General features: G+C 43.6%; 2 protein-coding genes across 3 annotated transcripts in view; one reads left to right on the top strand and one right to left on the bottom strand.

The window, feature by feature from the left end:
* greb1l (GREB1 like retinoic acid receptor coactivator) overlaps nt 1-4,733 on the bottom strand; it is a gene marked incomplete at both ends in the record, with an annotated part of 19,545 nt that extends 14,812 nt beyond the window's left edge. Inside the window, 8 exons of the mRNA XM_080010341.1 lie at nt 1-31; nt 118-255; nt 1,263-1,385; nt 2,009-2,131; nt 2,254-2,430; nt 2,809-2,985; nt 3,540-3,719; nt 4,577-4,733. The exon at nt 1-31 is cut by the window's left edge and continues 95 nt beyond it. Coding sequence (XP_079866467.1) covers nt 1-31; nt 118-255; nt 1,263-1,385; nt 2,009-2,131; nt 2,254-2,430; nt 2,809-2,985; nt 3,540-3,719; nt 4,577-4,733 — 1,106 coding nt within the window. The remainder of the gene's footprint in view (nt 32-117; nt 256-1,262; nt 1,386-2,008; nt 2,132-2,253; nt 2,431-2,808; nt 2,986-3,539; nt 3,720-4,576) is intronic.
* A 27,316-nt stretch (nt 4,734-32,049) lies between these two features.
* Nucleotides 32,050-69,467, top strand: rock1 (Rho-associated, coiled-coil containing protein kinase 1). 2 transcript variants are annotated; one of them, XM_080010840.1, is made up of 33 exons: nt 32,050-32,245; nt 42,268-42,349; nt 45,441-45,541; nt 45,694-45,831; nt 45,956-46,131; nt 46,804-46,888; nt 47,103-47,247; nt 47,581-47,719; nt 48,606-48,697; nt 49,566-49,725; nt 50,087-50,156; nt 50,246-50,334; nt 51,096-51,144; nt 51,269-51,404; nt 51,782-51,873; nt 52,348-52,585; nt 54,913-55,019; nt 55,695-55,845; nt 56,909-57,069; nt 58,236-58,420; nt 59,226-59,295; nt 59,382-59,485; nt 59,596-59,761; nt 59,855-59,948; nt 60,173-60,261; nt 60,723-60,914; nt 61,668-61,833; nt 64,231-64,301; nt 66,114-66,202; nt 66,829-66,907; nt 67,018-67,279; nt 67,927-68,131; nt 68,907-69,467. In XM_080010840.1, exons 1-33 carry the CDS (start codon nt 32,153-32,155, stop codon nt 68,908-68,910), a joined length of 4,080 nt encoding a protein of 1,359 aa, XP_079866966.1. In that variant the 5' UTR covers nt 32,050-32,152; the 3' UTR covers nt 68,911-69,467. The 2 variants fall into 2 exon arrangements, with proteins under 2 accessions (XP_079866966.1, XP_079866965.1); XM_080010839.1 differs by lacking the exon at nt 68,907-69,467 and adding an exon at nt 68,370-68,817.
* Nucleotides 69,468-72,089: the final 2,622 nt, after the last annotated feature.

Here is a 72,089-nt window from a genome sequence, read left to right as displayed (position 1 = left end):
TTGGGAGGACCGGAGTTCATGGTAGAAGAACCTAAACGATGAACCATACGAAAACCCACGTAAAGAAAAAAAAAAACAACGAACTGTTTCACACTGGTGAGATGAGTGAGGCCAAACCTGGGCTGTCTCCCGGGTCAGCGCTGCGAAACCCCTGGCTCTGAGGCCCCAGCGTGGACTGCGAGGGGCTCAGCAGAGGAGGACGCACGTCAGCGCCCAGCCCGTTGGCGGGACCGTTCGCCCTTAAAGCTGTGGGCACTGGACAAAACAGACGCACAAACGAAATTAATGAAATGAAATAAATAACGGATACGTTTTTGACCATTCGTATGGATCACTGTATAAATAAGTTACAGTGATTTAGTGATTTGAGAAGATACAAAGTGGTTTGATACTGTGAGAAAATGTGCTTATTATGAGTCGCTTTGGACAAAAGTCTCTGGTAAATGACAAAATGTAATGTCATGTAAGTTTGGACTTAAATAAAAAAAAAAAACTATACAATATAAATGACCACTGGATTCATATAACACATATCCCGAACCTCTCTCTATATATTTGAATAACCACTGACAGTAAACAATAAATAAACATGAGTCAGTACTCAGTACTAACACCAAGTTATAGATTTCCAATATATGATTGCCGATCACCAATGAGCCAATAGGCTTTTTCCAATCTCATATTCACTGTGTATGCATTACACGGAGGAAATTGATTGGTGTGTGTAGCCCTTTGTTGTCAATATCACAACCTTGTGAAGGGGTTAATGGATAGCAATGCCTTAAGAAGTCATTACAGGGTTCCTTCCTTCGGTATTGATCTGTGTGGACATACGTGCACGTAGCATGCATGCATGCAAACACTTTTTCTGCCCTGCGTGCTCGCTCGCAGAGTGCATCTGGGAGGGTGGTAAAAGACGTTAATCTTGGCACTGTAGCCCATACAGCTCCATCTGCCATACACCCAGGTAAACAAACCCGTCGCCTAGCAACACCTTGCGGCGTGCGGACCAGGCCTGAGACAAGCTGAGAGCTTGGATTTATCAGGCAGGGTCCTAATCCTTCCAAATGCCTGCACCAGAGCTTTGAGGTGACCATGAATGTGAAAACGTAGGCTGAGGTTTAAACTTAAAAGTCTACTTGTCCACAGAAGCTTTCTCAGAAGTAATCCATCCCATCCCATTCCAAGTGAAGCACCCTGAAGTGCAGGCTGATTCTAAGGTCTCAGATATGAGGTTTACATGGAAGAGAAGATTCTTTCACCTATTGGTAGCGTCTTGGTCCCGGGGGTGGAGGCCAGGGGCTTGAGGAAGCTGCAGTCTCTGCCCAGGTCCTGCCCGCCGAAAAACATTGAGGAGGTTTGCGTACTTCTGGTGGGTGGAGAATCTGGAAAGCCCAAAACCCCATAAAAATCAATCACCGTTTCAAGAAATGACCAAAAATACAGTATATAAAGTGTTAAATCAGACCACAGAGCTCGACCTGTCTAGCACGTCTGTTTAATGTCCACTGACTAATACAACTCTAACTGTGGGATCAACTTTGGTTTGCAATACCCACACTGAAGCATTGGCAAAACTTCATCAGTTCTGTGATTTAAGGAGAAATAAAAAGCCATCCTTTTAGCAGAAATGTGCAAGGGGAAATAAGCCTCTGCAGCTTGTAGAAGGGGTGGAGGATATCATAGTATCCAGACCTTCTTTCTCCCCAGTGAGTTTGACTGGCCATTTTGGAGACAGGATGCCTCCTCAAGGTTGCAGTCGGGAGATATCAGGCCGGAGTAATGACAACAATTTGAAGAGCAGCTAAGAGCGGCTCTTTTAGGCTTCCATTTGGAGAATAAATCAATACCGTTACCTTTCTTGGCCAAAGACCAGATATTCAGGCCATGTGCTACAGGAGAATCAGTTCTAATTAGGATTTAGTGGACTCATCTTGTAACAATAATCCCATATTCATCAATAAAGCAGCTAGGAAGTGTGCGAGTGGGTTGTGATTGTCAGCCTCACCCGACAGGGAAAACGGCGAGGAGCTGTGTCCGTTGGTGCCCCCGTTCTCCTTGCTGCTGACGGAGGAGGACGAGCTGGGTTTGGAGGTGGACGTGCTGTTGGAGAACTGACGGGTTTTACAGTCTGAGAAATAAAACAGAGGGAAATGTTTTGTTTTTTTCTCCACAAATTGACACGCCTGAAATTTCTAACGCGCTTGCAGACCTGAGGGGAAAAAACCCGGGCCCCGATTTGAGCATTCTGACCTTTCCAGCAGATAAGAGGACCTTTGCACAGAGCACCCTGAGAGTTCTTCACCAGGTAGTATTTTAAGTGCTTCTGCTTCTTGGGCTGCGTGGACAGCTTCAGGTTGATGTGGTTTGAAAACTCAGTGAAATAGCGGAAGCCTTTCTCCCCGCAACCGACACAGTTTCCCGAAAACCCTGCGTTGACAGAGGCAGAATAACAATACGAGTGTAAATTCTCGGTCATTTAAATAACGCTCGTAAAACCCATCTAACTTGTCAATGAACAGGGTAAAAAAATTTTCATTATAAAAGATACACTGTAAGAAAATGTATTTTTTTATTTGGAAGCAATAAACACAACACTTAATTATAACATTATAGCATTTTGAGATGATTTAACATTGTAATGCATTGCAAAAGCCCCAACTCCGAGCAGAATCTTCCCAAATAAGTCCTGAAGAGATGCCTTGCATGCTTGAACAATGGGAGCAAAAACAAAACACGAAAGCTCATATTTGGCCAAATCTGTCACTTTCCCTCAACACTTGCTGTGCGTGTTGTGCAAAGACCGACCTAAAAGTGCATTTTTCCCGTTATCGTCAGGCAGAAAGCGGCGGTCCACAGCGCACACCAGGACGTGCTCAGGGACGCTGGGGGACTTGGCGCCGACCAGCTCGAAGCCAGCTGGGACTACAATAGCCTCCGTTGCTATGGAGACCAAGCGCAGGTCCTTGCCGGCCTGACAGAACCCTGGAGGAGGAGGGTTTAGTCAGAGGAACAGACAGATAACAGTGTTGACAAGATTTATAATACATTAGAATGCACCTACGCAGATGGATGGTGCTAGACTATTTAATAATAATTGTAATAGTAATGATAATAGTCATTTACAAAAACACATTATACATTACATTAAAAGGCAATCAAAAAGTAAAAAGCAAAGCAAGCAAATGCATTGAATAAAATTTGGTACATATTATACACCCTTCAATTTTGAACACCCATTTACACCTTGAAGGATCACGATCAGTCCTCAGTGAACAATCATTATTACTCTAATTTGTTTTGTTTGTTGTAGTATTGGTATTATTGCTGTGGACCTCTTCCAATTCCTCCATGGACCCCTAGGGGGCCAACAGACCCCAGTTTGGGAACCCCTGGTCTACGTAATTCTCAGAAGGAATGGCTTGGATCAGTTCTCTGTACTGGCTGATACTTAGAGCTTAGGACTGTTCTGTAAAACTTCCAGAACTCAAACAGTTTAAGTTAAAAAACAAACAAACAGAGGAACCAGGGGACCGTACCATCCTGGGTGCAGCAGCCGTCCGGGGCGGGGGTCTGCAGGTAGGGCAGCGGGGGGCTGCTGGTGTCGGAGTCGTCCTCCTCCTCCAGCTCCTCCAGGTCGTTGGAAGAGTGGCCGTTGGAGAGCTCGTTGGCCACCGCCCCCCCGCCGTGCAGCGACAGCTCTGACTTTGGTTTTGTGTCTGGAGGAAAAACATTTTTTTAAATACTATTGAAACATGGTGCCATTCTGAAGTGTCACAGGGAATTACTATCAAAAATTAACAAAAAAAAACCCCAAAAAACAATTGTTAAGTGGTTAAATGTTTCAAAAAAGGGCTGTTCTTTACTTTTCAAGGTAGGGTTTCATCATTTATATATTTATATGTTATTTATATAGACTACTTTTTCAAAAATGGAAAAACATATTGAAAATACCAGAAGAGTGTTTATATATAAATCCAAGTGATTAATTTAAAATTCAATAAGAAAACACACATCCGGACATCCTATCATCCTATTCTTTTCTCGCAGAACGTTTGACACATTTGAACATGGGACATTATTAACATTTGTAGCTGTAACTTGAAGTGTACAACGCTGCTTCATTTGAGCAGTAAGTTCGGATAACTGTGGTTTGGATAAACTGGCTACAATTATTTGGTTACAGCGAAGTTATTTCTATGCAAAATACCGGGAATAATCATTTTCCAATACCTGTTTAAAGTATTTATTGACAAGTCATTTTGTAATCCACGAGGAAATGGTGAAACACTGTATTGGATGAGCGGTCAAACTGACATTTGGCACTGACAAATTAACAATCTCAACCTCAAAATGTAAACACAAATGAACCTTCACTCAAACCCAGAGGCGCATAACCCCCATACTAATAAGCGGATTAAAAAGGAATAATAAAAAAAAGAGAAACGACCGCCACCCGTTTGTAAATCCCACAGCGGGGTGCAGGCTGTGTACAGTTTTGTTTTGTCTTGTCCCATCGCCGCCCAAGGCCCTTTGGCGGTTCAATTTGTTTTTTGTTTTGGGCCGTCAGGCGTACCTTTCATGTTGCCAGGATACTGCTCGGGCTCCAGATAGAGCTGCGTGAAGATGGGCTGAGGGTCTCCATTGCTGGAGCGCAGGGACGCCTCGATGGAGTTGTGCAGGGCCTCTTCGAAGCGGGCGGACTTGAGCTGCCCGGCGTATGAATTCCCCATTATCTGTGTGTGTGTGTCTGGGAGGGGAAACAAAGACACGGCTCTTCGCATTGATTAGCGGCAGATGCAAGAACGGCGAGCTCTGTGAGGACTACAAAGAGACAAAGGTTCAGGGGTGGCTCACGTGTACACAAACACAAACAATCAAACACACACACACACACACACACACACACACACACAAACAGGTACAAACACACACACACACACACACACACCGACACTTTAGACACAACACATTAGTGCCCTCAGGCCTTTGATGGAGTTAATGGGGTTCCTGAGACCTGTTTGTGGATATTACGTTGAGGCTTTATAGCCAAATAGCGGCGTATTGTGTGGAAGGTTTTGTACAGTAGTCGAAACGAATGACGACAGGAGGGTCGTTTCTAGGGCTGAGCGACATGGAGCAAAAATCATATCTCCGTATTTTTTTAGGCTGAATGGCGAAAACCGACATATATATATATATCGATATTTTCTACGAAATGACGTAATTCAAAGCCACATGTGAGATGTCACAAGCACTTTTATTCAAACAGACTGTGATCAAAGTATGCAAAGACAAGGTTTCCTTCCCCGTTTTGAAAATATACAGCTGCACAATACATCTACATGTAAATGAAAAGTTATAAAATAAATAGCCTCTATTAAATAAAAATAGGCTTATCTCTGAGAACGGTCCCTTCAGTTGTTTTTCAACAAAAATAACAGACTGATTCAAATATAGTACAATTACAGGTTTTCCCCCTCCTACTTAACAAAATACACAGCTGTGCAAATAGCACTAAAAATGTTAACAGAAGAAAAATAACAACAAACCTCCTTGCTCTAACAAAGTAGTTGAGTTTTCTACCTTGATAACGATGCTTTTAGGAGATATTCACACATAAGAAATACCTGAAAAAACAATGATTAGTAATGTGGGCAGAGGCATTGATTAGAACGGCGATGCAGCCTTAAAAACAACATTTAACTATTGTATATGTCAATATACCGATAGCAAAAGTCTGAGACGATATCTCGTGTCACATCGATACCAACATTATATCCATATATCACCCAGCCCTAGTCATTTCTCTGTACAAGGGCAAAAACTGTTATTAAAAAAAAAAAAATCACTTTCAGTCTGACAGAGCTGCTGGATCAAAACGTTAAAAGAGGAAAAGGCTCTTAACGTTTCAATATTTTGCTGAAAAGTTTAAAATGAAATCTATTAGATGAGAGCAAGTTGCTTTTTTCATTTGTTAATTTATCATATAGCATGGACCAAACATTCACACATTTGTGTTTTCAAGTATACTCTATAACATATACTGTGTTACATCAATGTAAAATGATTCAAATTATTTTAAAAAAATACTTACATATCATAGAGTTCTATATAAGCAATGTTTCCTGTTTATCACTTTATGAGCAAAATTCTTGTTCGAAGATTGTTTTTTGTTTATTTTGTATATCTTATCAGTTTTGTTTGGTTTAAAAACAGTATTTCAATAACACCTTTGCTATGAGAGTTTACAGTATTACAGTTAATGCACATTAACACACACAAACTCGTCTATTTGTCCGTCAGCCTCAGCACAAGGCAGAGTGTCTGATTTTAGTCTTATTTTTGGTACTTTTTCCGTATGGCTGTTCCCTCTGACTACCCTGCCACCTCCCCACGGAGCATTCTGGGACATCTGTTGGGGTCGGCTGTGTGGGCCTACAGTTTAGGAGGCTTTCTGCTGGAAGGTGGCAGCTGGACAGGGGGCCGTGCATTTGGTCAGAGAGAGGGAAAGAGAGAGAGAGAGATAACAAGAGAGGGAAACCCAAGAGAAAGAGTGTGTATGGGTGTGTATGGGGGGGGGGGGTCATAGGGCTGGGCGTTATGGAAGAATGATGATAATCAATGTACTTTTACACTATTTAGCTATGTATCATGATGTTGGCTTATATGTTCAAAATTCCATGTTAAATAATCCGATAGGCACCGTTTCCTATTGATTGAACTGCATGGAAACCACAAGTGGGATATCAGACCAAAACTGTAAAAAACTGTCTGGAATGTCTTAAAATATGTCTTGAATGTCTTTAAATATGTCTTCAAATATGTCTTCAACGTCTTTAAATGTCTTCAATGTCTTTAAATGTCTTCAATGTCTTCAAATGTGTCTTCAATGTCTTCAAATATCTTTAAATATTTCTTCAAATGTCTTCAAACATGGCTTCAATGTCTTCAAATATGTCCTCAAATATGTCTCCAAATGTCTTCAAATATGTCTTCAGACCGTCTTCCCTCAAAAAAAAAAGGAACAACAGAGACAAAAAGAGAAACAAAGACGACGAGAGGAAACTCTATTTGGTAAAACATTTTGGTCACAAATGTAAGCAATATAACCAGGGACGTTCTTCACATTCCCCAAACGTCTTCTGAGTCCCTGATCAACAAGGCTCTCCGCTCTCACCTCCTTCTGAAAACACACTTCTTCCCTCCCTGTTTATCACGACCCGGCCACTCATCAAACACATTTGGAGAGTGTGGGATGGAAAGTTGAAGAGCGGGTCCATCTGGGCGGGTGCTTCTGGCCCCAGATGCCTCCCTGTGTTTGTCCTTGAGCTCCGTCTGACCCAGCGCAGACGTGCGCCACGGACCGTGCACACACTCGGCCCAGGTTGAACGTCTTCAGCTGTTCAGGAACAGCAGACAGACCGACAGACCTCCACCAGCTCCATCACCCACCGCTCAGAATAAGAAGAAATACGGCCGGCGCAGCTGTCAGTGAACTTGTACGACAAGCTGACGCATCCCGTCATGTGTTTTGACTGAGACGAGGTGAATGAGTGACCTAAAAACAGAGCTTCAGTAATGAACAAACCAGCTGCACTTTCCCCACATTTCATTATCCTGTTAATCATTTTCTGCCATAAGAAAAATAATTAAGGACCGACTCAGAATGCCAGTAACAGAGCACTGACCTCCCCACTTTGAGAGGTTCTTCACCTCATTTTACCCCCGAAAAAAACATAAATGAACTCTGTGTCTCTGCTAATGCCCATGTTCCGATTGAAGGTTTTTATGACAATGACTGTGATGTAAAGTCTTTTTGACAAACTTATTGTAAGGTGCTTTAGACAAAAGCATTTACCAAATGACTAGATATATGACACAATGATATTTGTCACAAATATTTAAATACATCCTTTTCCAAGAAGCGACAAGTCCTGCACACAGGACAGCTTAAATCCACATTCACTGAGAAACAGCCAAACCCTCTTATTTTGTAAATAGTGGGAAGGGTGGGGAATCAAGCTTCAGGAGCCTCTCTCTCTCCTTCTCTCTCTCTTTCTCTCTCTCTCTCTCTTTCTTTCTCTCTCTCTCCCCCTCTCTCTCTCTCTCTCTCGCTCTCTCAGGTTCCATCCTGCCCACGCCTGGACAGGTTCCGTACCCTGTATTTACACAGGAACTTTCCTTGCGGGGGCAGGAGGAATCTCCTCGACCCAGACAAAGGACAAGATTAACAGTGCCTGATTGTGCCGTCGCAGAGATAAGAGGCTTAGCAGAGCGCAGCTACAGTGTGTCTTCGTTCTCAACCGACTGGTGGTGGAAGTTGCTGGAAGAGGTGAAAGAAAAGGAGAGAGCGAGGTGGGGGGTTGGGGGGTTGGGGTGGTTTCTGTGCTTGAGGGATATTTTAGAACAGGGGCTGCTTGTTGGATTTTTGAGTCCTAGGAGGCTCCGGAGGCCACTTTGGCCGTCCGGCCCTTGGGGCTGACGCTGGACAGATTTGTAATAAACCTTGTCCAAGACAGAGGTGAACACGGTGCGCAGCCTCACCCAACCGATCCTCACCTGCGCTTCTTTAACACAAAACATGACCGTGACGAAGGTCGGTCGCTGAACGGATGTTTCTGTGATGGTGACTAAGACGGACGCTCCGGACAGTTTGACTGGGGGGTGTGGAGTGGAGGTTATTTCAGGTGAGCCAGGGACTGTGCTGTGCTGGTTGGATGGACGTTCACCACAATGAGTCCACATGGCTCTGGGGGGGTGGGGGGGTGGGGGGGGGTTGAGCCTTCCAACAACAGCCACTAAAAGGGGGGATTGGCTTGGTTAAATTACGACTTTGACGTTGCCTCACAGCTAGCCAGTCAGCCCACAAGTCAATTAGTCAGTCAAGTCCACTCCTCGGCTCCGGGGTGGCATCAACAGATTGCATGGATGTGACCCCAGGTCAGAATACGGTGGCCCAATCATTTAAAAAATAGGTTCCAAAAGAAATTAAAGAAACTCCAGTACCATCTCCAGTGACAAGCGATTTCTTTCCTCCGCTAACCACAGTTCAACCATGCCTAGAACCACATGCCGGTAAGGGGACACATGGTCAGCCCGTGGGGTGTCTTACCTTGTCTGATTGTTCCCAGGCGTGAAGGGACTTGGTTCACCTACATGCTGGGTCACTACTACTCAGTGCAAAGTTTTAGCAAAGACATCTCCCCAAGTGCCACTGCTCCAGATCTGACGAGGAAGAAGAAGAAGAGCACATGAGATCGGTGATGAGCTGCCACAGGCCTCAGTTGTCCATGATGAAATACCTGCGGAACACAAAGTCAACATTTCCATATCTGCACAGGGACTAAATATATTGGAGAACATTAGTCCAGGGATATTGATAGAGATGGTTTACAAGGGAATACCAAATGCACACACACAAGGCCAAAGACCTCACCTAAATTAAGGTATTTGCTTACAAAGCCACTACTATACTTTTAACGTCTGTACTCCACCCTATTTAAGACAGATTGTATCACAACCCATGTACCAATGCACACATTCCCAGGAAAACAATTTGCATTTTGAGTCTAAAGACATTTGGATAGAATAAGTAAAGGTCACCACACTCAAAGTGCTCATTCACAAATTTAGGAGTGTGTTTGTAGCATGGCGGTGGCCACTCCAACATAAAGGAGGGCTGCAGCAGATTGCATAGAGCTGTGACATATGTAGTTGCTATAGAAGGGTTTAAAGGGGGTTATTTGATACCAGGGCCCTGGGGGTATTTTCATAAAACACACTTGGGTGTTTGAGTTGGTTCGTGGCTGACCCACACACACACACACACACACACACACACACACACACACACAATGGCACATTACTCTGAATGGATATGCCAGTTACTTTGACCCTTTGTATTGTTTAAGTATTGTTTAGGCACTCAGACTCTGACACAACAGAAGCAAAGTTCTCTTTAAAACATTGACTGTCACAATCTCCCCTTGTCATCATTCCTGCCCGGCAGTGCTACGCTGTGGAAAAGTGGTTAGTTTGGGGTCTAAGTCCTCCAAAAAAGGCAAATGTACACAAGTCAGTTCACCTTGCATTTGTTGACCATAATTACACTTTTTTTCGAGAATGATTAACCGGCGGGATAGAGCTAATCAAAGCCAGAGTGTTAGGATGTCAATGAGATAGCGGGCTGCTATAGGAAATCCATGCAATCATACCAGCTTGGCAAGTGACCGGGTTGCAGCGGTTGGAGTTTGTTTCTATTTTGTCCAAAAAAAAAGGTCAGATTGGTCAAACGTATTATACTATCTATATGCATTTTCATGAACCAACCAATCCATCAAACGTCCATCTAAATTAACTCCACATAGCAGGTACACAAGTAAAGGGTTCGCCAATATGCCCATAGCTATCTACCGTTCAACCTGAGAACAGATATTTCAAATATTTGGATGCTTATCTGGCGGTAAAAGGTGGACAATACGGCAGGAGACACAGATGGCCCCTGAGATGGGGCTGAAGGAGACGTAAATCTAGACAACAATGCATTCATGGCCCTAGGTGCTTCATGGGGTCCTGCTCATCTTGTAATGACATTTAAGGGGCCGCTGAGGCTGACATAGTGGCTGAGGTCTTACCTAGGGCTAGAGAGGGGGAATTCAAGGCAATGGGTAAAGGCATTCACACATTTTGGAGATATATAGATAGATAGAATATATAGAACGTGCTCACACCAGAAAGCAAGTGCATGTGCACATAAATAAATCCGCAGCTACACATGCAATTTACTATCTACTACAAGGTTCCTATATTGACTGCAGTACACATCAGTAAATGATTAATATGAAAAATATATATATATATACGACACAGACAATAATACAAATTTGTGAAATTTCGAGAATATCGCAAATATTTCTTACTATTTTTGATGCCACACAGGAAAGAAAAGCTTTGTGAACCCTCTTCAAATTTGCCAAATTCACTACAAAATGGAACCACCAACAGTGAACAACCGCCTGTGGTTTTACCTACTGTATTGCATCTATTTTATTTGACTACTGAAAACCGTTGATTTGAAAACCAAGGCGCTGGGGATATTTTGAGGGAAATCTGAGATCACATCCAATTAGAGCTTGATGGCGCTTTATCATGAAGACTGAGAGTTTTCATCGAACGGCGTTCCCGTGGCGGCGCGGCGAATTGCGATGTTTCGTCACGAGCAAATAAACTATTGCGACTCGACTCCACATGGTCAAATCTTTTCCAAATTTCACATGTTTGATAATAGTCCCGGCCTGAAGAGATCTACAGGCCAATATTGAATCCTTGTTAGATTGCCACCTACCGGCAATACAAAATGACATCTTTTATACTTTGATGTACCCCTCCTCATAACATTTTACTCATTTTCGCTCAGTGTCCCATGGTCGCGAAAGTGCACAGCTGCGCCGACCGGCATCCCGCCAGCACCCCCGACATGCACAAAGCGAGGGCCCGCTCACTGAATCTTGCAGCTTCAATTCATTTTTGTAATTGTAATGCTTCATTGATTAACAACGGTGATTGTCATAAGTTAGAAAATACAGAGTGTGTATTTTAAAACACATCTAGATATCACAGCAACCTCTTTCCAAAAAAAAAGGTTAGATATTTAACTTGAGCCTAGGGAGCTGACCCCTTTAACAAACCACGCCTTCTCTCTCTCTCTCTCTCTCTTTTTCATTCTATAGCCCTCCTTTTGTTTCTCCCTTGACCTGCATAATTACATTACAGGGCTGACAATGGAGGGTGTGAAGCAAGATTCAACCAATTCTCCTTCCTAAGCCACTAAGGACACTTTCTGACTAAGTCGGAGGAGCGATTGGCTCAAAATTACATTGTTCATGTTTAAAAAATAAAGGGAGGAATTCCATCTACTGCCTTGATAAAAACATCCAAGTAAAATATGAGTTGGAAGGGAATTGTTGATGTGGATACTGCAGATGTGGCTACATTTTGCACGCATTCCAATTCTAAATTCACCCAATTACCCTGAGCATTTCAAGACCTTGATAAATTGTTAATATGGTTGTAATGTCTCAAAAATGTATTTTTGTTTAATCTGGCTTTTTTCCCCTCTAACGCATGCAAAGGTCCATAACAGGAGTATGAATGTGAGAACAACCGAAACTTATTTTAAATATTAGAAAAGCAGTGTTTGGAGCCACAAACTCCTGCTGACACCAGAGATGGTCGGTAGGGATTGAAATGCAAAAATAAAAGGACTAACATCACCCAACACCCTCTAAATTAGGTGCTAAAAGCCCATCTCTTTAATGATATGTTGAGCCAAATGCCCCACATGTGACACTTTAAAATGCATCTCCTGTACCTTTCATGGCTCCTCAGCAGGCAGACCCGAGCCCTCAGAATCCAAATCAAGAGATGTAAGTTCCACAGCGCAGGAGAGGAAATTTTATTTCAACGGTAGTCCATTTAAGATAGATCCCAAGAAAAAAAAGATGTAAAAAAGAAAAATTGGCAATATCCAGGCAATTTAGGGAGTTCTTCACTTCTTCAAGTTAAACATGTTAGTCTAGAAGGACTTGCATTCCCAGTCTATCCTTCACCATAGTGGATTCTCTCTCCCCTGCTATCTCGCTCTACCCCTCTCTCTCTCCCTCTCTCTCGCTCTCTCACTCACATACAAACAAACACACACACACACACACACACACACACACACACACACACACATACACAGGCGCACACACATTGATCCCTCCCCCTGAAATCCCCTGTCCTTTGCCATTTGCTGAGGAGGGGTAGAATCCACCGGGGGCTCATTCATCTTGGCCCCGCTGACCCCCTGTGGTGACAGATGCTCTTGGAGGGCCACAGAACTGTGGGGGGAGACAAAGAGGGGGCCTGTATCTCCCTGCTGCCATGGCCTGCCACGCGTGACCCCCAGCACGCCGTGGCGGCATACGCCACGAGCACCCAGAAATGCGGAAGTCAAACTACGAGGCAGGTTTATGTTGTTTTTTTTCTTGTCCTGTGACGGGGTGGAAGCCCCGGGTGAGACCTGCACCCTCCCACCTCTCACCTTGCTGCTGCTCAGACCCTTTACGTCACACCCCATTTTTTTTTATTAGGGGCCAATTTACGGACAGGACAAACCAATCTGTGGCAAAATGGGGACAAGAATGTCAGGTCAGGCTGAGCATTTTGTCTCCATGCCCTTGCCTTGGATTGACCCCACACCGAGCCTTTACTCCTGCTATAAATACCAGGGGCTCATCTGGTCAAAATAAATAAACGCACATGAGCCGCAAATCAACAGTCGCAGGCAGATGTTGGGGATTATGTGTCATTATAACCCCGGTGGCGTGTCTTTACATCATAGTGCTGATTGGATCGGGAACACATTCTCTGTTAATAACGGAGTCGTCCGGGTCTCAAGTCGGTGACGACGTTTCCTTCACTGATGAAGACACTGGGTGATGACCACGGCTCTATGTAGTCAAATTCCCGTTATAGCGGGAAGTGTGCAACTAGCCAATTTCCTTGCACCTTTACAGTTCACTTCAATAGCATCTAATATCTAATAACTCTTAGTGCTTTTCAAAATGTCATTTGATATTTGACTTAGTGAGAGAGGTCATTCAGTCATTATCGTTCGTTTTTTTTGTTGGTTTTATTTCCTTAATTCTGAAGGGCTGTGTCACAGCCATGCACACACACACACACACACACACACACACACACACACACACACACAGACACACACACACACACACACACACACACACACACACACACACACACACACACACACACACCTGACTATCTCATGACTTTGAACCCTATGCACGGCCAGCCGATAGTCAACCCAGTCATCTACATTAGCTGGACACAGTGTTTTGGCTCCAAAATGAGTTACTAATGCTAATATCTGATGTCAATTATCTACTGTAGTATTTTCCAAGGAGAGGAAAGAAAATTCTAACTTGTGCTATCTAGAAAATAAATATTTCCACCGAGCGAGTGTGTGCAGTTACTGTTTCCTTTGTTGTTGATTTTACCGTTAAGCAAATTCAGCAAGAATTTGTCAAGTAAATAGTAGGTCTGAGTAAACACACTTCTACTTGATGGTGGAACAGAGATGATCATGGCTAATAGCAAAGTTGGAGTTAGAACACTAATTACCTGAACGGAGTCAATCAAAAACGAGCCAGAATAACCACATTAAAGTGACCTTTTGGTGCAATTTACAAAAATAGAAGAAAAAAAAAGTGAATATACAAAACACAACAGTGGAAGGTTCACGTGTGAAGTAAAGTGTGAAGTTAGTAATAAATAGTCACAAAAGGTCTCTAAATTCATGTAGCCATAAGGTATTTGGTAAAAAGAAAACATCTCGGTCTACTTTATTGACTCCTGCTTCTTGCTTCACCGAGCCATTTGACTGATGTTCCAGTTCATTACCACAGACACGGTCAACAGTTGTTTTAATCAGGTTATATAGAGCTGTTCTCACCTTCTCTCCAATGGTTATAGTGGGGCCCAGGCAGTGTTGGGGACAGCTGTAAAGCAGCACACCAGCCAATCAGAGCCTCAATTAGTTCTTACGGGATTCATTTCTCCTCATCAGTCACCTTTGTCTAAACATTGGGCTTGAGTTTGACTGTGAAATTTGTCCAGTTAAAGTTGCGCTGGACCACACATGGCATAGAGCATGTGTTAGGGTCTGCAGCATAGATTGTAATAAACAATCTATGTTATCTCTTTTAAATTCATGGGACTCAAAAAGCGGTTAACTCTATTGCAGCTGCTTAGGTGATCGGAAATAAAACAAGTGAAATCCCTGCACATCTGTCCATCAGCACCACTACAAGTTCAAATGGGGGAAAAGAGCTGTCAGCGTGATTTATGTCCAAGCCCCTGACTTTGACACAGCTAATTCTGAATAGGCCATTAAAAATGGAGATAATGAGTAAACCCCTGCGATTTCTTTGGCCTCAAAAGAGCCGGCGCAAAAAAACAAAGGAGCCCGGTCTCAATGCTTGCCCGCCCCTGAGCCCATCCTTCACCGCTGCATTGAGCCGCTGCTAAAGGCCCTGACAAAGGGGAAGTATCCCTGCCATCGCCACCTGATGAAAGATGAGTCATGTGACAAAATGAGAGAAAGAGGGGAGGGAGGTGGGGCCCTTGGAGGTCTTAGACAGAGTGCACGGACACTGGTGGAGGGAGGTCTGCGGTCTCGGCCTCAGGATTCTCAGAGGACTCTGCCTCTGCTTTGTTTAAGCTGAGTCAGCAGCTGAGCAGAAGCCCTCATGTGGCCGGTCAAATGGGAGAGCTCAAATTCCACAGCAGGCCAAGATGTCTTTACCGCCATCGCATTACAGACCAACTCATTTGATCTACTAATCCACACATCCTGACAAGTTAGTACGGATTATGCTTGCAGAGAAGAGAAGACTAAGGCTAAGAAAAGGGGGTCTTCCTCTCCAAATGAGTGGCGTGGTGTGGTGAAGTGACGTATCTGAGAGATGAAGGATCACTATCAGGTGGGAAGCGAAAGGCAGAGCCGAGGTGCTAAACAGAGCTGCGTGCCTTCAACTTGCAGTAGGAAAACACGGCCTCTCAATAAACTGTCAAATGCACAACAGAGCCAGGGAGCAACAGCCAACACGCGAAGATTCCCGCAACAAAATCCTCAATTCCACACGCGTCACGGTGACTAGCTGACACTCTGGGTGTCGGGACTCGCGCTATCATTTACTCTCCGGGTGGCAATCCACCGCTCTAATTTCCTTATAAAAGCCTTGCGGCCCACTCCGAATACCCCCATCTTGACTACCTGCTGGGCCCTGAAGTGCAAATCGCTGCTGGTGAGGACAGCAGATGAGCTCAGGACATTCATGCCTTTCCATTGGGCCACAAAAACAAAGAGCAAACATTCCAGCTGAATGCCATTGCTGAAGTCGGCAGCAACAGATAGAAAGAGCAAGAGAAGGAGAGAGAACAGGGCTCAGTGGAGATAATAGCCTGAGGACGTGTGTGTGTGTGTGTGTGTGTGCGCGCGCGTGCGTCCGTGCACGTGCGTATGTTGTAAGGGGATTATCCAGGGAACTATAAAGGGGGGTGAACCAGGGTTTAAGGCCTGGTGTGACCAGTGGGAAGGGGGGCTGAGTGCCGGGGGGCTGAGGCCTGCGGAGGGGCGGACAAAAGGAGCATTTGGGCAGATGAAGAAGTCATCATCATTAAGTCACTAGGAGTTTACTGTCCAGTTATAAAACTCATTTCAAAATGAGGGGCCAGGGGGGGTGCACCTGAAAGGGCAGCGGGGCTGGAAAGGTCTGCGAGGGGCTGGAGGGCGGTGTGCAAGCTGGCTGAGGTACTGTAGAGCTAATTCATTAGGGGACAAGCGGCCTTTGTGTTAGGTGATTGGAGTGGTGACCTTGCTACACACTCTGGCCCAGAAGAAGAGTTTAAGGGCAAGGCATTTAACCTTAAACTAAATCCGAGCCGCAGACGAAGGCTAGCAAATATATTCATAAATGCCGATGTGTCTGGCAATATCTGATGTAACGCATATTGATATTGAGAAGACATTGGTTGTTACTTAGGAATAAGAAACCAGTCTCTATAAATGTACTCCCAGCAAAATAAAAGCTGTTAATGTAACTACAACGAAAAAATATCCCAAAGATTCTTTACTATATTCTAAATATTATATATAATATTAAACGACTTCTTCATATAAAGGAAACTGATACCAGTTTGAGACAAATGCACCCATATAATTATTTAAATAGAATTCATAAATCAACCAAACTCGGTTCTGTCAAATTGAGGCTTGTCCTCTTGAACTGAACTCTTTTCCCAACATTTTGTTATGGCTGGTCAAGTATCAAATGCGGCCCATTGAAAATAAAGTTGCCATACTCCTATTTAACACACACACGCACGCACGTACGCACGCACGCACCCACTTACGCACGCACGCAAACACACACACACACACACACACACACACACACACACACACACACACACACACACACACACACACACACACACACACACACACACACGTTCGATTTGCCCTAATGCTTTTAGGGCTAAAAGAATAAGTCATGGAAAGTGAAGCATGAGTGACAGTTTACAATGCTGTTCATGGCTGTGTAATAAAATGGAAGGCCATGTGAACCCAATCTGCATTTTACAACATCGCTGGGTTGAACGCCAGTTCACCACTGTCTGAACAACAGAGCGGGACCAGAGGACCCTAATGCCTTTATGGACTTATTCAGAGTGGCCATATTGAAATAGACAACAGTGCGATCTATTTCATACTGTAAATCTGTCATCCACAGTAGTCAAACAGCGGTCAATGGTAAAGGGCAAAATGGGGGAAGGAACGAGCTCCTGAATGAAAACATTCCTTGGGCACAAAAGGTATCTGAGAGATTTTCAGCATTTAAAATCCAATGCAAATATTTGTGTTTTCAATTATTCTTTGTCCCACAATATGTACATTACTTGGGTATTGATATAATGTTCAGAAAACTCCTCCAAACCCTGATTAAAACCCTTCCATTAGGTTGTAACTTACAGAGGCAATTAGCTGGCATTACTCCCAATTAAAACCAGTACAGCCTCAGTTCACATCTGGTCGGAGACTGATGGCTCATCCCTGACCTGATCTTTGATGCTGGTTGACCAGGCCTTGTCCCAGCCATAAATTGTTGTTTAGACAGCCCTTTTTGTTATGGGGTGTAAAAGGGGAGCCATGGATCTTGTTGAGAGGGCCAACACTATCAAAACATTCACTCTTATCAGATGACAGGAGCAGCCAAGAGTCAGGTTTCCGTTTCCGGGGACCCGACTTGTACTGAGCTCCACTCTCTCACCACATCCAGTGACCGGTGAATAGACGTGGGAGTCACGTGATACCACCGGGATCGTTTTTTTTTTTTTTTTTTTTTTTAAGGAACACAGCCTTCTCTTTTACCTCCTGATAGTGTAACAAGTCATATCACAGGCTTGAAACTGTGCCATAACCCAAAATATTTATCGCCGCGAAATATTTACAACCCTGGCATGGGTGGAATGGGTTCAAAACACATGCTGTGTGTTGGCTTTAGATGCACTGCTACCATTCACAGTGCGCTGACGCATGAAGACGTGACATCTCAACCGGCTCCCCTTTCTTGAAAAGTCGCATCCTAACTCAATTGAGCCACGCGGGAGCACCGAGCCCATGCGGACAGGGCGATAAAAGGAGTCTCTTGTGTTTATAAGACTACAGAGAGAGAGAGAGAGAGCGAGAGAGAGAGAGAGAGAGAGAGAGAGAGACAGAGAGAGAGGGGGGTCAGCCTTTCACAATGGAACCTCTTCTTTCTTTTCCTCCCCAAAAAAGAAGTGACAGAGCCACCTTGAATCCCCATGAGTGACGCCGTGACAAAAGAGGGTTCTTAATGTCCCGAGGAAGGAGTCCTCCCTCCCGCCCCTTACTCCCCCTCCCTCCCACCCCCCTCCTTCCTTCCCTTTAAACTTCCTTACAGGGCGATCAGCTGTATCCATCATGCCCTTCTTCCTGACCCCAGGCGCCGCTGCATCGGCAGCAACCAACCCCCGGCTCGCCTCCCCCCGCCACTCACCCCCAGTCAGTGTTCATCCACCTCACCTCACCCCGCTCCGGCCTCCCCTCCAGCCTCCCCGCCCCCACCCCCCTATTAATAAGAGCCAGGTTGCCCCCGGTGACAGAGCCCACACTTACACCGGTCCACCCGTCCACCTTATCCCTGTGAGAGCCTCTGCATCAGCAGGACTCTCTCTCTTTTTTGTCTTAAGGGGACAATGGCAGCGGAGCCGTCCTTTGTCAGCCGCCTGACCCCACACACAAACCTCGCCAATGACAAAAAAGGTGACAGTAAGCCTATTGAGGTTCGATGCCACTTCATCCTGCATTGATCTCCGCCGGGAGACGGGATGCCTTTCACCGCAGACAGATGTGCCGCTCGCACAAGGATACTGTCTAACTGTCTTACTAGAGAAGCTGCCAAAGAGCACAGTTCAATAACTTAACTGCTGGTTGACAAAACAGTGAAAGTAAAGTAATTCAAATAATTAAGAAAATTGCACGAGTTATTGAAATAGTACCAACACTGACAAAATCAAACATTGCAATATTTGTGACAAAAATCTCAAAATCGTTATCGGCGATATTTCTGGGAATAACTGTTGGTGCATGTGGCGGACCAAGGGGCGTGGTTAAGCCGCAGCCGCAGACGGCAGCATGGCTTCCTTCACGCTCCCGCCTAGCTGCTCCGAGTCGGCCGAATCGTGATATCTGATATTACGATCAGAAAAATCCCAGACGATATCTAGTCTTGTGTCACAATATCCATATTACTATATCGATATATATCGTTTAACTATTTAACAATGAAACTGAAAAATGACTGATGAGCTTCTCAGTGTTCTGTAAGCCAACAGAAAGCAGCTGGTGTGGGGAAGGACGTTCTGCGATGATTAGTCCAGAGACACGGGACAAAACATGGACTACATCGTGCATCACTTAGAGAAGTCATGGCAGCCGAGAGCATTCCCAACGCGGCTCTGGAGCCTTATCTCCTCACCATGAAGACCAGGAGAGGACCGGCCCCTGCTTCCCTCATGTAAATATTTGCCCTGGCCTTTTTTTCCTCTCGGCTTATCAAAGCTGGTCACTGTGATTCTGTAAGCTGTGGCTACAGCCGAGAAAACCTGCAGACAAAATATATGACACATTGCCCTTTATGACCGTAAGTGAAATGTTCAGTCTTTCTGAGTTTACTGTGCGGTAAATTCATTGGCTAGTTAGGTGACTAGATGTGAATGGTTTTACAATGTTGAATAGATCACAGATGATCAGTGTGCACGTTATTTTCAAGAGTAGAGATTGAAGAAGCACAGAGAGGGGGGGGTGAGAGAGAGAGAGGGTGGGGGTCAGAGAGAGATAGAGAGAGAGAGAGAGAGAGAGAGAGAGAGAGAGAGAAAGAGAGAGGGAGGGAGGGAAACAGAGAGAGAGAGACAGAGAGAGGGAAACAGAGAGAGAGGGTGGGGGACGAAGAGAAAGAGAGAGAGAGAGAGAGAGAGAGAGAGAGAGAATGATCTCCACCAGACAGACAGGAACACAGAGTCCCGGCAGTGAGCACGGGGCTGGGTCCTGGTCACCGTGGCCTTGGACAATCTGTGACAGCCCATACAGAGAAGCCTTTTTTTTGAGACAGACCTAACCCCTGCCGCCCAACCCCACCCCCACCCCCACCCGCCTTCCCCACAACACCACCCACCCCCCTACCTCAACACATGACCTTGTTTTTAGTTCTTTAAAGGTTATTTTTATTTTTTTCAACATGGAGAGGAAGAAAGAGAGCAATGAAGAAAAAAAGGACGTGTTTGGTATTGTGTTTGGCTTTGAGTGCCAAGGAATGTGTGTGTGTGTGTGTGTGTGTGTGTGTGTGTGTGTGTGTGTGTGTGTTGTGTGTTGTGTGTTGTGTGTGTGTGTGTGTGTGTGTGTGTGTGTGTGTGTGTGTGTGTGTGTGTGTGTGTGTAGGTGGAGGGCAGCTTTTCCAGAGCTGTGGATGAAAACATCCCTATTTTTAACCGTTAATATCGTTATCACAAGCTGTAATTCTTCTGCTCCTATGTATTATGGATCAGTGTGAAAATAACTGAAAAAAATGCTTGTCTGAGTTGAAAATGGGTCAAAGTGGTTTAGATGGTTGTTAAATCATGGTAAATAATGGTTATTAAGTAACTCAGTTAAATTCTGATCAGAACTAAATGCCATTAAATTGTCAAAAATCGTCTATGTCCACTGAGAATAGAGACAGAGAGAGTGAAAATTAGAGCGGTATAGAAGGAAGAAACTTCATTCATTTATTTTTTTTACATTGTTCCTCCCTTGTTGCAGCCCCAGTTCTCGCACGCTGTGCTTGTCTGACAGGGTGGAGCAGCTAAGGAGGGCTTTTGAAAAACGGAAAATAGCCTCATTTCAGTCTATAATAAATCATGTAATAACAGAGGAAGAATAGTCGGAAGCCAGGTGTTATGGAACATGATGAGGAGTACGACATAACAAAAACCATATACATGATAAGCAGATTAACGACCATACACCGTCAGGGAACAACTGCTGCTGGTCGGAAGGGGGAAACCAAAACAATGTTAACGATTCTATTAAACGTTAAGTCACGTCTTGACTTTATTATGTTAATATGGGGCCAACTAGCACAACACACACTGTGCTCTTTAAAAAAGGATGAGCTAGTTGGCCGCGTCGTATTAATTTTTGTTTTGTTTACTTTTTCGCCCGGCTGAAGGATGTGCCTGGCATCCCCGCGCTTCGGAAATTAAAGCGGCACACCATGTGAGAACACACTGTTCCACAACACACTGTTCTACAACGACATGAGCGCGAGTGGGGATGCTCAGCTCAGTGCTCGCCAGATTTCAATAGGCTGCGGCGCAAAAGGATCTATTATTACCAAAGCACTTTCCACACACACACACACACACACACACACACACACACACACGTGCGCACACACACACACACACACACACACAGTCTGCCACATTAGGTTGATCCCAGAAACTCCGGGACACTGATCGACGATCTGAGGGAACGGTGTGAGGTCACAGCTCGAAACTGCAGTCCTGTGCAAGCGAGGAAGCCACCGGGTTCATGGCTACCGAACCCCTCCGGGAGAATGAGATTTCAATTTAATTCCTCATCCCTGTCAGGACCCCCCCCCCCCCCACCTCCCACACAAACAGACACACACACACACACACACACACACACACGTGCCTGGGTGGGTGCACGCTCCAACTTAAAGGCTTTTTTCTTATCCAGGACACAGCTTCCTGACGAACGACTTGAGGGCACGTCCAGATAAGTTCCATTCATTTTCTGTCAAAGTGGCATTTCGGCTTTGATCTGATCTCAGGAAGGGAGTGAGAGAGAGTGAGAGAGACAAAGAGAGATAGCGGGGAGAGAGGGGGGGGGGGGGGTAGGACGTTGGTGCATAGCTGCTTACACCGCTCTCTATACTTTTTATTGTTGATTTTTCAGAGGCTGAGGTAATTAACAGAGCAGTGCTATGCCTCACACACACACACACAAACACACACACACACACACACACACACACGCGCACACACACGCGCACACACACACACACACACACACACACACACACTCTCTCTCTCTCTCTCTCTCGCTCTCTCAACAAAAGGAGCAGGATGTTTGGGCCAGATTGCTTCACTCCTCCGTGCCGAATGTGACCTCGCTCTCCTCCGCCCCGCGAGTCCCTTTTATCCATCAACACATGCACCGCTGATTTGCTGTGAGGAAGAAGGATCTTTGAGCTGGGGAAGATTTCGGCTCGCGTCGCCTTTCCCCTTCCCTTCACGCTCCTCGGGGCGCGAAGCGGAGACTTCACGGGCAGAAAATGCAGCAATATGCGCCTCAAAGTCAAACGGCCGAAAGAACAAACGCAGGAAGTGTGCTTCTTTTGTCGAGCCAACGCTACCGAAGGCACTTGCGCGAGTTGAGTTGAGTTGAGTTGGGAAACAGAAAGCCAGCGGTCACACCTCACGGCATGTAGAAAGCATGGCTGTTCGTTTCTTTTTCAGAGGAGAATTCAAGTTGAATTCCGGTTGAAAAGAAAACAACGTGGAGGCTTTGAGGGGCGTGAACAGACCTTGATAGATTTACAACGCCCACAAAGAGTCACTGAAATAAAGCGATAGGATAACCCAATGGTAGACTATATGGCATTCAGTACACACTGGTACCAGAAACGATGCTTCTCATCCCTGAAATATTGTTGCTGAAAATCATGTCAGGGATGAAAAGCAGCCACTTGTTCCTTTTTGGTGCAGGTGAAACTAAGATGTAACAGCTGAGGGTTTTGGGGAGGAAGGCCCTCCTCCAGAAGGATCAATGCACATAAATGGAAGAGGTCGCGGACCTTTGACATCTCCTTTCATCCGGGGGAAGGGCAGGGGCCTTTGTGAGATTGGCTTTAATGATCCAATTATGCAACCGTGTCGCACACCTCCGTACAGTACACGCGCGCACACGTGGCGTCGCCTCGCCTCACCTCGCCTCAACTCGCCAGCCACAATCGAAAAACCTCCCTCACGTTTATTCGACTTCAAAGTCAGATGTTGGGTGGCAAGGGGGGTGAATAAATGTTGACGGCTCTCAATAGTCAAGGACACATCCGGCTACCTTGTGCTTTTCCACAGTGCCTCCACATCTGCTTACATCCTCTTCATTCTTTATTACTTTTCTTTATTGTTTCATTTTGTATATTTAGGGACTTTCTAAAAAAGATAAGTAAAGCAGATCAAGTCAATGTTAATGTGCACTTTTGTAACATTTTCAACACATGTTTCCCTCTTAAATGGAAATGGACAGCAGAGAAGTAACAATATACATATGAATATAATGTATATCCATAACAACGAGTAATACATGCATTAACACTGAGATGAAATAGAATTTAGTGGGGTCAATGAAAAATATATTTTTTAAAGGGGAGTAAAAATATCAATATTTTATATTATAATATAAATATTGAGATACATGTATTTTTTGCTCTTCATCAATTTATTTACCTATGTCGATTAAGACTTCACTAAAAGATTTCAGGCGGTGCAACCGTAAATAAGTTGTGATTTATATACTTTAAAATATATTTACAGCTAGTAAAGACCTTTCACTCTCAATTTAAAATAAATGTAGCGGATTTATTTTTTATCATATTTTCCATTACTTATAGAGAAATTGGCGATAATTAACAATTTAAAACTGCACTTTGAGAGAATATTTTCATTACAAAAAGCTCAAAAGTAATATTGTACATCAGACAATGTGTTAGAATTGTACTTTGAGGGTTATTTTACAAGTATCTTGGGGAAACTCTAACTCTAACGGAACAACCACAAGATAAACTGCTAATAGCGAAGACTTATTGAAGCATTTTATCAAGCTGTGGAACATTTTGGCTGGGTGGACGTCGCTGCAGGGCGCACATTGACCTTGCTCTCCTAATGAACAAAATCTATACTCACGATTTGGAGAAGCCGACAAAATTCCATTGTAGTGTAGTTGATTTATATTTAGCCTATGTATGGGGGGGGGGGGGGTTCACAGGGGTGTTTATGCATGACTGCATAAACACCCCCGTGAAAACATATTGATTGCCATCCGTGCATTCGCACTGGGATGGATCTTTTTTCATTCTGCACGCTGTTGAAACCACGAGTCACGTTTAATTCCTTAAGGACTCTGCAAACTTGTTTTTCCATCATGGATAGTACTTGAGGATCCTTGTATTTATTTGGTGTAGTTATAAATAATTTATTGTCCTTGAGTACAAGGGGAAAAATAAGAATTTGACTCCCGTCTCAGCACAATTGGAAAATATAAACTATATTAAGGACCACCTGTTTGGTTTTCTGGGACTACTGACTCTTGTCAAAACAATCGCACAGATTTCTGGAGGTGGGATTTTGTCCCTCCGATACCATCTGTTCAAGATCACCACTATCACCCACAATGCATCAAGGGAGCCACTTTACCAACTGGCTGCGGTGTTTTTTTCCCCCCAATCCTAAAACACTATCCTTAATCTCATGTGAGGGTGTTGGATCGGGATGAGTCGTCCTGATAGATCGGTGTGGAGAAATGTGACGTTTGTGGTGCAAGAAAAAAAGCCAAGGCAGAAAGTGAAACCTCTGCACCCTTGACTGGATTGGGAATCAATTGTTATGTATGCCCCGTTGTTTTGGCACAGAGTGAACCATCACACCCTCCCTTGTCACAACAGAGGGTAAAAACCTAACAAAAATGTATAAATAAATATGACAACTGATGAAACTGGGATTTTTTTTGGTTTATAGGCTTATTGCCAACATTTTGTTGTTTGTTTGTTTATACTCTTTAATGTCAGCTTTATTGTACATTCATATTTCTGGTTCACTATTTATTTAATAAGTTATTCTATAGAAGTGTATATATATATTTTTTTGTTTTTAAATCTTTTTAAGCTGTTTATTGTATATTTTCAAATGTTATTTCAAATGTTATTGCCATATATTGCAATTTTCTTTCTTATATTTTTATTGTATTACTTTATTATTAAACAAATAAATAAATAAATAAATAAATAGATAAATAAATAAATAAATAAATAAATAAATAAATAAATAAATAAATAAATAGATAAATAGATAAATAGATAAATAAATAAATAAAATACTGTTTTGATGTGAGCTGTTGAGACATTGCAATTTCCCTTCAGAGATGAATAAAGTATCTATCTATCTATCTATCTATCTATCTATCTATCTATCTATCTATCTATCTATCTATCTATGTATAAGGAGGTAAAGTGTCCTCATATGATGGAAATCTACACAATCAGTGTACAGCGAGAGGAAGAAAGTAGCTCATCAAACTGTTACCGTGGCAACAAATGGTCAAAGTATTAACCGCAACAGTGGTCCATTTCCAGCTTGCCAGTGCATTTCATCTCCATTACAAAACAACAAACATACACAAAGAAAAACAAAATTGATAAAATCACAGTGTCATTATACACTGAATAATTCACTTGATTAATTAGAAATATGCTCCATGCGGCAGTTTCTCCAGTTTATACAAACTATGGGAAATGATTTGTACATTGATATCATTCTTCTTTACTTGCAATAGGAAAACATTTTGTACCGGCTGACTTTCTAAAGTTACCCTAAAGAACATCCAATTGAACTAAATAACAGTAACTCATTCAAATCATTCATCACAAGCCAGAAACAAAGTGCTTATAAAGCAAGATTTTTAAATAATGTAATGGAAGCCAAAGATTGTAATGCATTCAGTTTGAGCTTCACCTAACAGAAAAAAAGGAATAATGAAAGGATGAACATTTTGATGCAAAACATTCAGTTCTCACATGAACGTGTGATATCCTTTCAGCATTTCCTAAACCAGTTTAAGAATTCTGCAATCAAGATGCACCGTTCTGGGAAAGCAGCAAGCCCATTACCAAAATGTGAGCAGAACAGGAATTAAGCAGAGTGACGGGAAAGAGAGACGTCTCCTTCAAGGCTAGAGAGAGAGAGAGCGAGAGAGTGAGAGAAAGCGAGAGAGAGAGAGAGAGAGAGAGAGAGCGAGAGAGAGAGAGAGAGAAACCTGTTTGAGTGCAACAGTGGTGTCACAGAAATTGTACTTATCTCCTCCCCAGATTAACTCCCAATTGTTCCCCAGGAACAAAGGCTGCCAGTGAGGAAGCCAGCCCCCCGAGGGCCAGATGGTCAGCGCTCAGACCCCCACGGACAGGGCCACGCTGCGCAGCACGGGCCACCCAGCGGAATTCACGACCCGCTCCACGTCCAGATCGCAGCACGATCACACGACACTGTAATGTCTCTCAGGCCAGACTATCGATTACACTTGATTGAACGTTTCGTGTTCAAACCAGAGCAATTTTCTATTCAAAATGCCACATTAGAGCAGGTTAATTGAAAAAATGGGTTAGTAAAAACGAGCCAAGGGGTGCATATGGATCGTCGCAGGACTGGCTGGTGTCTGCCCGTGAGTCTGTGTAAAAGAAGTGAGCTGCGCGGAGGCTTAACAAGATGAGAAATCCGCCAGAATCAGGGCGGTATGGATGATTGTGCGTGAGGTTAAAAAAAGGGGGCATTAAACCATTTCCAAGCATTATTAAAGATGGGAAGCACAGGAGAGATGGGGTTCTGCGGCCATAAGGAATGCAACCTTTGGGACGTTAAACACGAGGGGAGGCAGATTAGGATCTGGTCAAGACGGACTGGTTTGCCTGCATAATTACAACTACAGAGACCAAATACAAGTCCTGGTCACTCTTATCTGATATCACCTCATCAGGCACCGGTGAAGCCTTATTTCAACACCTCCCCTACAGGCCATACATTAACCCAATTCAACAGGCAGAATCTATAGCTGGGTGGTAAAGTTTCTTCGCAGCTCAAAATGTTGGGGTACAGCAACACGCAGCACATCAAAACCTGTGTCAAGTATGTCTACGATAGATGGGCAAGGCTATGGTCACGTGGTGTATCTATGGTATACATGGCTAGATTGGTTTTATTTTGGGGGAGGGGGATAAAAGAAGCAGAGGACTTTTATTTTGAAAAACCGCTGTAATCACACACGGGAGATTTTTCTTCAGCACCGGAAATTTTTCTTCTTTTACTCCCAAAATGCATTATATTTAGTTATATTTGGAATCGTCACCTGGCGCCTGAATGTCGTGTTTGTCCCTTTTCTATGAATAAGGACCGTTTCCACCATGAGCCGACGCAGAATTCAATGCAGGGAATAAAGTGTTTGACCCCCCGCTTAACATGCCCCCCACCCCCGTGTTCAAACGAAACCCAAGCCACGGATGGTTCAACATGTCCACTATGTCCATTTTTAAGTCGGAAACAACCAGCACGTTTTATTTAATTTGAAAGGGGTTAGTGGCCAAAAAGTGCATTAGCCGCTTGTTTGTTTGTTTGTTTGTTTGTTTGTTTATCTAAATGAAGCTATAGGATCGTCCCGCCCCCCCCCCCGGGGGGTTATTACATTTAATACATGCACATTTTTTAAGTGAAATAAAAACAAACCTAAATGAGTACAATTTAACATTTAAATGTCGGATTCTTCCATTACATCAGGGAACCCGGGCGGCGATGACACGAAGCGTACAACGCGTTAAATCGTGTTTATGTCCATGTTACGCACACGGGTCGACGTCGAAGCTTTCGTCCCGTTGACAGAATTGCACGCGGCTCCAAATAAACTACCGCAAGTGCACGATTTTCCAAAAAGTACTTTTTGTTTTATTCGTACGACCGAAAGAGAGAGAGAGAAAAAAAAAAGACAAAACCTGTTCGAGCATCGCTGTCAGACTCCGTCACCTGCATCTGTAGTCTACGCAGCGCCTGACAGGAAGAAAAAAAACTACCTCCGTGTTTTTATAAATATAGATATAGATATGTGTGTGTATGTATATCGGTATGTATGTGCATATGTATATAGATATTTCAGGTAATGACAAGCCTACCTTTGTGCAATTTGGGAAGCATTGAAGCGTCCCGTCCGCCGACAGCAGGGTGACAGTGCGTGCGGATCGAAGGTTCCTGACCAGCCCGCGGGGGCGACGCTCCGGCCAGACCGCACGCCGAGGGAGCCACCGCGTGACGTCACGGGAGTCGCCGTGCGTACCGTTTTGGCTCCCAGGGAACGAATACAACAGTTCGGGGAGGAATACCAAGTAGAACAATGTGCAGAATGCCTTGAACTATATATTTACGTGTCTGTTTGTTTGTTTGTTTGTTTGTTTGTTGATAAAAAAAAAAACAAAAACACATTTAAAGTGGCACCGATACGGTTGTTTATAACGGCGCGTGTTAAACGGGAAGTCCGTGACGAAATTCAGCTGACGATGGCGCTGCCATAACGATACGATAACGTTACAAGAGGGCGGCGCGTTCAACAGGTTCACATTTCTCGGCTCTTTCACTGGTAAAGAGGATAATGGTCGGTAAAATGTACATTTGAGTGATTCTAGACCTTATACATCTTTACAAATGACTGCAAGACGTAGACATAGGGGTTCATTCCTCAAAGCAAATGAGGCCCCGTCGTAAAAATGCGTACTGCTTTTGCTGAACAATTCCATTGTACTTTTAGAACAAAAATAAACACATAAACGATGGAAAACAACAGATAGGCAGATGATGCAGATTATTTATTGAAGTTTCTCGTTCGTATCGCCGTTGATGCGCAGAGCCGCGTCAGCGTCACTAAAGCTTGACAACACCGCTCCCTGTCGGAGAAGATGCAAAATATATATTTTTTCCCCCACATAAAATGCTTCCATCTCGAAGGATACTGTAACGTACTGTCTTTTAATTAGTCCAGTTATAAAATACCCTCCATGCAAAAACACATGAAGGTGTTACAAAAGTAAATACTCTTAGACTTGCAAAGTGAAGTGACCTTTCTCTTTTTTTTTTTTTTTTTAACTTTTTGGTCTTATAATATTCCAGTGATGCGGCCTGTTATTTAGATTTGTGGATGTATTTTAATGGAGGAGGCCTAATCTGTTGGATATGAAATAAAGTTGTTATATTATATATACCATGCAATCGGTTGTTGAAATACACTGTAAGTAATGTGCAAAACACAGGAACAAATTTCTACAGTATCTGGCAAATGATAATACAGGCGGCGCTATCAGCCAACACTGTCATCTGTGCGGTAACAATTATGCAGATGCTCTCTGGAAGCCATTTGCACAATATTTGGTTTCCCAATTTGGAGCGGAAGGGAAAATTTAATATTTTGGGGCCTATTTATAACCTGTGGTTTCATAATTGACAAATTTGTCTCTCTTTGGCTGTTTTTCCATAGCCATCAGAGGTGACCGTGGAAAAATCTGTCCTCAGTATGCTACTCTTTTTTGGGGATGTGGGATCACAGATGTCTTTAGACCCCTGGGCCTGTGCCTGGAAGGCTGCTCAGTAATAAATCCTTGGTAGCTGACAGGGAAAGTCATAGTAATAACAACTTTGTTACTGGGGTTATAACCCTTTGAGAATCTATATTAGTCAATGCTGATAAGAGGATAAATCCTTCCGCCCATTTTTCATTTTCCCACTTGTACCTGTAAGGCAGGGGAAACACCCTGAATTGGCTACCAGTGTATTTCAGAGTCACACACATGCAGTTGCATACCTTTCACATCTGTGGGCAATTTAGGGTCTACAATTAAACTAACGTGTGTGTCTTTGATGGTCGTACCAAGGGCACCCAGAGGACAGCCATGCATGGAAACTCCACACAGACAGGACCTGAGATGAGATTCTAAGCTGGGTCTCTGGCTCTATGAGACAACAGTGGAGAGATATGAAAACTAGGGTGTTCTTAATATAATTATCATCATAAGTTGCTGTATTCCTTCTGCATTTATAATTAATTTTCATCTAAATAATAAATGTGTGTGTGGAGTTTAAATGTTCTCCCCATACTGACATGCATCTCCTCCAACATGAAAAATGTTTCCTGTCTGTTCCCTGACCGCAGCGTGTGTTAAGTGCAGTTGCACCTGTGAGACGAATAATAAATGATTCTTTTCTTATTAGAATTCCTGTTGTTGTAGTATTGGCACGAGTATTCATATATTCATAGTATATTAAGCAGAAACATTTATTATTATGTACGTCATTTTCACTAACAGGATTTAGTTATTCATTCAATAATGCCAAAAACTAAGAACAATAACAATGATTTATTTGTTTTTAATGTTCTTAGCTGGCTCCATTTTATTTCAAATCTTTCATTTATTTTATTTTTTGTGCTATATGAATTATGTTATTATGATGATGATTATTTTGATGATTATTATTATTATTATTATTATTATTATTATAGTTATTTATAGCTGAATTTCCCTTCAGAGATTATTAAGTGTTAGATTATTATTATTATTATTATAGTTATTTATAGATTAATTTCCCTTCAAGGGTTATAAAGTGTTAGGTTATTATTTTGATTATTATTATTATTATTATTATTATTATTATTATTAATAATAATAATAATAATAATAATATAGTTATTTATAGCTGAATTTCCCTTCAGAGATTATTAAGTGTTAGATTATTATTATTATTATTATTATTATAGTTATTTATAGATTAATTTCCCTTCAAGGGTTATAAAGTGTTAGGTTATTATTTTGATTATTATTATTATTATTATTATTATTAATAATAATAATAATAATAATAATATTATAGTTATTTATAGATTAATTTCCCTTCAGGGATTATAAAGTGCTAGAATATAATTTGGATTATTTTGCTTATTATTATTATTATTATTTTTATAGTTTTTTATAGATTAATTTCCCTTCAGGGATTATAAGTGTTAGATCATTATTACGATTATTATTATTATTATTATTATTATTATTATTATTATTATCATTATTATTATTATTACTATTATTATTATTATATATAAATCTGAATTTCCCTTGGCGGATCACAAAGCGTTCGATTATTATTACGATCATTTATATTATTATTATCATTATTATTATGAGCAGCAACATGTTGCCGTCGGGCTCAGCGCCTTGAACGCGCCTCGCTCCGCGCATGCGCGCTGCGCGCCGTGCGGCGGCCGCTGCTCCGGGTGTTTGAACAGGAAGGCGGACATGTTGGCCAGGCTGCGGGAGAAGATCGGGCATCGTCTGATTTCTCGGAAAGCGGCGCAAAGGCAAAGTCCGATCGGCGTGTGCGGCCCGAAGGCGAAGCCCGCCTCGGTCGACGTTTGAACCGGCGTGCGACGTGTCGCGGAAGGGACCGCCAGGGAGTTTTAACCGGACCGTGTTTTAAACTGAGCGGAATTTGGAAGAAGTTTTTTTTTCCCCCCCCTCTCTCTCTCTCACCACTTCTACGCCGCAGCTGTCAGACTCGTTCGGCTTTTTTTTTTTTTCTTCCTTCCCTCGGTTGTCGCCAAGGGCCCTGGCACCGACATGGACCCGGGCCTGGACTGAACCCCGACCCCCACCGCACACTCCTCCACCCCCCCACCACCCCCCCCCCCCCCCCCCGAACACCGCCGCAGCAGCATCACAAGCAGTGAACTTTTTAAGTCCTTTTGTGACATTTTAAAAAACCCCCGAGCCTCTGCGGCGTCCCGGCTTGTCTGTCGCCGCCTTTGCCTCCTACCGCCGGGACTCGCCGTTTTTTAACACCCCAAGATGAGGCTTTCGTGCTCCCGCCCCGACTCCCAAAGTTTTACCGTCGGCGTGACACCCAGAAAAGACGTTTCTCTCCTCTGAAGCGGTGTTTGGGGGGGGGGCGGCGGCGGCGGGGGTGGGGGGGGGGACGGGGTGGCGGGGAAGGTGGGGGGGGGGTCACCCGAAGAAAGGAGACATTCTGGCGAGCTAAGCTAAGCTAAGCTAAGCTAGCTAGCCAGCCCAGTGGCTCGTCCCCACTGCCGCTTTTTGTTCATTTAAAAAAACAGCAACAACAACAACAACAACAAAACGCGCACAAAATGTCAGCGGGGGAAAGTTTGGAGGCTCGGTTTGAGAAAATCGATGCCATGTTGAAGGATCCCAAATCGGAAATAAACACGGATTGCCTTTTGGTGAGTTTGAAGCCTCGGGTCGAGGCTACCGCTTTGGAAACCTCTCGGTTCTCGGATGTAGTGGACGCTTTACTCATCGTGACGTTAGATCAAGTCCAGATATCCTGCTAATTATCACGTTTTTCTCCCTCGGAAGGCGCTGTCATCGCCAATTCAAGCCCCTTTCTTGAGCCGGGGCGTCTTATAGCAAGCACCATGACGTTTTCATTCATGACGTTATCATTATTGCCATTATTATTATTATTTACCACAGCTTGAGCCAGCAGCCTCCCTCTGTTTATCAGCCTGTTTGGGACCATTGGGTCCTGACACAAGAGAGTATTGACATCAAACTGAAAAGACTGCTAAATGGATCAAGCTGGGCACATTTCTTTTTCATTTGATGTGATTACAAACATTCGACCGCTGGACAAACAGTGGAAAGTCTGGTATAGAATCAGAATCAAAATGCGTTTATTTGGGCCAACTACACTCACATATACAAGGGATTTGTCTTGGTAGGGGTTGGTGCATTGTAACGCAGACAGACGAGTAGCATGACAGTCTAAAAACAAAAATGTAAGCATAGAGAATATATACGCTCTATAGACCAGATAAAGATGGGTATGTCAGGGCTAAATGACAGTAACGAAGCAAATTTCGACTGGCTATAGACATACATATTGGTTTGATATTTCTAGCGATGATGAATAATATGTATATTTCAGATCACCGGGTCCTGACTCAAGAGTATTGACACTAATCTGAAAAGACAACTCTATAGATTGTGATTGGCGCGTTTCTTATTCAGTGTGTTGTGCTTGCAATAAGTGATCAGTAAGTGAGCAATAGAACATCTGATGTAGGTCCTGTGGCCAACTGACAAGAGGTACACTACATTAGGGTACGCGTCTCCCTGTTTGACAAATTGGATGTACAATCAAACTGTGCTGTATTGTCAAGATTGTTCTTCTCGGTCGGAATTTGGTTTCAAGCGACGGGCCCGACTTTATCGAGCACTGTCCAAACACATTGGAGCTATGCTTCCAGCTGCATCAGTTCACCTGCTCACAGCCATGCTCCCTCATGGGTCTCCTCTGCTGCTGCCACACGCTGAAGTACAGGGCAACCGCTTCACCAGGCTTATTACAGGACGCAACCTCAGCAGCTCACGGTGAAGGAGGCAGAGGGAATGTTGTCATCAAAAGAGCTTGAAGGTTCTATCGATCTATTGGTAGCGTCTCAGCGATTGTGAAGTCACATTTAATATATTTACAGGAGTTTATCCAGAGTGCTATGACACATTGGAATTTCATCTGCCAAGATTCCGTACATGTTGATCATTGTAGTTTGATGCTCAACTCGATTTCCTGTGATTGTCTTCAGCAAACATAGTTTTGTGCTTAACAGTGTGGCGGATGTTGTACACAGGGGTTGTGAGTCAAGTCCAAATTTGCAGCTTCTTCAAACTGTTGGGACTTAGTACTTTAATTTTATAGCATAGGAAGTATGATTCGATTCTACTTTGAGCGGCTTATTGAGTTAGTGAGCATACAAATCAGCTTCCGTTTTGGGGAAGAGGTTTGCCTTTGAAACTCCACCCATACTGTCACGTCATGTATTTTAGGCCGCTGCAGATATGACGGGCTCTCCACTGGAGAAGTTGCCTAGTCTACGTGATCCCCCAGCCCGTTTGTAGAGAAAGGCAATTAAACTCACCTTAAAGTGCACACACGTTGCATTTTAATGGGGGAAAAAAGCTGTGAGGTCTGTCCGTGCCGGCAGCTACACACACAAGAGTGTTGTTCCTCTTTTTCCCTCTCTACAATCTCCCTGTAATCAATGAATGGAGGCATTTTGCTGAGGCACTCTGCACCACCATGCAGCTCCACCCACAGCTTAATAAAATTCCATGCTAATCAAATAACCTCTTGTCTTTGACTGGCTTAGAGTCCCCTGTGTGTCCCTAAGCCATTCTGCCCTGTCTGGAGAGAGAGTTGAAAACAGGCAGGCAGCTCTGAGGTAGCTGGGTGTGGGCTCTACTCTCTCTACCCATAAACCAAAATTATGTGGAATGGAGACTCATGTTTCTGAAGGCCTTGAATTGGGACATTTAACTCATAAAGCAGCTTCCAACATGCATGGCTGTGAGTAATAGGTTCCATCAAAATGCACAATGCAAGCCTTTTATGGGCCATGTTTGTGTACCTGAGCCCTGGGCTGATATTGTCCTCGTGCTGTAATGTATTACGGTTGCCTGGTCATTGCTTTATTTCTTGTAATATATACACACACTATTCTGAATCCAAAACTTTTAAGTATTAGCCCATATGAGTACATATCAATTACTTTCATGAGTAGGATGGACTTGGACTAAGTTGCTTTCATGATTGATATGGCTCTTGTTATCGTGTGTGTGTGTGTGTGTGTGTGTGTGTGTGTGTGTGTGTGTGTGTGTGTGTGTGTGTGTGTGTGTGTGTGTGTGTGTGTGTGTGTGTGTGTGTGTGTGTGTGTGTGTGTGTGTGTGTGTGTGGATATATATTGCAGCTAGGCCTGTGTTATGTGATGGTGACATTTGGCCTCGACCATCCCACTCAGCGAAGGGGTGGCCTTTCACAGCACCATGTTCTCTGTCATCCTTATCTTCTCTCCCTAAATATTTTCTGCTGGAGAGAAGAGGGCCTTATCTTGGATGTGCTGCCCACCATCACTGTGCTCCAGGCGGGCTCTTAAGAGCTGTTGTGAAGAGGCAAAATTCTTGGCATTGTGAAGTGAAGGGAAAGCTCACAGACAACAGACTGCTTGGTATTGTCCACGTTGGTTTATCTGTCAGCTTCAGTGGTCCACCTGGTTGAAACATTTAATCAGAACGGAGAGAAGGGGGGCAATCACACGTTTAAGTGATGGAAAATTGTGTTGAGCGATTCAATTCTTTAGTCGCTGATGACATTGGTCCCTCTTTGATGAAGGTATTTCACAGTTTACTGAGGTGAATTGGCATAGATGATATGTCGGAACTTGTTGGGTAAAGGCTTGTCCTTGTTTAAGCTTTATGAAGACTTCCTGCTCTTCTCTTTGATATTGCTTTGACATTGGGGGATACTTTTAACTTCATGACTGGGTTTGATACCTCTTCCATCTATTACTTAGTCTCTTAATCTGTAACATCTCTAATAACAGGGGATGGTAGCTCAGGAGGTAGAGCTGGTGGTCTAGTGATCCAAAGGTTGCTGGTTCGATCCCAGGCTCCTCCTGCTAGCATGCTGTAGTGTCCTTGAGCAAGACACTTAACCCCTAATTGCTCCTGATGGCTGCGTCCGTCGGTGTTTGAACAATTGTAAGTCGCTTTGGATAAAAGCGTCTGCTAAATGACTAAATGTAATGTAATGTAACAGGCTGGAGTAAGCGACAGAACTGGCTTTCTGACAATAAAATAAATACATAATCTCCTCACTGGCATAGAAAAAAAGCAAAGAATTGTTGGTCAGACAATTGTTTTTACACGTCCGTTCACATACAAACCAATAAACTAAGCTTTTAATAACCAAAAGTAAAATGCTTAACTGTGGAAAAAATGACTGATTTAAGTAAGGGATAATTCACAACAAGGTGTGCAGTTTTCAAAAAGAAATGAGTGAGGTGGAGGGGTGTTGCCTCCGTGAATAACAAGATGTTAATATGCATGCGTGAATGAATATTAGGAAGGAGGAATTTTGTGGTCCCAGGATTTCAGCTGACGCAGCCTGAGATTTTTTCATTTGACTGGATTTACAAACTCAATTACCAAACGCATCAACAGAAAAAATGCACTGGTTATCTCTATATTTATGTTTTGAGGTCCACGTTATTGGCTTCGGGGAAATACCCCTCTGTATGCAGTTATAACCTTCACATGGTTTACGTCAAGATAACTGTAACCTATTTTCTGTATTCCATCTTCACATGTGAAAGTTCGACACCCATATTAACCCCAATCCCTGTGTGTGCACGGAGATGAACGAATGCTGGGCAATCACAAGAAATCTAGCTTTTCTTTAAAGTTGACTCACTCCTTGAGCAGCTAGCCCTCCTTCTCTGACACTAAGCCTTTTTTTCCCCCTCCCCTCGTGCCAGTGATCTTAAGTGTCCCTAAATTGGACAGGTCACACATTTTGGTGAATCGCCTGTTAGCCTTTCATGTTGGAAGAGGTTGAGCCTCTGTTTCCCCCGCCCCATAACTACACACATCAGAGTTGATTATCAATAGCCAATGAAAAGAGTATTCACTTAGACCATGGTATAAATTTCAATTTTATATGCGCCCTATGAAGGCACCTTTTCTTTTTGTGGTTAATGACTGTGGGAGAATCGCTTTGATCGAAATACATGAGATTTCCCAGCACAGTGTCTTATACTGTAATATGTCTGTAATAGGTGTCTTTGTTCGTACTGGGAGAATTGGTTGATAGGCATTCTCTTTAATTGCAAACTTGCAGACAACCATTGGAGTGTTTTTCCTAACTGAAGCCAACCTTTATTATCCGGTCGGTCACGCATGGCGACGACCATCACAGCAACTATGTGTCGGGCATGCCTGCTTCGCTCAGAGATGCTTGTATCGCTTCTCACAAGTCCCCACGTCAGGCAAACCCATCTATTTTTTATGAGCGATCATAGAGGCTGACCACACATGGCAACGCTTGTTTAAACCAACATTGTGGACTGGACATTTTTTTTTTTATTGCTGTAATTCGCGTTTTTTTTTTTTTTTTTTTCATCTGAGGTCAAAGTGGACAAACGGCCAGTGTACTATCAATCCCAGGGTGCACAAACTGCACAAGATCTTGCTTGCAGTGAGACCATAACCTTATGTCATAGTCATTTTCATATCTGGACGGTTATGACGGGGACGACCGCACTGCTGATGATAATAATGCATTATTTGGCGTGTTCGCTCCGCATACAGGGTTCTGTCAAGGAGCCTCCCACGGTAGCTCAGTAGTAACAAAACGTGACTCCCGATTTGAATTCCATTAAATATGTGGCAGCGGTGGGCGACGCGCATTCATCATAAAGTTTGGAGTCAGCATTACATCTCTCCCTATTGTTTGAGTAATACAGGGCTGTCAGCTGTGAACTGCTCTTCTCAGCTATTCAGCCACAGGCATAACAATAGGTTTAGCTATTTGTAGCCTTGCGTTCCCTTGGCTGTGGATCATGTGCAGGAATGCAGGCTAAAATGATGTCGTTATTTTAATATGTAGAATAGGTTAAGCAGGTAAATGGAGTTACCTGTTGAACCCCACAGCCCCCTGCTGTTATTCCCCAACAGGGGGCAGAAAGCCCAGTTTCCCTCACACAGGGTTCGGTGCCTCCAGTGGAATTGTTTGAAAGGTAGGTGGGTCAATGTTTGATACGGTTTTTCATTTGGGTGAAGTCAGAATGCCCATGCCAGGCTGGAAGGAGGGCACTGGGGAGTTTTGCTTGAGAATACAGGGTTCAGTCAGTAAAAGCACATGAGTGCGCTTCTCCCTTGGAATAACTCAATTATATTTTGACATGAACGCGTTTGTGACAGTGATTCTCTCTCTCTCTTTGGGGCCTCATAAGGAAATCGAATGCCCCCATTTTGCCATGCCTGGGTTCACTGTCATTGCCGCTTTTCCAGTAGGGCTGTTAAATATGCATTCTTTCTAGGTAAGTGGGATTTCCTGTCAGTAGATGTCGTACTGCAGGAGTGTGCAAAAGGTGTTTAGGCCACTTGGCCTTCTGTCCAAAGAGCTGTGCCTGGTGGTTTAAAGTTTGCCAAAAATGCTCCACTATAAAGTGGATATAAATAAGCGTAAAACCCCAGAAGATACACGAGAACTGTTGTAGTTAGATTTCAAGTTGTATCTACTCTTGTCCTTGAAGCCTATGTTGACACATCGGATGAGGAACCAATTTGTCATTACATTTCTTGAATGGTTTCATCGGCTGATATGACCACCCCTGTGTTTCAGTGGGCACGGCCTGCGATTGGACTGCCACTATTTGCATAGTAAACTGAATGGCTGTCTGCTCACAATTGCTCACATATGAAAAGCATATTGTCTTCAAGAGGTGGCAGGAAAGGAAGTGAAAAGCAGAGCTTAGTGTAGGCCAGTCCACATGTCTTGTGCTGGCATGCAGCAAGGGAAGATGGGGCTGGGTCGCCCCATGGAAATTTTAATTTAAGTCCAACTTAAATGTCTGGAAAAAGGGTTTGTGTGTGTGTGCAGATTTTCTCCCTTAGCGCCTAAAGAAATAATTGCTGTAACATCAACCACTGGCTCGTGTGTTTTTGTATAACTGTACACTCTTTAAGGTTGCCACATATTATTAATGGGGAGATGAGTGTGTTTTTCAAGTCGTTATTCAGTAATCCCAGAGATGTCCCCCTTCGCCCGAAGCAGCATCAGCAGTAGTAGGATACAGTGGAGATCCTGCTAGCTCTCGTTTGTTTTCTTAGCCATTTTCCCAAGACTGCCTCAAATGATTTGTTGAACTTCCAGTGCTTGAACTGAAACTCGGCCCTAAGGGCTCTTACCAGTCTTTGCTAGCTGCCTCCCATGGTAACTGAATTCATGCAAGTTTTTTTTTCCCCCCTCACTAATGGCAATGTATATTAGAATATTCTGAATGCCGACTTCCAAATAACGATTCCTGTTGTTCGGAGCCTGGGATCATGCTATCTGCGTGAGTTTGACAACAGCTGTCATGTTCTCAAGCCCAATTGGTTCTTGGCTAGTTCTTACTTTGCATTAGGATGTCTCGGTGACTACAGGAGAAATCCTCACGCAGGGGAACTCAAAGTCTTGGGTCTGTTATTACACTTTGGCCACACTACATTAGCAATTATTTTGTCCCATTTTGTGCTTGATCACTGATACCCACCCACCCCATCCTCTTTTTCTTTCCCTCCCTGAAAAGGAATAAACGTCTTGAGTCGTTTTTGGGAATCTCTGGGCTGGCATGGCCGGACTTGCACTACCATAGCAAGATTATATCACACCATTTAAAGCCCTACAAGAAGGAGCTGTCACACCTTATACTGGGCAGGAGAATAAGCTGCTCACCACGATCTGCTATTTTTGGAGGAAAATAAAAGATAATGGTTGTTTGGGTGGTTGGCGGTGAGTGTGGGGAAGAAATGAGACCCAACTGCCACCTTGGATATTAGAATTACCACACCTTTTGTTTTTAAAAATGAACATAATCTTTATGTTCCTCTCAGAACACAGGCTATTGAAGAATAATGAGTGGCGGGGCAGTTGGTCATGTTTCTGTAATCATCGTGGGCAGTTCCAGAGCCTTGTTAGTCAGCATTACACGCTTGCACTGCTGTCGAGCTATATCAAATTATTTTTCAAAGAAAACATTTAGGCAGTATAACAGCACACTATGCCTTCTGGAAACCACAGGGAATTACCAGTCCCAAGAGGAGGCGATCTGTGATGAGAAGTAGCGGTCCCTAGTGCACAGTTCCAATGGGGCATGGTTTAGTTGGTTCCAGGGGCTGCTGCTTCAGAAGATTGATTCTGTGACAGTACTATGCCTTTACCTTCACCAAAACACCACATCACCCCGACGTAGTCATCATGTTCAATTATGCTCTATTATGCCGCTGTTTACCAATAAATGTGCCAGCTGCCACGCCAGTGCTGAGACAAGTTGATACATGTGCGTGCGGGCGTGCGTGCGTGCGTGAGCATGCCATTCTCGCACACCTCTCGGTGTCCCTGTTGACGCCATCCTTTTCTCCACTACGCTGCAGATCCTCTCTCGCGGAAAAAACGATTATGACCTCACAGCACAGAATGGAATTATGCTGATATTTTAAATCGATGCAACCGCAATACTTCACTGGTACATGACTAATTTGACTATGACAAATTTTTTTTTTTTGCTTAGGTTGGTTATGTTTTTACTTATTAGGACATGTTCTCTCTTACTTCTGTCTAGTTGGTTTATTTAGTTTTTTTTGTAGTTCATTTTTCTTGTATGTTCTCCCTCCCTTAGGTTCTCACCATTCTCACCAAGGCTTAGATGTATGAGATTCCTTACATGTTTGTCCTAAGGTTTTCCTTTTTTGTTTTTTCCTTCATTTGTTCTTCTGTTGGAAGAACCCCCCCCCCCCACACACACACACACACACCATCCACCAGCTCTCCCCCCCTGAAGGGGGGAGAGGTTCCCTCCATTAAAAAAAAAAAAAAAAAAATGTAAAGCAGGACTGCTGATCGAACATAAGGCTCCCTATGTGACTTTGTACTTGGAATGGATTCTTTTTTTATTTAATTTTTTTTTTTCGTTCTTTCTTCCCTCACATTTTGTTGAGAACTCGTTGGGCCACATACTTAAAATAGCTCTCTGACGTGTACAGTCCTGTTGAGGAATGTTACTGCGGCTGTCCAGAGCGCTCTGCGGCAGGAAGTTATGCAAACGTGCATAGCTGAGCGCCGAGTTGTGTGATTAGGGTCCTGGAGGGCTCGGTTCGAGGGCCTTCTTTTTTCTTTTTTTTTTCTCTCCCTCCCCGCACAGGGGCGGGCTGCAGAGTTGCCGTATGACCAACAAGGCCCCATTTTTTCCCCTCTCCAAATCCTCCTGCCCTCCTCTTCCCCCTCTTGCGAGGGCGCCGGTCGGAGCGAATAAAGCTCTGGTCCGTGAACTTTCTCACGTTGAGGAAAAAGCTTTTGCTTCGTTCAACCCTTCTCAGCCTGAACGTGGACACATGATGGCATTTCCCCTTTCTTCCCCTGTTTTTTCACTACATTATTCCAGCCATTATTCCAGCCCTGTGTTGCCCGCTACCTTCCCACCACCCTTCCTCTCGTCCCATTCTTCCATTCCTTCCCTCCCTCCCTCCCTTCCCCCGAGGCCTTTCTGCTGGTTTAGTTTCTCCCGGTGGGGGCGATGCGGGGACCGTGGCCCTGACCTCCAGCGTGCTCGGCAGGAGTGCGGCAGTTACTTAAGAGGATTCCTCGGCTCGTCTGAGCTGCTGAATCACCCATGTGTCATTGTTTTGCGCAGAGACGCCAAACGAGAGTGTCTGTTCCCGCAGAAAACATGCTCAGCACGCAGGGAATATTGGATCCGCGCCACGACGCGCGTTTACGACGGTGATACCGGGGATGGATTCGGTTTTTTAAAATGAGAGCAAACGCACTCTTTAAAATTTCACGAGTGGTTAGACGAATCCCCAAAGAGAGAAGGACTGTTTCAGCCGGAGGAAATGCATCATCGTCTTCTCGCCGAGGGTTCCTGTGCACCAGTATTTGTGTAACCGCTTTGTGTCAGCCATCCTGGATTAGAGAAGATTAGATTAAATCCTGCCAGTGGCACTTCTGCTCCTGCCTAACCTGAAGCTAACTAGCCCTGTTATTTACACCTGCTTCCACCAATCGCCCATTCCGTTGTTGCCGTTTTATTGCAGTGGTTGTGTAATGTGTCACTTTCTCGGGCTATGGTTGTAATTCCCTCTATCTTTGCTTTCTAAAAAGTTGGATCTAGCATGCCTAATCATCTTAAGGGATACCGGTGTGGGTTAGGGACGGAAGAGCAAAGGCCGTAGTGAGCCTTGCAGCGGTGCACGGATACACGTGCTCCAGCCGTACACTCCATCAAAGCTCTTAAGGTTATCGCAAGGCGACACCCTGTTGCCTCAGCCATCAAAAAGCAATTTGTCCCTGTGGTTGTTTTTATTGGAAGCGCATTGATGTTTTGTGGGCGCCCGCCCTCCACCGTAAATACTAACGACGTGGCTCGATATCAGGCCAAACTGAAAGCAAATCTCATTCTGAGATTTTACCGGCTCATTCAGTTCAGCAAACTGCTAATATTAACAATCATTTGTTTGTGATTAGCTGGAGCCCTCCAAGTTATGGTCGGTGTAATCCAGTCAAAGAATAACTATTTGAGTGCCAGTGGCAGCATGGACCAGCTGTGGCGTCTTGTCAGCGTGGCGGTAGTAGTGTCATGTTGTGGCTTTTATTGTTTTGTGTCTTTCTCTTTTAAATCCTTTCTTTCCCCCTCTTCCCCCCCAGGACGGCTTGGACGCATTGGTGTATGACCTTGACTTCCCTGCCCTGCGGAAAAACAAGAGCATTGACAATTTCTTGAATAGATGTAAGTATCTCGTGCCCCTTTTCAGTTGTTCTTCCGTCCTCCTTTTGTGTTCACGCCCTCCGTGTCTGTTACTACTATCGTTCACGTTGTCCGTCCGTCCCCCCACCACCACATAAGGGTTTAAGCCGAGGTTCAGGGAAGGCGCCCAGGAAAGGAGGCCATTTTTGGGTCAGCGCTTCTATGCATGCTCGGACACAATTGTGTCTGCTGCTTGGTGTGCCCAACAAAGGGGCTTTCATAAATGGCCAGTGACCCACATGCTGCCCATCATGACGGCTTTCCTTTATCACAGACTGTGAAACCCCTATATAAATAACTATATGGCAGGACTGCACATGATATGCCATAGAATCTGAAGCAAACTTGCAGAAAAGTTGTACGATATTTTAGCCTTATTATACAGATGGAACATTACGATGAACTACCTTGGTCACGGTATACAAATTCTAGGGCTGTGCGATATGATGATAATAAATTGTGAACCATTAAAATGTCTCTACGATCTACCCTTACAGAGAGCTCGTTAGTGTCAATGCTACAATGCACATTCTATCAGTTGCAGTTATATGGCTCATACACGGATCCAAGGTTGTTTTCTCAGCCAAATCTTAAATCACGCTATTTAGTCCATGATTTGTCAATCGGGAGGTGGCGAAACGCTGCTGATTGGCCGGATCGGTGACGGAAAGACATGAACGGTGTGGGGTTGCATGTGTTTTTTGTTTCGTTCAATTAGTGAATGGGGGGGCGGGGGGATCTAAAATATAACGCACTATTTCTATTTGTTGAGAACACGGGCGCAAATAAGTCGGCCCTGACGGCTTTTACAATGGGAGCCAACCGGAACTGCCGATTTATTTTTTTCTTTCTTTTTTGTAAATGAATACAAGACAGAATAATAGGATGATCCTATAACGTATTTGTTAAATACGATCCAGAAACGTCTCATGGTAATAACATTAAAGCAACACTGTAACTTATTTTTTATTATTATTTTTTTAACCTGTGCTGTCAGCATGCTGTGCATACAACACAGAGTTTACGTTTGTATGTCATTGCATATAGGACAGAGTTAGTCTGCAAGTGGAGTTCAACTTCTCAACCTGCAATGCCGCTCTTTAATCACTCTTTCATCATCAAGAACTGCTGCAATAACTCTGTCCTGTGGACGACCTGTGGGATGACAAGAGCACAGCTTTTTTATTATACACAACCACCACCAATCCCCCTTTTTGGAGAACGATCTGACCATGTTTTGGTCTGTAAACAGCTCATTATCATTACTACTGCAAGAGGGGGGGGAATCACCACGGATAAGACAAATAAACATAGAACCAAACATGTACAAAAAAAAAAACATGGAAAAACCTAAACATCAGTCGACATGTATCGACAAAACAGAGTAAATTAAGTCTGAAAAATTCCAAATACCAAAAATTACATGGTTCTGCTTTAAGAGCCAAGCATGGTGAGACTTTGTATGTTGCGCCGGTCGTCCCTCTCTCCAGTGCAAATTTAAATTGCAGAAAAATAAATTCTATGTACGGCAGAGCTCGCAACTGAGCTTCTCTTTTTATTTATTTATTTTTAGTCACATTTAAAATGCATCCAAAATAGGCAAACAAGTAGCTTCTGTGGGAAATAACATTACATAACATTTATGTAGAGATTTTGATAGTGACAAAGGAGCCATCGAATTAGCCATTTTATGCACCTTCCTTAGAGCCACACCAATACACCAGTAATAGCAAACAGGAGGTAGTTTTATTTTTTCTTTTAGGTTTTGTTACCTTGTTGGGCTATATTTTTTTTAAATTAGGAAATTAGTTTGGTTGTACTGTTCAGTAACTTTCAAAGTAGTCTTTAAAACCAACATGAAAAAGAATCGTGATAAGATCATGATCCTTCCTGAAATAAATCGTTGTATGATACATTTGCCATATCACCCACCCCTGATGCATTGCCTCAAATGGAAACATTTGCTTTTATGACACGTTTTTTCCGTGTTTCATGACACGTTTTCTGAAATACGCAGCTAACAAAAAAACTGGGTTGTCTTGTTTCACAGTTTATGTATTAGTACACACAGACCCAAATGTATGTGCACAAACCCTGAAAAAGTGACTTTTTCATAATAGATCTCCTTTAATGTGATCATGGGCTGAATGTTGGAGCTGCGTGGCTGACGTGCGCTAATGGACCCGTGTCTGGTGAGAGACTGGGCAGCAGTGGCGTCCGTCGCCCGAGGGCCTCCGAGCTCTAATGCTGTCCTTCAAGCGCCGGTACCGCAGTCCCTTCAGCCGACTGCACCGTGTGTATCAGAGGCCTGTGTTTATCGGATTCGATTTTTTATCCCCCCCCCGCATATCTTTTGAAACCCTTTTGAATAACTCTAATCCTCTCAGATGCTACTGGATTTTTTTTTTTTTAAGTAGGGATCATGGAACATCCTCAGTAAAAATGACTGACACATTATTATTCTAGAAAGTCCAGGCCTTGACTTTTATTTTTAGATCAATTAAACTTGGAACCCCCCCCCCCCCCACCCACCCCCCCCCCCCCACACACACACACACACACACACACACACACACACACACACACTCACTCTTTCCGCTTCTCGCCGTGCTTTCCCGTGCCAGTTGTGACCCACTGGAATTGAAAACGATCCCTCCTAAATTCAACTATGACCAAATTTGGCTGAACGGTGAATACTATCTCTCCCTCGGGGGAAGCCGGTATTGTTACATTGGGGAGCGGCCGAGCTCCCAGTAAAGCACTGCGCTGGCTCTGAGCAGTGTCCCTCAGCTGTGCTGAGACCACGTCCCCGCCAAATCCCTTCCTCTCCGGGTCTGTTTGCTAACAGCACGGAGGTTCCTGACTCCATGTATCCCCCTCTGCGTCGTATCTGGACAATGCAAGACGCCCACGTTTGGTGAGGGCTAATCCCTCTAAGCCCCAGCTGAGTGCCTCTATCGACCTTGTTTGGCTCATTAACGGCGCGCTAACTCAATCACTGTTTTCTCTGTAATCTGCGGCGTCTCTGGATGATCATTTTAACCTCTCTTTTTTTTTTTCCTGTCTTTCCTAGATAAGGACACCATTAGTAAAATCCGCGATCTGCGCATGAAAGCAGAGGACTATGAGGTGGTTAAAGTTATTGGGAGGGGAGCTTTTGGAGAGGTGCAATTGGTAAGAATTGGAATATTAGCTTTGATCCTCATGTTCAGAGCAGTGATGACTGGATGTTGTTTTATGATGTCATATTTCATCACTATCGTCTTCTGACACTTGACTGCACATGACGTGATGAGTTACGAGTCTCAACCGATCGTCTCCGCCAGGTGAGACACAAAGCCACGAGGAAGGTGTACGCCATGAAGCTGCTAAGCAAGTTCGAGATGATCAAGAGGTCCGACTCTGCTTTCTTTTGGGAGGAGAGGGACATCATGGCCTTTGCCAACAGCGCCTGGGTCGTCCAGGTGCGTGACATGGAAGTTGGAAATGGGATTTATTAATTTATTTTCATTTCAACAGTGACCCTTCGATTTCGGACGCCACATTTTTCTAACCCCGTCGTTCCTCCCCCTCCCCTTCCTCCCGCAGCTCTTTTTTGCGTTCCAGGACGACCGCTACCTCTACATGGTGATGGAGTACATGCCCGGCGGGGACCTGGTCAACCTCATGAGCAACTACGACGTCCCAGAGAAGTGGGCACGCTTCTACACGGCCGAGGTGGTGCTGGCGCTGGACGGGATCCACGCCATGGGTTTCATCCACAGGTACGAGCGCCGTGGTTTATTATGGGCTTTGATGCATGAGTTAGCTCATGTTAAGTTATATCATTTTTTTTTTTAATTATTTGTTGCCAATTGGACTCCCTGTTTCTTGTTTGTGCATATTATTTAATTTCTAGATTACATAATCCCCTGAATTATTTGAGCTACTTGTGACCATTTTGTAAAATCCTTGGATTCCTCGGTGAACGTTTCCATCCACATTTAAGGGGAATTCTAAGCCACCGTGAGAAATGTTGCCGCAAATACAAGGCAAAGTTGGCACTTTTCATCGCTTGAGTTGATCACTGGAAATTTGTAAATTGTGTTCCAATGTTCAATTCCAATACACGCCTCTTCTTCCTACGGTGGATGTTCATTCTTACACGATTAAAGGCTTACACTTATGATTGTGACATAAAGGGAAGAAACAAAGGCGAATTGTGTCACAATTACAAATCGTAAATCAAAATCTCATGCTCGCGACGCCTTTCCTGGAAAGTTGTTTTTGGTTTTAAATAAACAGTGAAATTGGCGTTGGCACATTCTAATGTGTTTTGCGCTTCAGTCGCCTGTGATTTCCCCTGTGTGGCTTGATCCACACCAGCCCACCTCTCTCTCTCTCTCTCTCTCTCTCTCTCTCTCTCTCCCTCTCTCTCTCTATTTTTGTTCCCTCAGGGACGTGAAGCCTGATAACATGTTGCTAGACAAAGCAGGCCACTTGAAGCTGGCAGACTTTGGGACCTGCATGAAAATGAACAAGGTAGCACATTCAGTCCCCAGCGCACGGTGGGATAATGAGTGTTTTCACACACACCATACGGTGCAGACAGTAACTCAATTGTCTCGCAAAAACACCCCACTGGCATTTCTGTTATTTTTATTTTTTTTGTATTTGTTTAATGAATTTGTGAAAGACTGTCAGTGATTTGATGTGTGAGTTGAGATGGCATAAAAATGCCTTTTTCCCCCCTCAGGACGGTATGGTACGATGTGACACCGCAGTAGGAACTCCAGACTACATTTCGCCAGAGGTACTAAAATCGCAGGGAGGAGACGGCTATTACGGCAGAGAGTGCGACTGGTGGTCCGTGGGGGTCTTCCTCTACGAAATGCTCGTTGGTGAGTTATTAGCTCGTTATTAAATGCCAAATGAGATTTTTTCAATTTCGCTGTCGGCTGTTCTAAACCCATAGCTACCTTTGATAGATATTGTCAGGCCTCCAGGAAGAGCAGGATCTAATCTCGTTGCTCCAAAATGGGTTCTGGGCCTTTTAATTTGGAGAGTGGACATTCCGTCCCTTCCGTGCGGTGGTGTTTATGTTGCCCGTGAGGATTCTGACGATTGTCTGCGGTTGTTTTCACTTTTTCGCAGCTACACTAGTCATAGCAATAACTCCCGGTTCTTGTTTGTTGGGGATTTTTCTTTTTTTTTTTTCTTTTTTTTGGACACAGGCGACACACCTTTCTACGCCGACTCGCTGGTGGGCACGTACAGCAAAATCATGAACCACAAGAACGCCCTGACCTTCCCCGACGACAGCGACATCTCCAAGGACGCCAAGAACCTCATCTGCGCTTTCCTGACCGACAGGTGCGGCGGCAGCGTCATTTCTCCCACGGACGTTTCCAACCCTCAGATGGAAGTGAAACTCTTAACGGTTGAATCGTCAGCGTAAATGAGTAGCTGTTGCGCTGAAAGAATCGTTGTTTAAGGATAGGTGCTCTGCTTTTCGACCCAGGCCTTTTGGAAATGTTGGTTCTGATCATTTTGAACTGTTCATGGCTCAACCCCACTGAATGCTTCACTCTTGAGAAACCGCCGCTCGACTGCAGCTTCTCACTACGTTTAAATGCAGTCCAATGGGGCAAAAATGTAGACTTTTAAGACTTCCTGTTTCTAGATACTTCCTGTTTCTAGATACTAGAAACAGGGAGTTGGAACGCGTCCTACTGACAACCAACTGTACCCAACGTAACACTTTTGGATGTAGTTTTAAATGATAACACTGTTATTCAAAACATGTTCACAAAATACACTGTGTGTGACCATAATGTTAGTTTCCTGTTATTTGCGGTGAGAAGCTGCAGCAGAGTGGTAAGTTTCTCAGTAGTAAAGTGAGGTTGTGTAAATTATGGGAACCAACATTTAAGGTCTGGGTTGAAAATGGTTGAACCAATCCTTTTTTCCTTGGGGGAGAAAAAATACTATAACCTATTAATTGTATTTCAATGCATTTTGCTCAATGTTTGTCCTGATAATTCAGTTGGTAGAGTTTCATGCCCATCCAAGTGTTGGAAAGTAAAATACCCCCACCCCCTACCTCTCCATTCTATTGCGCCTCCAGTCCATTTTTTTCTGAACGAATCAGAAGGAAAGAACCTTCCATTGTCTAGTAAAGAGTTAAAAGCAGAATAAAAAGCCGTTCTATTGTAAAAAGTTTCTGACTGTGAATGGCCTAACGCTGAACCTTCTGCAGAGAGGTGCGTCTCGGCCGGAACGGCGTGGATGAAATCAAGAGGCATCCTTTCTTCAAGAACGACCAGTGGACGTGGGACATCATCAGAGAGAGTAAGAGCTTTTTTATTCATTTGTTTACTGATTGGTCTCCCTCCCATCGGTCGTGTTTATCGCCGACATGTTTTTTCATTTGACCTCCTATAACACAGTTGCGGAAAATTCTCGGGCACAAAAAAAAAAAAAAAAAAAGCCATTCAGTATTGTTCAACAAGACAAAATGCAACTCCTGGTCGCAGAATTCAAGCCAGCCCGTGGCGTTTGAGGCCAGCGCGAGGGAAGCAGTCCGTGGCGAATGCTAATGCCGTGGGTTTGACACTGGAGCAGAGGGAGATTAGAGTTGGAGGGCTTAAATCCAGTGGCTGTAGTCAGTTCTTTGGCGGATTTATATTAAATACGGTGCCGCGCCGCAGTCAGCACTTTGTTGTTTGCCTCCCGTCGCCACTCCATCCAGCGCTCGGCTCCGCTTTCACCCCGTTTTCTTTTTTTTTTTTTTTTCTTTTTTTTTTTTTTTTAAGAGTTTTCACGAGGGATCTCTCCATCAGGAAGAACTCTGTACAACCCTATGGAGAGAGGCATGGGAAGATTATGTGCGTCGAGTGCATTTTTTTAGCTCAAGTTTTTGACATTACAAAGAAATAATCTTCAATAAGCCAAAGGCAACAAATGATGAGGCTGAGCCGTCGCTTCTGACTCAGCGTTTTTGCCTCACTTTTCCTCTGTTGTTGTAATTGTATTTTTATTTGCATACATTTTGAGCTGTGCTGTGCAGCTTTAATGCTAGTGGTTCCCCGTGCATAAAAACGTGTTGCTGCTCACATTCTCACAGGGTGTTATGTGGAACATTGCTGCACCAGGCTGCTGTTTTTATAGCGTTTTTTTTTTTTTTATGCATTTCTCCTTCCCCTTGAACCGTACGCAGCGGCCGCCCCCGTGGTCCCCGAGCTGAGCAGCGACATCGACACCAGCAACTTTGACGACATCGAGGAGGACCGGGGGGAGGAGGAGACCTTCCCTATACCAAAGGCGTTTGTGGGAAACCAGCTTCCCTTCGTAGGCTTCACCTACTACAGCAGCCACCAGTAAGCACTGGAGTCAATACACTACAGTTTGCCATCCTTCTAAAAGGATTTCTATATACTAAAATGTTATAGAGCTAAAACTAGACTTATCCTTATGAAGCAGTAAAAAAAAAAACCAATATCTCTTATGAGTTAAAAAAAAAAGACAAAAATAACAATCTATTAGGTGATTAAATGATTGCCAATTGATTTTTGAGCAAGACCCACTAAATATGTTGCCATTCTTTGCTCCCACATGTTCCTGCTCTCATGTTAGTATGAAAGTTAGTTATTCAAAATAAGACGTTTTACTCTGGTTGCCACGTTTGGGTTCTGAAACATGCTGTGAACAAACACCCTCTATGTGGTCTCATCGTTCCAGACTTCCACGCAGTTCCAGCACCAAGACCAGCGACAAACGCTGCAGCTCCACCAAGGAGGACAAGAGCCATGTAAGCCAAAACACTTCTGTTCCGTCCGTTTGGCAAATCCTCTTGGGTTTTTTTTTTTTCTGAAGCAATTTTTTTTGTCTCCATCAAAGCTGGAAAACCTGCAGAAGAGAATCTACCAGCTGGAAGAGCAGCTGCACAGTGAGATGCAGCTCAAGGACGAGATGGAGCAGAAATGCAGGTAGGAGACAGTCTGCTGGATGTAGACGTGATGTGAACAGAAGGGTGTGCTCTCACAAACCTTCTGCAAGTCTAAGAAAAAAATAAAATAAATGTGCAAAATAATTTGGTGTAATTTGGAGGATAAAAAAGTTCTGAATAAGCAAGTTGATATTTGCACAGAGTATATTTTAACTTTAAATAGTTCAATTAAGCAAATACGACTTTAGTGATCACAACCTTACAAATGAGCTTATACAACGACACGTACACCATCACGCATGCCCGATGTAAGTAGAAGTAGTCTTTAAGAATAAATAAAACGTAATCAATTAGTGATAAGAGTCTAAAATATGAAGACGTCTTGTACATCATGTACAAAACAAATGTGAGTATCCAGCGCCAAACACTGTGCAAAATGAATATGAAACCAGTGGAGGATCTTGATGATGATTGATGAAGGACTGCTTTAAATACTGCAAATTCCAGATCTAAACTTGGATTGCAGGCCGCCTGACACACCGAGCTGAATATTTTCATTGTTTCATTGTTCCGCAGCATTTTTGCCACGTTCGAAATGTAACTCGATTTAAATCAACGGTGTCATTTGTCGTCAGTAAGTTTTTAAAACGAGCAACATATCTGACTACTGCTGAGCATTGAGCACATCTGTTCTTCAGGCTTTCACTCTTTGGTGCCAACATTTTAATACTCACTGTAAGGGAGGGTTTGTTCACAACAAACACTTAACGTTTTATTGTGTTTTTATTATGTGTCCCGCAGGACCTCGACCAACAAGCTCGACAAGATCATGAAGGAGTTGGACGAGGAGGTGATTATTAAAAAAATTAGACATTATATTTCCCGTCGAGACGTTATGATTGAATCCCGTATCGCATTGATTTACGTTATCGACACATGATATGATGTGACCGCCGCCGTCCCGTCTCCCGCAGGCCAACCTCAAGAAGAGCGCCGAGGCCAGCGTGTCTCTGCTGGAGAAGGACAAGATGATCCTCCAGCATCGATCCACCGAATACCAAAGAAAAGCCGACCAGGAGGCGGAGAAGAGACGCAACCTGGAGAACGAGGGTGTGGACGCCGGGCGTTTTTATTTATTTATTTATTTTTTATAAAAAAAAAATTTTGTTGTCGCACTCATTTAACTGATTTGGATTCTGAGATTTAAGTCCGCTCGCTAGCGTGTAACTCTCGCGCCGCCGCGTATCCGTAGACAGCCCCGAGCGGATCGACGAGCATTAACCTTTCGGAATTTAAGACCGGATGTGGACGGTTGCACGGCTCTTAACAACACATGTTTTGTTTTTTTTGTTTTTTTTTGGGGGGGGGGGGGGGGGATTTTAATTGCGGGCTTGTGTGAAACGAGCAGGTTTGGCGGCGACTGCAAAGAGCTGAAAAAGAAGCCGTGCCTAATCAATTATTCCCTCCCGCCCCCCGATTCTTTCCAGTGTCCACCTTGAAGGAGCAGCTGGAGGATATGCGCAAAATCAGCCAAAACTCTCAGGCCTCCAACGACAAGATCGTCCAGTTGCAGAATCAGGTATGTCTCATGCAAATGGAAGTCGGGTGGTTTACACAAATGGAGAGCAGATGGTCATTTTACCACAAATGCCCGTTACCAATACCGTGCTGATCTGCAACATATTTATCTTGAATTTTGCTGTTGTACGCGTTGCTGTTCATCGGTATTTGAAAGGGGGGGAAAAAATGTTTCTTTCAGGTTAATCAGTTCTGAGAAGGTGAGAACACAGAGCGTTGCAAGAGCTGGAACTGCTGAAGGAACGACTGTAGTACTTTATCTTTTAAGTTTACGCTTTTATCATTAAAACTTGTATATTTTTTGTCATAAAGGGACAGTGCTGTGATACACAAGAAACCTTTTCTCAATACATGTACATATGTGAACCCAGCGTGTAATAATGGCCTTGAGAGTTATTGTTTAAGGGCATATGGATGCCCCGCTGTTCCCTTGCGGCCGCCCCATATTTCTTTTTTGCCTTCAAAACCGAAACAGCTGGAAGAGGCCAACGACCACTTGCGGGCCGAGTCGGACACGGCGGCACGGCTGAGGAAGAACCACACGGAGATGGCCAAGTCCATGAGCCAGCTGGAGAGCGTGAACCGCGAGCTGCAGGAGAAGAGCCGCGCGGTGGACGGCGCCAAGATGCAGCTGGAGAAGGATCTGCTGGTGCTGCAGAGCTCGCTGGATTTGGAGCGGTCCAACTACAGCCAGGGCTCCGAGGAGCTGCAAGGTGCGTGGGGATATGTTTACTTTGAAGACTATTTTTTTAGAGGGCTGGTGATTTTTGGTCCAAACCATCTTAAAGGATAGGTTTTCTATTTTCAACTGTTCACAGCACAACCTCACTGAAACGTTATTGCTGTTGAGAAACTTCTCACTGTGCATAAATGCAGTCCAATGCAGCAAGGCTTCAAGGCTTGAAAAGCATTTTAAGCTCACAGCTCACAATATATCAGCTTTTTCAGTGTGTTATTGATTATTTTGCAGCAGATCAGCTCTTTTGACTACATCAGCGGTGACTTTAAGAAGCTGGAAACAGGAAATTGGTGGCTTCCTAGTGTAACCAATGTTGTGCTTTGGACTGCATTTAAGCACATTGAGTGCTTAAAGTGCACAAGTAGCAGCAGAGTGGCAAGTTTCTCACTGGCATAGTGTTCAGTGAGTTTGTGCTATGAACAGTTACAAATTATGGGAACCAAACATTTTTATTTGCCTGGGCTGATGTCAAACCTGTTCTTAAATAATTTTATAACCAGCTACTAGAAGTGTGTGTGTGTGTGTGTGTGTGTGTGTGTGTGTGTGTGTGTGTGTGTGTGTGTGTGTGTGTGTGTGTGTGTGTGTGTGTGTGTGTGTCACTAAATACAGCACCATGCTCATTAGTCATATAGTAGATTTAAAACATGTGAAACCATCTCAGTGCCGTAAATCCCAACATTTGCACCGCTGATCCATCCCACCTCAACACATGCAGCTTGCAACATGCCCAGGCACCAACAACGCCCAGAGCAGCCAAATCAGCCTCTGATTAATCTGTCAGCCAGACGTGTTTTATAGCCCTTTGAACGTCCCCATGGGAGGTGGTGGAGGAGCTGCAATGAACGGGATGCTCTGGGGCTTGGGGGAAGAAAAATTGGACAGATATCCGAGTGCTAAGGAAAAGGTTCTCTGATTTTATGCCGTGCGCATTGATGATCTTATTGCAACGAAATGTAGAGCTGTCACCATTGTGAAACTTGAGTTGATGATTATTTGTTGTACAAATAATTGCCTTTTATCCATTGAATTGTCTCTTTTTGTTAATTTTACCATCGTATTTAAGCTTGCAATAGTGTAATAATACACATCCAATTGAACATTGGAACATAAAAATTCAGATAAACGGTTGATTTTCCTCAACTCACCTGATGAAAAGCACTTGCATTTTTTTGCAACATTTCTCACATTGGCATAAAATTCCCCTTAGAGGATCTATTATGCCCCTTTTCACCAATTTGATATATATTCTCTGAGGTCCCCAAAACATGTTTTAATGCTTTTTTGCTGAAAATACCAATCAGATTATGCATTCGAGCCGTTCTACGTGTGCAATCCACCCCATCTGAAACGGGCTGTTGAGTGGGAAGAGCTATCCTCCCGAGGCCATTATTTCTGTGAGCCAATGGGGTTAGAGCTTTACTCCGGGTTCCCTGTTTAAGCGTTCACTGGTTTTTGTCTCATCAGTCCACCAAAATCTGTTTCTGAACAGAGTTGAGGTAAGAAATAAACAATCCAGCTGATGAACCACTCATATTAGATCTACAAGGCCTCATTTTAGCCGCAGTGTCCGGAGCAGCGCGGAGCTTGGAGCACCGTGGGATACGGCGGCGCTTGGGGCTTTTTTTGTTTCACTCAACTATGGAAACATGGGAAAATAAATAAATTTATGGTTTTGTTTGGAGAAGTGGGCCACAGCCTACAGTACAGTCAACCTACCGGGGACACTCCCACAGAAAGAAACACACAGCAGATACTTACATTTCCCTCGTCTGTAGTTTTGTCACCGACAGTTGGTATTAATCCCTCTTTCTTTAAAAAGATTTGTGCTGGTCTCTGCAGCCAAAAACAGAGCACTTCCCATGATTAGTGCTTAGCTTCAATGCTAGCGGGTCCGGTTGCGCTTCGGGCGTGTTTGGAGTTACTCCGATGGAAGCGGTTCTAATTCTAATGTGTCTCAATGCTACGCAGGACTGAGGCACAAAGCTGAACGGCTTGTTTCAGGACATGTTTTCTGAAACAGACAGCTACAAAAAGCTCTCTGAGTTGTCTTATTTCACCGTTTGTGTGTTGGAAGGCCCATCAGAGACCCTAATGTATGTGCACAAGAACAAAAAGTGAGTTTTGCATAATAGGTCCCCTTTAAATCAAAACGCTTTTACAAAAGGATCACGATTCAAAAAATTGTTATTCGAGGATTACGCAATAACTGTGACTATGATATGAAGGTGCCAGTCTTTTGTATGTTCTCGATTTCATTTGATTTGTCACAATTTTGTGTCCCAATCTGTGCTCTGATCTCAGTGAGAATGGCCGTTCTGCAAGAAGACAACAACAACCTGCAGCGCAGCTTGTCCAAAGTGGAGTTTGAGCGCAAACTGGCACAGGAAAGGATCAACACCCTGGAGAAGGTACTGAGTCGACACAAACCTCTCATCATATAATAATATAATCATAAATATAAGGCACGAATGAAGGCATTCGGTGTCTGCGTCACAGACAATAACACCTGTTAGCGGCGTCTCCAAATATGCACTCGCATATTCCGCCGTGCAGCGCTGCATTCCATGCAGGTAATGCATGATGGCAGAGAGATTTACGATGGGAATCACAGAAGTCACGGTATCTGTACAAAGTGTCGTTCCTGCCGCACAGGAAACTTCTGAACAATGTATTGGATAACTTACAGCCCCCTGAAAGCTTAAACCGCGGGTGGTCAGGCTATTTCACACATATATTTATATTTTTATATATATATATCCGGGAATCCTCCAAGGGTCACTACAAGAGGTTGCAGGGGGTCACCAGGAAAATTATTAATAGTTAAACGTCACAATTATTCCATTTACAAGACCTTTTCGAGAATGTTCCATAATGACTTGTGACTGTTTTGGACTAAATCATATCTAACAATAAAAATCTTCTCAGATCGGGGTCCCAGAGACCAAATCTCACAGATGGTAGATCCTAATGCGTATCAAATTGAGGGTCCTTGATGTGGGAAAAGGTCACGAATCCCTGATCTAGACACTACAGACTTTGCTCCCCCGTCGATCGCCCTGTCCTTCCTCCTCCTCCTCCCGCAGGAGAAGAACAACCTGGAGATCGACCTGAACTACAAGCTGAAGACGCAGATGCAGCAGCTGGACCAGGAGAAGACGGAGCACCAGGTGACGCGCGCCCAGCTCACCGACAGATACGAATCTATCGAGGAGGCCAAGTCGGCCGCCATGCAGGGTATGTTGCCTGGCCCGTGTCGGAGCACGCCCAGCTCCGCTTATTACCACCTCCACCTCTCTCTCTCGCCTTTTCTCTCCCTAGTGCTTTCTCTCCCCTTTAAAAACAAAAAGAAAACGTCTCTGCTTATACTGTTTAGTCCGTCCTCTACCTTAGACCCTCGCCCCTCACTCTCGTCTCCCCGCATTGCCCCTTCCTGCACTTTTGACACAAGAATGATCCGAACAGACCCGTGCCCCAGGGCACTCTGGGTAGGAGGAATTTAGGGTGTGCACTCCACGTGGCATGCTAGGACTTTGCCTCGCTGCATATTAAAGCAGGAATCTTAACTCTTCAGTTTCCGCGCATACACGTTAAAGCGATATTGTTAATAAGCAGTACTCTGAATGCTAGTATCATTTTGAAAATGTAATCTAACACATGAACGTGAATTTGTATCATCACGCTTGATAAACAAATTAATGAACAAACTAGACAGTGGGCCTCGCAATTTATCCTTTGTCTCCCCCACATTAAAGAAATACTCCACTAATGCGTTGGTGCTGCAGGGTTGCCAGTTCAGCTGGGTTTTGTCGACGGTAATATTGCGGTGTGAGTGAGTGACTCACTTGAATGCTGATGAACAAATGGTTATGTGTCCAGGATAGTTTCCCAATATAGCTGCAAGGAAGAAGATCTTGTTTTTATGCTTTTATTTTATTACTGTTGAAGATGTAAGATGTATCGCTTAAATAACTCAGATTTGAGCTTTTGGGATGCCGGAAGGTGCGTTTCCCTAATTTCACAGGAGCTAGGCTAATAGATCCCCTCTGTAGCCGTGCATTGAGCTAATACAGTTAGCGTGCAGCCTGTCGCTATCTTGTTACTGGACACAGGAATGTAATTGGCATTGACCTATTAACTAGAAGCCAACCCATTGAGATACATTCTCTTGTTTTAGGGGGACCTGGCTAGGTATGGCAGCAAAACAGAATATCATAATAATATGCTTGATGATACAAATGCGTTCAGGCGTCTTTTGGACACCAATATATACACTTAATTCCGTAACTTCCCTCCACAGCTGTTCAGCATAAGGTGAAGGAGGAGAACGAGGCGAGGATGGTGGCGGACCGCCGGGTAGTGGAGGTGGAGAAGCAGTGCTCCATGTTGGAGTTTGACCTCAAGCAGTCGGTGCAGAAGATGGAGCAGCTGATGAAGCAGAAGGAGAGGCTGGAAGAAGAGGTGAGGAAGAGGAGCTTGGACCCCTCGATATTAGAACTGCTAATTTCTCTTGTACAGGATGGAAATGGTATCTATGGGAGAATATGGACAGATGCGTTGCAATTAGTGCTCGGCAATATTGACAAAATCCAATATGACGATAGTTTCTGCAGGATATCTCTATTAATAATTTGAAGATGTGTTGGACATGACTAATTATGCTTTCATAAGATATTTATAGACAACAATCATTAATAATGTTGATATTATAACCAATCAGGTTAAGGTTAAGCAGGCTTAAGAAACAATCAGCAGCATTAGGCGTTTTTTCACCGAACAGTTGTGGGGACTCCCTGGGGGGAACTAGGAACTGGGGGGGTCACCATGAGAACTAGATACCTTCAAGGGCTTTTTTTCTGGTTGCATTCCCACCGCTAGTAAGAACTATGAAGTGACATAAGCCGATGGGGTTTCATCACGACTTCCGTGTTCCGTGTTGTATTTACTCCGTAGCTTTCACTGACTTCACCTCATCAGTCCACCAAAATCTGTTTTTGAACAATACGGGCTGCTGAACCTTCTCTCATATTAGATCCGCAAGGTGTCATTTAAAAGTTTGTTACAACTTCGTAAGGCAAGCCCTCGCAACGGGACAGCGCACAGGGACTTTTTGTGTCATTCAGTTAACGCCAGAAAATAAAATAAACTAAATGGATACATCTACAATAAAAATACTATTTTTATTGGTATTTATTTTTATTGGTTACGTTTTTATTAGCGCTGAGTGTACGCGGGCTGGTCCCCACCCAGAGCAACGCGGGGGCGAGGGACCTTGGACTTACGTCTGAACCAATCACTGCAAGTTAGTCACTGCTCTGGAGTAGGAGCTAAAAAAAAGTCCCTCAAAACATTGCACTGTGGACAAAAATGATAGGGACGGTCCCTCCCAAAAGTTCTTAGAACTGAAAAAGGAAAAGTTCCTGCGGTGGGAAAAAGCCTCTTGTGGCTGTAAGATATAATCTATCTCGCCGTCTCTCTATCTGGCTGTCTGTCAGTCATGTCGATATATCGCACAGCCCTGATTTGAATGGCCCCAAAGTCCAATTCTGTGCTGTTAAATCAATAGGGTATCCTCCTGATCGGGTCCCTACATGAACTCAGGATTTGACTGCATCTCTGCGTCTCAGGTGAAGGCCATGCGAATGCATCTGGAGCAGGAGGGCAGCAAGCGCACGCTGGCGCAGAACGAGCTGAAGAGCCGCACGCAGGACACAGACCGCCTGCGCGGCACCGAGAAGCAGCTCAAGCAGGAGATAAACGCCGTGCTGGAGAGCAAGCGCTCGCTGGAGTTCCAGCTGGCTCAGATGACCAAGTGAGTGGGTGGGGGGACCGTGTGAAACTGTGTGCTTCCCGGGTGGAAATACAACGTAAAATTGTCTGAAATATCCTCTTTAAAACATGGGAAAAATGTAAATGTTCACTATTTAACCGTTAATCCGGGGACTTTGTTTAATGCCTGTGGTTTTGTTGCGTTCACCGGGCAGTACAGGGGCTCCTCAGGTGGAAACGTGACAAAGAATCTTGTGCAAATGAATGATTCATTGATTATTAATGTCCTCCATTTTGGGACAACACATTTTAGTGAGACAGTGTGCATGCTGTGCAACGAGACACATTTAAAACATTAGAAATGAGCTGCGCAGTTAGGTTGCAGCGGGAGCACAAACTCCAGATCATGTTCCAGGGAAAATGGTGGAAAGGATCGCTTTCAAGAAAACTTCCCAAATCGACCTCTCACTTCTTTCCAGCCGTCCTCCTACTGCTATGTCCGCCGCTAATGCTCTTTGGGAGTCAAGTAGTAAATGGCCCTGCGATTGCCCGCTTTGCTCAAATAAGAGCTATTATTCCAGCTTAGGAGGTGACCGTGCCAAAGCTGCTCTCCGACAATGTTTACACCGCAGGATTAGGGTCTTACCCTGGACTCCGACTCTGCTCCGCCCCGGCGCTAATCCCCCCGGCTAGTCCGGCCGCTAGCCTCATTTTAACACCAGCGCCACCTACCTCATCTGTGCTTTTTAGCAGAACGTTTATAAACATTAACATTCGGTACTTCTGTCCCGCTAGTTAGTCGGGGGGGGGGCGGTGCTTAATGCGTGTGGTTCTGGTGCGTTCACCAGGCAGTACAGGGGCAACGAGGGCCAGATGAGGGAACTCCAGGACCAGCTCGAGGCCGAACAGTATTTCTCTGTAAGTACACGCACCTCCCCGGTGTTTATTTTCCTGCCCTCCCTCCTGGCCACGTGGCTAAATGTGACCGACTCGCCCTCCCGCAGACGCTTTACAAAACTCAGGTCAAGGAACTGAAAGAGGAGATCGAGGAGAAGAACCGGCAGGTCCAGGAGGCTCAGAAGAAGGTGCAGGAGTTGCACGGCGAAAGGTACGATGGTCGCGATTTAACCACAGGGGGGGATCTGGACCCTGTGAATGTACGGATTTGAACGGATAGTCTTTTTTTTTTTTTTTTTTTTTCCCCTCCCCTCCTTCAAGGGACTCTCTGACGGCCCAGCTGGACCTGACGGTAACCAAGGCGGAGTCGGAGCAGCTGGCCCGGGCGCTGCAGGAGGAGCAGTACTACGAGCTGAGCCAGGAGAACAAGAAGGCCATGGCCAGACACAAGCAGGAGATCGGAGAGAAGGAGTCGACCATCGGACGAGTACGCGGCGCTTAGACTGGACCGTCTGGATCTGGATCCTTTTGGCGGAAAAGTTGACAGTGTTTTTGACTCTGGTTGTGAATTCCCCTACAGCTCGAGGAATCCAACAAAACCCTGACCAAAGATGTGGAGAACCTCAGCAAGGAGAAGACGGAGCTGGACGAGAAGATTCATTCTCAGGAGGAAGGTACATCCACGCTGTCCCTGCGAGCGTCTCCCCACCCGTCCATTGAAGTTGTAGTGAAGCTGAGTATTGAGTATTGAGTATTGAGTATTGAGTGTGTGTGTGTGTGTGTGTGTGTGTGTGTGTGTGTGTGTGTGTGTGTGTGTGTGTGTGTGTGTGTGTGTGTGTGTGTGTGTGTGTGTGTGTGTGTGTGTGTGTGTGTGTGTGTGTGTGTCTCTACCTTGCAGAGTACATGGCTCAGAAGGAGGAGATTGCCAACTCAATCAAGGCAAACTTCGAGAAGGTCCTCAGCACGGAGCGCACGCTCAAGACTCAGGTGATTAGGGACTCGAGGGATCTTTTGCCCGGCTCACTCCTTTTTACAGTTCTTTTTTTAATTTATTTTTTAATATAACGATGCTACAAGGGCAGGATGGATGATTTGGTTTAAATACAAAGGTGAGAAATGTGAAAGTGAGAAATTTCTCTCGATCCATTATTGTTTAGATTGTTCACAAATGGCATTTTATACATAACGAGAATTGCTACCAACTTTTTGCTTTTTGAGTCTAATACCTAAATGAAATAGTTAAATCAATTGAATTCTTTAATACAGTGTTTATCAAAGTGGAAAATGGTTGCATAGCTTCCAAACAAAGTATCGATACAAAAAAATTACAACACATTTTGAAATTGAAACCATAAAATGTTATTGTATTGACCTTAAGCAGTCTACCTCTACCTGCTTGCTGTTCCCATCCAAACTAACAGCTCTGATATAAACCCTATTCTGGACAGGCGGTCAACAAGTTGGCAGAGATCATGAACCGCAAAGACATGAAGCTGGACCAGAAGAAGAAGGGCAGTACGGCCGACCTGCGCAAGAAGGAGAAGGAGAACCGCAAGCTGCAGCTGGAGCTCAACCAGGAGAAGGAGAAGTTCAACCACATGGCCATCAAGTACCAGAAGGAGCTGAGCGAGATGCAGGCGGTGGGTGGAGCAAACTACGTCGCCACTGTCACTGCTCCAGGTTTTTGTTGGTGTGGGCTACGAGCTTAATTGGCACCATGATAGTTTTACCAGGCCCCCCCCGGCATATACTTATTTTTAATTCCACTGGGAATTTTCTAAAAATATGCAATAATCTCTAACCATTAAAAAAAAATTGTTTAGTTAATGAAAAATTAATGAAAAGTCTCCGGAGCCTCAAATTCATGGACTAAATGAAGTGGCTAAAGTGGCTTCTAATAAAACTCAGAAATGTAATGAATTTGTGTAAAATTGCTGCAGCCATGACATTGCCTAATTTATTAACTTAACAAAACACACAAACAAGAAAAATATATAGATTATATAAATATATATATATAGCCAGTCATTTCAGAAATTCTGCAAGATGTTATGTCTTTCTCTATGATGTGGTACCTTTGAAGGGACTACTCCAATTTTTGAGATGTTGGAAGGTGTACTACCTCCTAATTTCACAGGAGCTCTGCTAGTTGATCCCCTCTGCAGCCGTGCATTGCGCTAACACAGTCAGCAAGCAGCCTGTTACTATCTCTGTACTGGACACACAGGCATGAGATTGGTATCGACCTTGTCATCTGAGGTAGGATAGACACAACATGAATTTCCCCCCAAAACTGGAGTATCCCTTTAATATTAAAGGGGGAAACGGAGGTCCAGTTGTGCCTTTTCCGCGCTCCATCCGTAACGTCCTCCCCCGTTGCCTCCCTCCAACAGCAACTGTCGGAGGAGTCCATGCACCGCAACGAGCTGCAGATGCAGCTGGACAGCAAGGAGAGCAACATCGAGCAGCTCCGCGAAAAACTGAACGACCTGCAGCTCCGCATGGACAACTCCAGCGTCACCAGCCTGCAGACCGATGAGCTGGACAGCAACATCGCAGGTAGGCCGTCCAGGGGGTGCTGTCAAGGGGCTTTCAAAATACTGCGGATGTTAGTACTCTATTCTCTCGGGTGTAGATTTCCACATTTAGTTAGTTTTAAAATAAATACCTATTTATTTATTTATTTTTAAACGATAAGCTGACCTCATATTGACGATGAAACAAATCCCAGACTAAATATTGAGTCGCGGGGGAAGTTCCAGTGCTTATAAATGGATCAAAGATTTTGGCAGGGGGGGTTTGAGTTTGAGTTTATTTTCTCAGATCCAGCTTGGGCAAGACGGACGGGACATTTTTGCCAGTATTGCGAGGCTTGTCAACTAAGTGGATTTCCAGTTTAATTCAATGTATTATTTATAACTTCATCATTCCATTTTTAGATGGTGACTTTATGAATCATCCATCAATCAAGTGTCTTGTTTTTGACGGTTTCTAGTTGTGGTGATTCCACTTGTGAAGAGCAGTCAGAGCAGCGGTCAGAAAGGGTTTGAAAGTCAACTGTAGCCGCTGTTCTATTTAGGATATTTTGATGACGTTGTAAATAGTTTTTATCCTGCCAAAGTGGACTGAACCACCTCCACGCAGGAAGGTCTCGTGTGAGTCAATTTTGAACATTTATTTCTGTGATGAACATCCATGTGACACTGTGAATTGTTTAAATGCATGGACCTCGTAACTCTACTGTTACATCATGAAAGCTTTCGTAATCTTGTTTTAAAGGACCGTGCCGCTTGAGACTCACTCCCGTTTACTAGCCGGCACACACGTTTTACGTTACAAACGTCTTTGTCAAAGTTGCCAAATTTTGCCGTGTTTTGTATTTGTTAAAGCAACAAGCGCTTTTAAATGAAATTAACAGATATTTACAATGGATAAACAAAATATGGCTAAATTAAGTACATTTGACAGTTAAGTTATTGGGAAATCTTTTTTTTAGTATGTAGCCAGGATATCATTTTAGGGTAGGTTTCTCACCATGTCGTTGAAATTTTCCAAATACTCAATTCAATTCAATTTTAATCAAACTTTATTAATCCCAGGAGAGCAATTTGATTTTGGGCATAGTAAAACACGATAAAAGACACAGACAGAAACGCCGGTGCCATGCTACCATAGCACCGGTGTTTCTGTTTGTGTCTGTTTACTGTGCAAGTGCAGTTGCAATTAGGTGGTTCAAAAAAAATAAAATGAAAATAGTTCACAAATCTGAAAATCGAGACCATGTTGAAAATGCGAGCTATCACCAGGGTAATAAAATGTGTGTGTTGGCGTGAACGCCCCGTTAGAATCAGTACGGCCCTCACTCTTACTGTACACTGGATAAACCTGTGTCCTTCTCTTCTTCCCTCTCATGTCCAGTTGGTTCTCCTTGCTCCTCTTATCTTTGTAACTTCTATTTCTTTCCCTCTGTGAGTAACTGAGTGTAGGATCCTCTTCCTCCCTGCCTGGCCTGTGCCGCCGCCGCCACCGTGTGTGTTTGTCTGTTTTTTTTTTGTTTTTTGGGTTTTTTTTCTGCTACGGGGGCGGAGAATTTGTCCTTTTTTTTTTTGTTTTTTTTAATTGTTTTTTTTTCCTGGGAAATCCTCAGCGCTTTTTGAAAGGAAAAAGAGGCACATTTTATCTGGACTCCCAGCTCACTGGCGATCACGGCGGGTTTGGTCTTTCGCCGCGTCGCTCTCGGCCACTTTCAAATTTGTCTGGAAACTGTAAACGCACTAATCCTCATTTATGTTATTTATTTATGCTATTTATTTATTTATTGGTCTCTTTTTGTGCTTCACACACGAGAAACGCATCATGTTTTACCAGCATGTTCACCTGAGATGTTCTGCTCTCTCCGGAAGCGACGGCGCTCCACACCTCGCCGAGTCCCTTTTTAGTTCACTATTCCCACCCCTTATTCTAGCTTGTGTTGTGCCCAAGGCATGCTCTACACCATGTGCTGGAGTCACTTTAACATAATGGACAGAATAGATGAAAAACATAATTTCCATCACAGGCGGTGGAGCATCACGTAACGAATTGAGAGATTCTAAATTCTTCACCCCAGCTCAGCTCTCCTAACGTGCTTTTAAAAGACAAACTTGTTCATATTCCAGTCTAATCTTTCCTTGTTGCGTTTGGAGTTTGGCGTTAACAGCATGGGATGATCTGAACTTCGCTCGGGTGCGGCTATCTTAAAGTGAACCCTGCAGCGCGACTCCCCGGGGAGTTTGTCTGTTTCCGAACTCTTTGTCACCTGACTTTGTTCTTTTTTTCAGTTGAGTTTGAATTGAATCACTGCATGGCCTTTTTTTTCTCCCAGGGAGGGGGAAAAAAAAAAAAAATAGATGAATAGCTTTTCAGGCGACGTTGCGTTTCCTAACTCGTCTTCATGTCCGGGTTTGGTTTTTGCAGAGTCGCGACTGGAGGGCTGGCTGTCCATCCCAAACCGTGCCAATATCAAGCGATACGGATGGAAGAAACAGGTGAGCTGCGATACAAGCTTCTGTTTAGTTCGATTTTTATTTTTTTTTAATTTTTTTACATCTTTGTTTACCTCCATTGTAGGTGTGTGCCAAAATAATGATTGAAATATATATTTTTTATCACAATGTACAATATCTGTATAATAGTCAAATCTTAAAATGTAAGAACAACATAATTTATTGAGAGAGAAATGTTCCATATCTCAAAAAATATGTTTTTGCATTTACAAAGACTAGTTTCACCAAAATTACTTAGAGAAGAAGTCAATGCAAGCATTTTGTCCTGTTTTGAAACAAAATGATTCGTACTATTTTCTACAAAAAAATGTGCAGTTTCAATTGAAAAAGGGAAGTAGCTTTTTATGTACAACCTCTGTTTCCTCCCAACATGACTGTCATTGTGATAATATACACCGATCAGCCACAATATTAAAACCACTGACAGGGGAGGTGAATAACATTGCTCATTTCGTTCCAATGGCACCTTTCAAGAGGTGGAATATATATTAAGCAGCAAGTGAACAGTCGGTTCTTGAAGTTGATGTGTTGAAAGCAGGAACAATGGACAAGCGTAAGAGAAACTTTGACAAGGACCACGTTGTGATGTCTAGACGACTGGGTCAGAGCATCTCCTAAACAACAGGTCTTGTGGGGTGTTCCCGGTTTGCAGTGGTTAGTACCTACCAAAAGTGCTCCAAGGAAGGACAACCGGTGAACCAGCGACAGGGTCACGGGCGCCCAAGGCTCATTGATGCGCGATGGGAGTGAAGTGTAGCCCGTCTTGTCCGATCCCACAGAAGAGCTACTATAGAACAAATTGTTCACTATTCAATTTTAGATTTCAGCATCTGTATTTTTTTCATGCCATTGTTGGACTTTGGAGTCTTGATTTGTAAAGAAAAACACTTGTTTCTCAATAATACTTTGAGTCCAGTCACATTAAATCATTATAAATAATGTCTTTTGTGGGGTGGAATAAAAATAAACGTAATATTTCATACAATTTCATCGATAAAAGAAATGCTTGGGAGCCCTCGTAGGAGCTTTTCAACACGACTGCAAGTGTCTCTTCTCCTCCGCCCACCACGTCTGTGTTCACTCTGTATGTTTTTCTCTAATCAGACTTTTTTGCTTATTCTACTCATCATATCACGGTATCGTGTTCTGTTTAACATTATTATCATATCTTTGATATCACAATCCAAATCATATCCATGACATTAACAACTTTTATGGCACGGGTACCAGTGTGTACCGGCACTTCTCACAAGCTGCCAGTTCTCTGTTCTGCCCTCTCAAGTGGACAAATCAAGGAGACATATTGGAAAATATATCATGTTTTTTTTTAATCGTCATTAAATTATTAGAACGCACAAGCTGCGAGGTCCGGCAGGTGAGCGTCAGAGCTGGACCAGGAGGCCTAGTCTGATGAATCACGTTTTCTTCTACATCATGTGGACGGTCGAGGTCCGGGTCCGATCCGATGGAGCATCTGTGGGATGTGCTGGAACAACAAGCCTGATCCACGGGGGCCCCACCTCACAACTTCCAGGACTTTAAGGATCTGCTGCTAACGTCTTGGTGCCAGATTCCACAGGACACCTTCAGAGGTCTTGTGGAGTCCATGCCTCCACGGCTCAGAGCTGTTTTGGCGGCACGAGGGGGAGCGACACATTATTAGTGGTTATTGTGGTTTTAATGTTGTGGCTGATCGGTGTAAACCATAATAATAGATATTGTCATTGAGTGGTATAGTTCTATCTATTATCGTCACATACTTTTATCATAGTTTATTGTTTTAAACGTCTTTAGTATGTGGTGGTGAGCAGCAAGAAGATTCTGTTCTACAACGACGAGCAGGATAAAGAGCAGTCCAGCCCCTCCATGGTACTCGACATCGAGTAAGTGTTCTCTCCGTGACACCAAACGCACAACTCTAAAGGTTTTAACGTGTAAAATGACAACGATAAAGGCGAGAATAGCTTTTGATCGGTTTGAGTCTAGTCAAAGTACATTTCTCTAGCCCTTAGTCACGGTACAGTCTCACAAGCTTCACTTTTCACATAGAAATCAATGGCATCCCTGAGTCTTAACCTTCTCCCTGGCAAGGAAAAAGAAAAACAAACAAAAATGGAAGAATCCTTGAGATTCCCAGGGGGGAGGGATCCCCCCTTCCAGGATGGCCTGGCTGCAATGTGATGCAGAGCGGACAACATTACGAGGGTTTTATAACAAGTATTATCTTCTTTCAGAATCAGAAATACTTTAATAATCCCAGGGGGAAATTACTTCTTACCTTACTTCTTTACGGTATAATGTAAATGCTATGTATAACTAAACAGTATGGGTCAGCAGCAACATCGTCGCCCGGTCTCTCAGCATCTCAGAGTCCAGTCTAAGTACAAAATATTGCTGAAATGCTCAAACTATTAGAGTTGAGAGAGTTACATTGTGCCTATCAATCACCTCTGCGGTTTGTTAGTGTTGAGTGTCAGTGATGCATGCCGGGTAATGTCTTTTTCCGCAGCAAACTGTTCCACGTCAGGCCGGTGACGCAGGGAGACGTTTACAGAGCCGAGACAGAAGAGATTCCGCGGATATTCCAGGTAGGCGGCTCCTTGCGGTCCCGTCCGGACGCAGAACGCGCACATAAGCACCACGCCTCCTGCGCCCCACGTTGAGACCTTTGCTCTTTTTTTTTTCGGCCATCTTTCAGATCCTGTATGCCAATGAGGGAGAGTGCCGGAAGGAGGTGGACATGGAGACCGTCCCCCAGGGGGACAGGGCCAACTGCCTCCCCCACAAGGGCCACGAGTTCATCCCCACGCTCTACCACTTCCCCTCCAACTGTGAGGCCTGCGCCAAGCCGCTGTGGCACGTCTTCAAGCCGCCGCCCGCCCTGGAGTGTCGCCGCTGCCACGTCAAGTGCCACAGGGACCACCTGGACAAGAAGGAGGACGTCATTGCCCCCTGCAAAGGTGAGGCCGGGATTCAAGACACCTCTATTTGTCGTGTGCGGGGTCCTACAAGGACAGTGCAGGGAATGGTGAAAGGGGCACCAACTCCAAAGACTGTTATGACAAGATAAATAAAGTGGGAAGAAAAAACAAAAAAATTATATATCCATAAATAAATAACATACATATCCATAAGCAAAATATATATATGTAATATAAAATATGTAACGTAATATATGTATGTAATACATTTAATATGTAATTTAATATGTCAAAAACAGATATTTAATATAATATTATAAACATATTGATTGTATATTTTTCATGTCTGTTAATTTCTTTAAATATCAATGCATTTACCGTCACTATTAACCTGCATGAAGGTTATTTTTGAAGCCGTATAAATGTCATTATTACGAATATTTGTAAAATGTTTCGCTACGTTAATTCTAGTCAGGTTTTGTAGAAGCATTCTTTTGCTTTTGCTAGGTTTTCTTTATTCATTAATTGTTATTTTTAATCAAATCAAACTACCACCCAATGTATTTATTCACTGCTTGGGGTCTAAGAATTAGTCAAGCTTTCTTTTGAGGGAAGTGCCATCCAGGAACCCCAGTGTGTCCGCCATGTTACTCATAAGTACTTCGACACCCCCGTCCCCCCACCAGTGAACTACGACGTGACCTCCGCCCGGGACATGCTCCTCCTGGCGCTGACCCAGGACGAGCAGAAGAAGTGGATCGGCCACCTGGGCAAGAAGATCCCCAAGACTCCGCCCTCCACGTTTTCCCGGGCGTCGCCGCGCACCGTGTCCACGCGCTCCTCGAATCAGTCCTTCCGCAAGAACCCCAAAAGCATCACGGGGAAGCCGAGGTAACTCCACCGCGCTCTGGGTCTGCTCCAGGTTTCAGTCCGTTGTGGGAAGGTTGTAGTTTTGTCGTTTTTTTTTGAGTATTAGACGCTCGCAGGGAAGTTTTTTTTATTTTTATTATTTTTTTGGGTGGGGAGGGGTGAGGGCGTGTCGCCGTCAGATTAAAATTTTCATCCGCCCTCTGGTGGAAGCGAGATGTGGCCCCGTCACGTGACCTGCTGTTTGTCTCCTGTGTTGTAGCAGAGCGCAGTCCAGCCTCCAGGCAGCAGACACAACCTCCAGCACTTGTTGACAGCAACTCTCCAAACCCTATTCTCATTTAAAAAAAAATAAAACAAAGCACATCTAAAAAAAATAAAATAAAAAAAATAAAAAGAGAGGAGGGGAAAAAAAAACAAAAAACAAGTCATCACGCTTTAGACTTTGTCCTTCAATTTTTGTACCTACCCGACTATTTATTAACTGTGTTAACGGGTGTTTCTAACCGCAGACACTGTCCTTGGTTGGTTGGTTGGTTTACTCCGGGATGTTCTTTTCCAGTTGACACTTGGGGCTTTTCTTATTTGTCTAAATGGCACTAATGTGTTGTCGGGTTCCAGAACTAACTCTTGCGCTGCCCTGTTTTAGGATTTGACCCTTGGTCAGATATGATCCAAAAGGCGTTAGTGGAGTCGGAGCGTGTGTTGTCTACCAGCGTTGGACTGGCTACTAACGGCGTTAGAGAAAGTCTTGCCTTCCTTCACTGGACACTCTCTTGTTTTTCTGTCTTTCTTCCAGCTAACCATCTGAAGCATTGGATTATTTTTGGACTCTATACACCCCCCACCCACCCCCACCTCCTCCTCCCTCTTCCTCTCCTTCTCTCACCTTACAAAATTGGAGTACCCCCCCCCCCCCGCCCCCTCCTTTTGGGAAAGAGAAAAATGCAAATAAAAACAAACAAAACAACCAGCTCTGGAAAAATGGAGACGCTTGTCAGAAACAAGGCATCAGGGACTTTGCGAGGCCACTAGTCCTCCACCTCCTTCCTTCCTTCCCTCTGACCGAAGAGAGGGGGAGAAACACACACACACACACACACCCCACCCCCCCCTCCCTCCGCCCCGGCACGCTCACTCGCACCTCTGCGTATCTACCAGAAGATGGCGCACTAAAGTCAAACCAAACTACGGAGCTGGAAAAGGGAGAGGACCTGTTACACACACACACACACACACCCACACACACACACACCCACACACACACACACTCTCTATGTTCTAACAGCCATGGTGCGATGGTAGAAGGAGGTTCAACATGAGGTACTGGTTCAAACTGCAGCCATTTGGAGCATCTCGAGGGAGGACAAATGAAATATATATATATATATATATATATATATATATATATATATATATATATATATATATATATATATATATATATATTTCAACGGCTACTCTGCTAATTTCAATCATACTTCTGTTTCAGCTATAAAAAAAAGACTTTGATGCCTTCTTCTGATGGACTGGTGGCCTTTTTGCCTCTTATTCTTATTACTCTGCAAGTCAGTTATCAGGGTTGGGAGTATTGGGAAACGAGTATTAGATGTTTTGAGTATTGAATGAGGAGCATGCAAGATCATCATTTAAATCTATGCATTATTTTTTATTATTATTATAATTATTTGTATTGCTCCAAGCCATAAGGAGAATCCATTGTAATGGCGTATAGGAGACCCTAAAAAAAACATAATTTTTTGTTGTGTGTTCTTTGGGTACATTGTTGTTATTTTTTTTTTTTTTGTGTTTATTTTTTGTAATGTATTGCCTTACATTGATTCATAGATAAGTGGTTCAAAAGGAAAACATTAAGTTAACAAATGTAAAACTGCACTGTTTGAATTGTAAATTATTTGTAGAAGACTAAACAGGTGTAGCATTCGGCCCACCTAGTGCCTTAACGTTTGAAATAACGATTTTACTGCCGTATCTGTTTGTGTTACTCTCCAAAACAAGACAAATCTTAACTCTTCCATTTGTTTATTTTTTAAGGAAAAACAAAGACAAAATATGACCAGTACGCCTGTGGATTTATCAGAACCGCGTCTCTCTGGCCTCCTCACGGACGACACTGCCGATATTGGGTGCGTCCGGAACACGGTTTATCATTATCACTTGACAAGTTTCGGGACGGTGTACCTAAACAAAGGCTGTGTCAGCGTAGATGATTACACGTTCTGCTAATATGGACATGTCTCGTTAATGCAACCCCTCCCCTCCCCATAGTGTACATATTTAGAGAATCAGAACGATAATGGAAATACCTCCGTGATGATCAAGTTTTCTCCATTTCTTTTTTTTTTTTTTTTTTTTTTTTTGTTCAGTTGAAAAAGCACTGGAACTCTGATCTACTCTTTGTCTTGGATAAACTGCATGTTTAATTGCATTGGAGGCCGCACTGATGGATATGTGTCAATAAACATATCTTTATCTATCGTTCACTGTGTTCTGTATTTGATGATGGATAATGCACAACACACGGAATAATCACAGCACACGGAATAATGCACAACACACAGAATAATCACAACACAGAGTAATGCATAACAGAATAATCACAGCACACAGAAAAATCCCAACACAGAATAATGCAAAACACAAAATAATGCACAACTCAGAATAATGCACAACACAACCACAACACACAGAATAATTCACAACACAGAAAAATCACTGCACAGAGTAATGCACAACACAGAATAATCACAACATGCAGTATAATCACAACACAGAATAACGCAAAACACAGAATAATGCATAACAGAATAATCACAGCACACAGAATAATCACAACACACAGAATAATGCACATCACACAGAATAATCACAGCACAGAATAAACAACACACTGAATAATCACAACAAACAGAATAAACACAACACACAGAATAAACACAACACACAGAATAATCACAACACAGAATAAACAACACACAGAATAATCACAGCACACACAATAATCACAACACAGAATAATCACAACACACAGAATAAACAACACACAGAATAAACAACACACAGAATAATCACAACACACAGAATAAACACAACACACAGAATAATCACAACAAACAGAATAATCACAACACACAGAATAATCACAACACACAGAATGAACAACACACAGAATAATCACAACACAGAATAAACACAACACAAAGAATAAACAACACACAGAATAATCACAACACACAGAATAATCACAACACACAGAATAAACACAACACACAGAATAATCACAACACACAGAATAATCACAACGAACAGAATAATCACAACACACAGAATAAACACAACACACAGAATAAACAACACACAGAATAATCACAACACACAGAATAAACACAACACACAGAATAATCACAACAAACAGAATAATCACAACACAGAATAATCACAACACACAGAATAAACAACACACAGAATAATCACAACACAGAATAAACACAACACACAGAATAAACACAACACAAAGAATAAACAACACACAGAATAATCACAACAAACAGAATAATCACAACACACAGAATAAACACAACACACAGAATAAACACAACACACAGAATAATCACAACAAACAGAATAAACACAACACACAGAATAATCACAACACAAAGAATAAACAACACACAGAATAATCACAACAAACAGAATAAACACAACACACAGAATAAACACAACACACAGAATAAACACAACAAACAGAATAATCACAACACACAGAATAATCACAACACACAGAATAATCACAACAAACAGAATAAACACAACACACAGAATAAACACAACAAACAGAATAATCACAACACACAGAATAATCACAACACACAGAATAATCACAACAAACAGAATAAACACAACACACAGAATAATCACAACAGACCTGCAATTTGTAACGTGAAGAACAAGCTCGAAAAGA

This window comes from Zeus faber, assembly GCF_960531495.2.
Source record: "Zeus faber genome assembly, chromosome: 12".
Lineage (NCBI taxonomy): Eukaryota > Metazoa > Chordata > Actinopteri > Zeiformes > Zeidae > Zeus > Zeus faber.
The sequence above is the reverse complement of the archived record's forward strand: the minus strand, read 5'-3'. Positions and strand labels throughout refer to the sequence as shown.

Coding starts and splice junctions, on each gene's coding strand:
- rock1 (XM_080010839.1), top strand. CDS start 32,153: ATGTCAGCGGGGGAAAGTTTGGAGGCTCGGTTTGAGAAAATCGATGCC. Junction 42,350..45,440: donor TGACAATTTCTTGAATAGAT/GTAAGTATCTCG, acceptor TGTCTTTCCTAG/ATAAGGACACCATTAGTAAA. Junction 48,698..49,565: donor GTGGGACATCATCAGAGAGA/GTAAGAGCTTTT, acceptor AACCGTACGCAG/CGGCCGCCCCCGTGGTCCCC.